General features: G+C 41.6%; 1 protein-coding gene and 1 long non-coding RNA gene across 6 annotated transcripts in view; both read left to right on the top strand.

The window, feature by feature from the left end:
- The first annotated feature begins 6,708 nt into the window (after window positions 1-6,708).
- Window positions 6,709-35,325, top strand: NDUFA12 (NADH:ubiquinone oxidoreductase subunit A12). Its single transcript, XM_029953618.1, has 4 exons — window positions 6,709-6,864; window positions 7,765-7,847; window positions 10,462-10,549; window positions 35,043-35,325. The coding sequence occupies exons 1-4, from the start codon at window positions 6,779-6,781 to the stop codon at window positions 35,221-35,223; spliced, it is 438 nt and encodes a 145-aa protein (XP_029809478.1). The 5' UTR covers window positions 6,709-6,778; the 3' UTR covers window positions 35,224-35,325.
- A 32,994-nt stretch (window positions 35,326-68,319) lies between these two features.
- LOC115304729 overlaps window positions 68,320-72,089 on the top strand; it is a 27,018-nt gene continuing 23,248 nt past the window's right edge. For 4 of the 5 annotated variants that reach the window (XR_003914584.1, XR_003914582.1, XR_003914583.1 and 1 more), the window contains exon 1: window positions 70,366-70,726. This is a non-coding gene — a long non-coding RNA (uncharacterized LOC115304729). Of the gene's footprint in view, window positions 68,499-70,365; window positions 70,727-72,089 lie in introns of those variants that run through there. The other variant, XR_003914585.1, reaches the window with a different exon arrangement.

Consider the following 72,089-nt stretch of genomic DNA (forward strand, 5'->3'; position numbering starts at 1 on the left):
AGCTGGTTAAGCCTCCAACTTCAGCTCAGGTCATGATCTCCCAATTTGTGAGTTCGAGCCCCGCATCAGGCTCTGTGCTGACAGCTCAGAGCCTGGAGCCTGCTTTGGTCTGTCTGTCTCTCTCTCTCTCTCTCTCTCTCTCTCTCTCTCTGTCAAAAACAAATAAACATTGCAAAAATATTTTTAAAAACTAAAAATAGAACTACAGCAATAAATACAGATTCAAAGGGGTACATGCACTCCAATGTTTTAATCAGCATTATCAACAATAGCCAAACTATGGAGAGACTCCAAACGTCCATCAACTGATGAATGGATAAAGAAGATGTAAATATTTACAACAGAATATTATTCAGCCTTCAGAAAGAATGAAATCTTGCCATTTGGAATTATGTGGATAGAGCTAGAATATATCACGCTAAGCAAAATAAGTCAATCAAAGAAAGACAAATACCATATGATTCCACTCATGTTGAATTTTAAAAAACAACAGATGAACATATGGGAAGGGGGAGAAGACAGAAAAGAGAGACAAACCACAAGAGACTTAATGATAGAGAACAAACTATGGGTTAGTGGAGGGAGGTGGGTACTAAGGAGGACACTTGTGATGAGCACTGGGTGTTGTGTGTAAGTGATGAATACAATGAATTTGTCTCCTGACAACTGTATTGCACTGTATGTTAACTAAATTTTAAATTAAAAAATAAATAAATAGGGGTGCCTGGGTGGCTCAGTTGGTTGAGCTTCCAGCTCAGTTTCTGCTCAGGTCATGATCTCACGGTTTGTGAGTTCCAGCCCTGTGGGGCTCTGTGCTGACAGCACGGAGCCTGCTTGAGATTCTCTGTCTCCTCTCTCTCTGTTCTTCCACCACTCTTTCACCCTCTCTCAAAAATAAATAATAATTTAAAAATAAACATATTAATTTTAAAGAATTAATTGTAAGAAGTTGTAATAATTGTATCATTTTGGACTAAAACACACAGAACAGTACAAAAGAGACCTTTGGGCCTTCAGACTTACATGGGTGTTCCAGGCTAAGAAAACTACTCAGCTCTAGACATGGGCTCCTCTTTGTGAGAAATGAAAGATAATTTCCATGTGGCTAATGGGGCGTGTGCTGAGAGAGACAGAGAGAGGAGAGACAGGCAGAGACTGGCGTAAGCCAGATAGTCTTCTAACCTAGCTTCACTGTCTTCCTCTGTTTGGGCTCCTATAACAAAATACCCGACTGGGTTTGAATCCACATAGAAATGTAAAGATGGATGGAAATTAAGATGGACACACTAATGCGTCAGTAAGGCTTGACTTTAAGGTTCATTGATATATTTTGACAAAAAGAGAACAAATGACAGAGCATGTGTGAGCAAGGGAGAGGCACAGAGAGAGAGAGGATCCCAAGCAGGCTCCCCACTGTCATCACAGAACTCAAACTCACGAATCCTAAGATCATGACCTGAGTTGAAAACAAGAGTTGGACACTTAACTGACTGAACGACCCAGGTGCCCTGTCAAGGCTTAACTTTAAACCGAACAAACTTTTCTCTTCCTCATTCTTGAAGCCTCCTCCTTCCTTTCACTTGTTTTTCTGTAGAATTCCTTTGTTCCAGGAACTCAGTATCCACATTGGCATCTCGCTGACCTCAATGTATACTTAGTAATGAGACTCGGATGGCCAGCACTAGCCAGCAGGTCATGCAACCACCTTAAAGACATGACAAATGTGGCTGGCAGCATGTGCCAGATTCCTCTCAAAACTGCCCAGACCCTGTCTTTTCCTATAATACTGGGCAGGTCTACACTTCCGAAGGCATTAGCCTGCTGCAGCCCCCTTTGCCTGGCAAGGTAATAAACTATCTTTCCTCTGTGTCCCAGACTCTGTCTTTGTGTGATGTTTTGGCTCTGGAGCACAGAGGTTGGTTTTCGACCACAGGTGATGTATAAAAACAAATATATCTTTCTCATAGTTCTGGAGGCTTAAAGACCAAGATCTGGGTTCCAGTGAGGTCAAGTTCACCTAATATCCCAATTCTAGAAATGGATAAGGGGAAAGTATCAAAAGAACAATTTCTACAACTAACAATGCCACATCTCCAAACTTAAAGGTGGTGTTGAATTCCACCAAGGATCAACCAGAAAAAGCCCAAGATATGTCCACCTGAAACTTCAGAACATTTTAAGAAATGTTTATTTATTTACTTTGAGAGAAAGAGAGAGAGAGAGAGAGAGAGAGAGTGAGCGAGCAAGCACACACAAGTGAGGAACAGAGAGAGGAGAGAGAGAATTCCAAGCAGGCTCTGCACTGTCAGCACAGAGCCCCATGTGGGGCTTGAACTCATGAACTGTGAGATCATGACCTGAGTCAAAATCAAGAGTCAGGCACTCAAGGGCACCTGGGTGGCTCAGTCAGTTAAGTGTCCAGCTTCAACTCTGGTCATGATCTCCCAGTTTGTGAGTTCAAGCCCCGCTTCAGGCTCTGTGCTGACAGCTCAGAGCCTGGAGCCTGCTTCAGTTTCTGTGTCTCCCTCTCTTTGCGCCTTCCCCGCTCATATACTCTCTCTCAAAAATATATAAACATTAAAAAAAATTCTAAAAAAAAGAGTCGAGCACTCAACCTACTGAGCCACCCAGGTGCCCCCAAGAAATTTCAGAACTTTAAAGACAAACAGAAAAATCTGAAAAACAAGTTTCTTTTAAAGGAATGAATAATTGTTGACCCTTGAACAACACAGGTTTGAACTACAAGGGTCCACCTAAATGCCAATTAAATTTTTTTGTATTTATTTATTTTTGAGAGAGAGAGAGACACGAGTGTGAGGATGGGAGGGGCAGAGAGAGAGGGAGACACAGAATCCGAAGCAGGCTCCAGACTTTCATCTGCATGGGGGGTCAGCACCACTAATCTGTGTTGTTCAAGGGTCACAGCATCAGATTGGCAGAAAGAGTGTTATCAATGATATTAGAGATTAGGAGGCAAGGGAGCAATATTTCCAAAGTTCTATGAGAATTCCATATCCTAGAATTCATTTTGACCTTAAAATTCTATGTCCAAGTAAATCATCAGTCAAAAGGGAAATTTTATTTCCTACATACATTTTGTTTTTTAATGCCTGAAGGGGTATCTGGGTGGCTCAGTCAGTAAAGCGCCCAACTCTTGATATCAGCTCAGGTCATGAACTCACACTTGTGAAATCAAGCCCTGCACCGAGCTCCTCACTGAGGGTGAAGCCTACTTAAGATTCTCTCCCTCTCCCCCTCTGCCCTTCTCCCTGCTTGTGTGCTCTCTCTGTCTAAAAAAAATATTTTTTAAGTAATTTATCAAACTAATGTTTGTTGAGTACTTGTAAGAATACCAGGCACTGGGTTAAGTATTTTATGTACCTTCTCTTATTTAATCCTCACAATGACCCCACGATGTAGGTATTATTAATCCCATTTTACAAATGAGTAAACTAGGGCTTAGAGAGGCTAAGCAACTTGCCCCGTATAGCTAGTAAGTGACAGAACTGAGATTTGAACAAGCAAGAACCCGTAGGGAAGGGCTCCCTAGGTCTAGAGCAGAAAACACACATAGTGTGCTGGAGATCCATCCAAAAGATTGGAAAACAGAATCTGGAAGAGATATTTGTACTCCTATGTTTATTGCAGCATTATTTACATTAGTCAACCGATAGAAGTAACCTAAATGTCCATCAAAAGATGAATGAATAAGGAAAATGTGATATATACATACAATAGAATATTATTCATCCTTTAAAAAGATGGAGATCCTGTCATATGCTACAATACAGATGAAATTTAAGGACATTTTGTTAAGTAAAATAAGCTAGTTGCAAAAAGACAAGTATTGTGTGATTCTACTTATAGCAAGTATCTGAAGTGACCAAACTTTTAGAAACAGAAAATAGAATGGTGGTTGCTGGCTGTTGGAGATGGAAGGAAAGGGGAGTTGTTCAATGCACGGTTTCAGTTTTGCAAGATGAACAATTTCTAGAGATCTGCTGTACCACAATGTGCATATAGTTAACACTACAGTACTGTACACTTAAGAATGGTTAAGGGACACCTGGGTGGCTTAGTCAGTTAAGCATCTGACTTCAGCTCAGGTCATGATCTCACAGTTCATGAGTTCAAGCCCCACACAGAGCACACTTTGATCCTCTGTCCCCTTCTCTTTCTTCCACTCTCCACCCTTTCTCAAAAAAAAAGTAAAAAAAAAAAAAAGAATGGTTAAGATAATACATTTTATGCTCTGTTTTTTGACACAAAAGAAAAAAAAGACACTAGGAAACTAACTTATAATTTTGAACACTTAAATAAAAGAGAGAATCAGGCATGCCTAAGTGGCTCAGTCAGCTAAGTGTCTGACTTGAACTCAGGTTGTGATCTCATCGCTTATAAGTTTGAGCCCCACATTGGGCTCTTTGCTGTCAGTGCGCTGTCTCAAAAATAAATAAAAACATCAAAAAAATTTAAATAAACAAAAGAGAGAATCAAGCACTTACCCTACCTCTTCTGTACTGTATATCAGGAACCAAACAGTTGAAGGGAAGTGTCCCTTTCAACAAGAATTTTGGCTTATGAAGAAAAAATAAAATCATTTATGCAATGCTCATTGATGTCTCTAAAAATCACAAAAAGTGGAAAATACTATGTATACTTCCTGATGAAGGATAGACGATATCATCTCCAATAAAATATACCTAACAACATAAAAAATAAACACTAATCTGGTTAAGCACCTAGGTGTGATAATGAATATACAGGAAATACAGGGGGTAGAGGAACACAGGGACATGATCAACAAAATCCAGACTGTGGAAGACTGTACTGGAGAAACTGCCAGTTTCTTCGTCAAATACATTGGAAGGACAAAAAATAAAAGGGGTGGAGAATGGAGGAAACCTATGGATTAAAAGAAAATTTTAAAGAAAAGCAACCAGTTACAATATATGGACAAAGTTTGGCCAAAGTAAAAATACTATAGGGGAGCCTGGCCAGCTCTGGAAGTGGAACATGCAACTCATGACCTTGGGGTTCTGAGTTTGAGCCCCATATTACTTAAAAAAAAATAAAATCTTTTTAATTTTTTTACTGTTTTTATTTATTTTAGAGACAGCATGAGCAGGGAGGGTCAGAGAGAGAGGGAGACACAGAATCTGAAGACAGGCTCCAGGCTCTGAGCTAGCTGTCAGCACAGAGCCTGATGTGGGGCTTGAACCCACAAATTGTGAGATCATGACCTGAGCTGAAGCCGGACGCTTAACCGACTGAGCCACCCAGGTGCCCCTAAAAAATAAAATCTTTAAAAATATATATTATGAAACAATTAGGGAAATAGAAACACTGCTCAGGGGATATTTAATTATATTATGGAATTAGTAGCTTTTTGAGGTGAGGTAATGGTAAGATGGTTATTAATTTATTTTTATAAATATTTATTCATTTTTGAGAGTGTGAATGGAGGAGGTGCAGAGAGAGAGGGAGACAGAAGATCTGAAGTGGGCTCTGCACGGACAGCAGACAGTCCAATGCAGGCTCGAACTCACCAACTGTGACAGAAGGTAACCTGAGCCATTCAGGTGCCCTGATGGTTATGTTTTCTTCCCCCTGATGATTGTTTTTTTAAAAAGCTCATAGCTATACAGAAATAGATTACATGGAATTTTTTTTTTGAAGACAAAATGCATGAAAGTCACAGTTGAACAAATTCAAATGTGACATGATCAAAAAAATTTGATTCTGATATTTGGAAGTTTCTTCTTTGAGGTTGAAGATTTAGTATCATAAAATTAAATCCCTTCTCTGGATCTAGTAATAATACATGGTCCTTTCAAGAAATAATTGTTTCAATTTTTTAATTCTTATAGACAATTATGAAAGCTGGCAGGTTTGAATATAAATCTTACGAACTTTTATCTTTTTAAAGAAATGATATGGCAGACTAGATTCTGGAAGAGGGAAGAATAAGAAGTGGTGAAGGAAGTGCCCATGTACTAAATTCACATCTCAAGTAGTTGAGAATCAAGGAGAATGTTCCAAATTGATGGGAAATACAGGTTTAAAAGTATATTATGTAAAGTCATAAAATAGCCACTGGAAAATTATAAATAATATTCATAAGATACTCTTCTTTATTATGTAACAATTTTAAGTCTCTTGCACGATTTAGTTTTCTAATATATTTTAAGGGTTTAAGTTTTGAGTTTTAGTTTTGCAACTAAATCCTTGAGAGCAGATATTTAACCTTATACTTTTCTATGCCTTCTCCTCCCTCCCCTGCTTACACAATGCTAGTGTATACGTACTTAGTATCGAATGTACTCAATATCATTTGTGCTCAATATTGCATTCGTTATTGGTATTTTGTTTCTAAAAGAATCTTGGCGCTAGAAAGGATTTCTTAAGTAGCCTGAGCCAATTATTCTAGATGAGGAAACTGAGGTCCCCAAAGAAAGAGCCTCCCTCTGCGGAAACCTAGTCTAGGTGAGCTCTCCACCACATGCCCCGCACTCTAAATACAGACCCCGAGGACCGTCCAAAGTCTGTCGCGCCTTTGCTTCCCTGGGAAACGAGCTGAGCGTTTTTCCGGAAACGGTAAAGTGGTGGCGCAGAGGGGCTCAGCTCCGCGCATGCGTAGGGCCATCTCTGCGTATCTCGCGCGCGTGCGCGAGTCGGAATATTTTGTGGTCGGTACGGTGCTGCAGAGTGTTCGCTTTCCCCCCGGTATGTTTTGAGCGTAGCACCCGGGAGGCTAGGCCTACGGAGGCTGGGCAAGATGGAGTACTTGCAGGTCCTGAAACGCGGGCTGCAGCAGATCAGCGGCCACGGCGGCCTCCGCGGCTATCTACGAGTTTTGTTCAGGTAGGTGGCCAAAGCCATGCTCTTGGCCTCCGGGACTGAACTTGAGCCAGCTGGTTTCTTGGAAAGGGTCCTGGGCTTGGGTCGCCTTGGAGGATTCGCCAACTCTTGTCAAGGACAGTCGACCCAATCTATTCCCGGCTTCCCCTGGGCGGAGAGTGTGCCTGGAAGTCTCCTTGAGGCAAGATCAAAGCCAGCTGTAGAGACAGAGCTGTCAAGAGTCGAAACCGTGTCGGCTGCCCGGCCTGCTTCCTGGAGAGTAGTGAGCCTTGTCCAACATTCGCAAGCGTGACCTTGGGAAAGTTTTTCCCTTCACTGGCCTTCAGTTTTCTCCTCTGTACAGTAAGATCATAATGGTCCCTACTAAGGGTCCACACCATAATGGTCCACACATTCGTTGACTTGGGGGAGCAACATCGTTCGCGGATCCCGAATTGGAGACCCGGAATCGAATGAAAGCCTGGAGACATTCGAATCACTTGCAGATGAAATACTTTGGCTTCCTGATTTCCTGAGGGTTTTTGCTAACGCCTGTCCTCATGGCCTAGGGATAATAGAAAAAGTACTCTTGTAACTTGAAGATATTGCATGTATATATTTAGTATAATTTAAGCACATCATTTGAGTCGGTCTGTCTTTTCTGATCTTTCTATCTTATCTAAGTGCTACGAGGGCGACATGAGTAGGGATTCTAGAGCTCTTACGGGAAAGCTGATTCTTTAACAGTGGGTGGCTTGATCATGGAGATTAAGGCTACAAGCGTACAATTAGTGACCATCCCCAGATCTCTTCATTTTTCTAGTTGATGCAGCAGCCTTGACTGGCTGAAAGTTGTCATACTGTATTAAGTTTGTGTTTGAACAAAGAACCATTCTAAAGTATGTTTTCTTTTGATATTCACAGAGCAAATGATGTGAGGGTTGGTACGTTAGTGGGGGAAGACAAATATGGAAACAAATACTATGAGGACAACAAGCAGTTTTTTGGTGAGTACAATATATTTTGGTGTAAATAATGGGAGTGAGACTTAGACTGGATTTGACTTTGTTTTCTATAATGTACAAGGAGCTTTAATGAATGTATAAACCAACGTACACTTTCTTTTCACTTTCATGGGATTATGTATGTTGTGTGTAAACGGAAATATTTTTACTTAAAAATCATGACCCATTTCTCATATTAGTAAGTTGGATGTATCGACAGCATTCTTCTTGAGATCTTTGTGTTTCTTTTAAAAAAATTTTAGTAGCATTCTTTTTTGTTTCAATGTTGGTTTTATTTGAGAGAGAGAGAGAGAGAGAGAGAGCGAGCAAGCGAGCAGGGGAGGGGCAGAAAGAAACTGAGAGATTTCCAAACAAGGCTCCTCACTGTCAAGGCAAAGCCCGACTCTGGCTTAACCAACTGAACCACCCAGGCGCCCCTAATGTTTTATTATTTATTTATTTTTGATACAGAGAGAGACAGAGCATGAGAGGGGGAGGATCAGAGAGAGAAGGAGACATAGAACTAGAAGCAGGCCCCAGGCTCCCAGCCAGCCGTCAGCACAGAGCCTGACATGGGGCTCGAACCCACGAACGTGAGATCTGACCTGAGCTGAAGTCGGAGGCCCAGCCTACTGAGCCACCCAGGCGCCCCAATACTTTTTTTTTTTAATGTTTATTTATTTTTGATAGACAGATACAGAGTAGGAGTGAGGAGGGGCAGAGAGAGAGAGGGAGACACAGACTCCGAAGCAGGCTCCAGGCTCTGAGCTGTCAGCACAGAGCCTGATGTGCAGCCTGAACCCACAAGCCATGAGACCATGGCCCAAGCCAAAGTCAGAAACTTAACTGACTGAGCCACCCAGGCACCCCTATTTTTATCTTTTTTAAATGTTTGTTTATTTTGAGAGAGAGAGCATGCTTAATAGCACGATCTGGAAAGGGTTAGGAAGGATCCGAAGCAGGCTCTGCACTGACAGTAGAGAGCTAGGGCTTGAACTCACAAACCGTGAGATCATGACTTGAACTGAAGTTGGACACTTAACTGATGGAGCCACCCAGGTGCCCCGAGAAGTTCATATTTAAATAGCATTCCTTCATATTTATTGATTATGGGTTTACCTAGGAAAACTCTATAAAGTAAATGCAGATTACTTTTTGTTTATTGGCTTAAAATCCATTATAGGGATGAATTCAGTATTTTCTATTGGGGGAGTAGGGGCAGTAAGTGAAGTGTAGAAGAAATTAATATTTATTATGCGCTATTTTGCCCAATGCTAAACTAGGTGTCTGTGTGTGATATTTAATTTTCATAGCAACCTTAAGATTAAGTATAATCACCCACTTCTTTTTTTGAAAGATTTTACTTCAGATGCTTAACTGAATGAGCCACCCAGTTGCTCCTAAAGTTTTTCTTTTTCAATAATCTCTGCATCCACTGAGGGTCTCAAACTTAAAACCCTGAGATCAAGAGTCCCATGCTCTGAGCCAGCCAGGCAGCACCCTCCCACTCCCCCCCCTCCTTTTTTAGGTAAGCTCTGGGCCCATCATGGGGCTCAAACTCACAACCCTGAGTTCAAGAGTCTCATGTCGTACCGACTGAGCCAGCCAACTGCCCTATATTCATCCGCTTTTAATAGATAAAGAAACAGAGGCCCATAGTATTTGCCTAAAAGCCACAGATAATAAATAAGTGACAGAATCTTGATTAGAATCCAGGTCCTTGTTCAACTTAAGGACCCAATAGAAACAGCCATGTAAATTATTTATTTATTTATTTATTCATTCATTCATTCATTCATTTAAAGCTTACTTTTTAAATTTATTTTGAGAGAGAGAAAGATAGCAAGCAGGGGAGAGGCAGAGAGAGAGGGAGACAGAATCCCAAGCAGGCTCCATGCTGTCATTGCGGAGCCCAGTGCGGGGCTTGAAATTCCTAACCATAAGATCATGACCTGAGCTGAAATCAAGAGTCAGACTCTTAGCCAACTGAGCCACCCAGATGCCCCAAGAAACAGTTGTGTAAATTGTAGTTACACCCCCAACTATTTCACAGAAATTTGTTAAATAAAAAACATACTGGTTTGATGACAGGAGCTGTCCTGTTTATCTAACCGTCGTTTATAATGTTTACTTATTATGTTATTTCCCAAAGGATCTCTGGTGGTCATTTAAAAATACTTATATGGAAACATGTAATTCAAGGATGATTGCTGTGAATACATTTCTCCTGCCCCAGTCTCAGGAAGAACACTTTTTCTCTTGAATACCCTGAACGGTTGGAAACACACTCTCTACTTTCTCCTCTACTCCCTTGGCAGGGGCACAGGGGGAGAAGCCAGAGTTCTCCAGCGTGGGAAATGCCTGAGCCCCACCCATAGAAGCCCCAGGGTAGGCATTTTGCTCTGGCAGCTGCCAGGCTATTGATCAAAGCTTGCCATTCACTTTCTGAGGCTTGTCTTCACTAATATACCCAGGGTGCTGTTCCTTTAACATTTCTCTTATGTAAGAGTCTTTTATTAATGAAAAAGTCTTCTTTTTTATTATACAATTATGCCTTTTTTTTTTAAGGTTGTCTTTATTTCCTTACAACTTTGTAAATGTTGATCTTTCCACCCAGGTCGTCACCGATGGGTTATATATACTACTGAAATGAATGGCAAGAACACATTTTGGGACGTGGATGGAAGCATGGTCCCCCCTGAATGGTAAACTAACTCAACATTTTATTTTCTTTGGCTTGGCAGTATTGGTCTCATTACACAAATGTTTATTGAATATCTGTTTATTAAAGTCAGTGATCTGAAGGCAGCTGTCCCAGTTATGGTGACTGTGTAACAAATAATCCTAAAACTTAGGGTCTTAAAACAACAAATATTTATTTCTCATAGTTTTTATGGGGTTCGGAGTTCAGGCAAGTTATAGTCAGACCAGCTTATCTCTGCTCCAGAATGTCAGGTCAGACTCCAAGGCTCGTTACCAGAATCATCTGAAGACTTGTTCATTGAGCATCTGACAGCTGGTGCCGGCTGTCAGCAGGGGGCGTCGCTGGGCCTTTGGGATGGAACACCCTCTGGTAGCCTGCACGGCCTCAGGCAAGGGCTCTAGGCGAGAGCCCCAGGCAGAAGCCATATTGCTTTAACCGACTTAGTCTTGGAAATTATCCTGTATCATTTCTGCTTTCCGTTGGTTGGGGCAGTTAGAAAACTCTGGCCAAGTTTAATGAAAAAGAACATAAACCCTATCCCTTAATGGAGTCATGTCAACATCACATTTCATGTTGGCATATATAATGGTGTGGCTGTCTTTGGGGAAAAACTGTGCCACAGTATCATGTGGCTATGGGTGAAGGGAAAGGCAAAACCAATTCTGACTGACTGAATATTTGGCAATTTGACTTCAAGCAGGTTCCTTAACCTCTCAGGGACTTAGTTTTTTCATCTGTAAAATGAGAGTCCTCAAATTCCTTAGGTCTCTAAAAAGTAGTTTTATAATATACTTATTTTGAGATTCTAAATGCTCTTGGATTATCAATTTTTTGTAAAATATTTTCAAAGCAAAATACTCATATCTATTACATAGATTGCTAAAATAAGACCATTTGATACATAATTAAACTTCGATATCTGTTACAGTTCATCTCAAAAATTTCACCAGAAAACTAGAAATAAGTATATTAGGTTAACTGTGATATTTTATTTTAGTTGAACTTGATCATCAGAAACTGCTTGAGGCTCTATTGTGTAGAAACTGGAATAATCTCAGGAGTATTCATTTCTATTCTAAAGACTCCACTAGAAATCCAGGCATATAACGTAAGTGAATGAAGTGCAGTGGGAGACAGTAGGGAGAGGTGGGGACCGGAAAGGACTGAAAAGCACGCACTCCATCAAAGAGAGCAGCAGCGCTGCTCACACTCCCCAGTTCATCAGCTGAGCATTTGGTCACCTGTTACTAGATAGAGTTTTCAAGAGAGAGTAGAAATGTGTATTTCATGTATGGTTTCTGGTTTTTTAAATGTTAATTTAAAAATATTTGTCACCCTAAATACAGCAGTAACTAATAGAACTTTTCATGGTCATGGAAATGTTCTGTGTCTGTGCTGTCCACCACTAGCCACATGTGGCCAAGGGCCCTGTGAAATGTGGCTCAAGTGTCTGAATTGAAGTTTTATTTTATTTAACTTTAAATAGGCTACTTGGTTGAACAGAATGGTTTTTTGACAATATATTGTGAACTACTTCTGAAACCAAGACTATACGTATGTTAACTAACTTGAATTTAAGTAAATAACTTAAAAGTATATGTTGTGAACTAAGTGAAACATGTCACATTTCTCCCACAACCAGTCCTCAGCGTCTAGTCTACTGCTTGGACTAATTAGGAGCATTTACCTGTATCAGTGACGTAGTTTGAAGACCACATGACAGGCATACCTAGATTCATTAGGCTTTGCTTTATTGTGCTGCACAACTCAGGAATTTTTTTTTTTTTTTTTTTTTTTTTTTACAAATTGAAGGTTTGAGGCAACCCTGCCTTGAGCAAGTCTGTCGGCGCCATTTTTCCAACACCATATGCCCACACTGTGTCTCTGTATCACATTTAGATAATTTTCACAATATTTCAGTCTTTCTCATTGTTATTATATTTGTTATGGTGATCCATCATCAAGTGATCTTTGACATTACTGTTTGAATTATTTTGGGGTGCCATGAATCGCACACATGTAACATGGCAAACTTAATCAATGTTGTTTATGTTCTGACTACTCCACCAACTGGGCACTCCCCTGCCTTCCTCTCCCCAGACTTCCCTATTCCCTGAAACACAACAATATTGAAATTAGTCCAATCAATAACCCTTCAAAGGCCTTTGAGTGTTCAAGAGAAAGGAAGAGTTGCACGTCTGTCTTTATTACATGTGCTGCTGAAGGAGCACACATCTGTCACTTTAAATCAAAAGCTAAAAATGATAAAGCTTAGTGAGGAAGGCATGTTAAAAGCCAAGATAGGGTGAAAACTGGGCCTCTTGTACCAAACAGTTAGCCAAGTAGTGAATGCAAAAGAAAAGTTCTTGAAGGAAATTAAAAGTGCTACTTAAAAGTGATGAGAAAGTGAGATAGCCTGATTGCTGTTATGGAGAAAGTTTTAGTGTTCTGGACAGAAGATCAGACCAGCCTCAACGTTCCCAAAGCCAAAGCTTAATCTAGAGCAAGTCCCCAATTCTCTTCAGTTCCATGAAGGCTGAGAGAGGTGAGGAAGCTGAAAAGAAAAGTGAAGCAGCAGAGTTTGGTTCATGAAGTTGAAGGAAAGATGTTTTTCCGTAACATACAAGTGCAAGGTAAAGCAGGGATACACATGTTGCAGCAAGTATTTAGAAGACCTAGCTAAGGTACTGACTGAAGGTGGCGACACTAAACAGTAGACTTTCAGTGTAGATGAAACGGCATTCTGTTGGAAGAAGATGCCATCTAGGCCTTTCATAACTAGAGAAAAGCCCATGCCTGGCTTCAGAGCTTCAAAGGACAGGCTGACACTCTTGTTAGGGGCTAATACAGCTGGTGTTTTTCACTTGAGGCCTATGTTCGTTCACTGTTCAGAAAATTCCCTGGCCCTTAAGAATTATGCTGAATCTGCTTCTGCTCTAGCAGTGTGACCCGGCCCGCAGGTCTGTCAACGCAGGTCCTGAGGGAGGGAGTGAGAATTGGGGGGCAGGGAGCACAGAGAATGGAGGCAAGACAAAGTTTCTGATCAAGCCTCAGTTTATTGAGAAAACACAAGCATCTTATAAAGAGCAGAAAGCGCAGGTCGGTTACTAAGAAACAGGGTCATGTGAAGAGGCAAGGGTAAAGGAAAAACAAAAGCTGCAGTTTTAGCACAGTGTCTGAGGAGCCGATAAACAAGCCCAGCCAAGCTGTCTCCGGCCTTGAGCTGGTAGTGATAACACTGTCCAGCCCTGCAGGTGGCTGATCTTAGGTCAGGGTCAGGGCACACATCTCTTCCCCCAGCAGCTCTTCTGGCAGCTCTCCACAGCAGTGGAACAACAAAGCCTAGATGACAGCACATCTGTTTACTGAGTATTTTAAGCCTGCTGTTGGGACCTAGTGCTCAGAAAAAAAGGTTCCTTTCAAAATATTACTGCTCACTGGCAATGCACCTGGATACCAGGAGGTCTGATGGAGACGTGCAGTGAGATTCGTGTTGTTTCGTACCTGCTACCACAGCATCTTTAACCCACAGATGAAGGAGTAATTTTGATTTTCAAGTATTACTTAAGAAAGACCTTACATACGTGATAGCTGCCATAGTTAGTGATTCCTCTGATGGATCTGGGCAAAATCAAGTGAAAATCTTCTTAAAAGGATTCATCATTCTAGATGTCATTAAAAACATTTGTGATTTCATGGGAAGAGATCAAAATACCAACATTAACAGGAGTTTAGAAGAAGTCATTTCCAACCCATTGATCATGGATGATTTTGAGGGGTTTAAGACTTCAGTGGGTAAACTAATTATGGAAGTAAATGTAGAAATCACAGGAGAATGAGAGGTGGAGGCTGAAGAGGTGACTGCATTGTTGCAGTCTTATGATCAAGCTTGAATGGATGAGGAATTCCTTCTCATGGACAGCAAAGAAAGTAGTTTCTTGATCTAGAATCGACTCCCGGTAGTGATGCTGTGAAGATTGTTGAAATGACAACAAAGGATTTAGAATATAATATAAACTTAGCTGATAGCAGCAGTGACAGGTTTGAGAGGACTGACTCCAATTTTGAAAGAAGTGTTACTGTGGGTAAATAGTATCGAATAGCATTACATGCTACAGAGAAATGGTTTCTGAAAGGAAGACTGGATTAGTGTGACAGACTTCACTGTTGTCGTCTTATTTTAAGAAATTGCCACCATCACCCCACCACCCTGATCACTTAGCAGCCATCAACTTCAAGGCAAGACCCTCCATGAGCAAAAAAAGTAAAACTTCCTAAAAGCTCGGATGGTGGTTGGTATTTTTAACAATAAAGTATTTTTAAATAAAAGCATATATATTTAGATATACTGCTATTGCATACTTAATAGACTATAGCATAGTGTAAACATAACTTTTATATGCACTGGAAAACAAAAATTCAATTGACTTGTTTTATTGCAGTATTCACTTCATTGTGTTAGTCTGAAACCAAGCCTGCAACATTTTCAAGATATGCCTGTATTAGATTGTCTTACACTCATTGGCTCTTATCATGGAAAAGCAGCAGTGAAGTGATGTTACATGTGAGGCTGGATTTTGTACTCTTTTTAATGGACACCAATAGCCTATGGTTCTTTTCAGATCCAAGGGACTGTGATTTTAGATCAAGAATGGTCTAGTTTCTCTGACGGGGCATCTTATATGTTAGGGGCCCTGTTTGAGACCCAGAACTCAAAGTTGAATTTGGCTTCAGGAGGTAAGGTATCCAAGTTATTTGTTTGGTTGATTATTTTGGGGTGAAATTGGTCCTAGGAGGATGCAGAAGGGCTGTGGGCTCTCTCTTTCAGATCTCCAATAGGTTGAGATTTATCTCCTTCAAAGCACTCATCTTTACTCAGCACTCAGGGTCTATATTTTGGGAGAATGTGGTTGCGGGAAGGAACTGATTTAAATTATACAATGAAATACATTTAAAATGATAAAGTAGTAAAAACTATGAAAGGATAAAAGTACTGTTCAGCCAAGCAAGTTCTTTTACATGATCTGAGATCACATGAAAAAGAGAGAGAGAGCTGTAGAAGATAACATCATTCCAGCAGGTGCCTGAGGGCAGTTGAGGGTATGAAGCTGAATTTCTTTGTGGAGGGGAACCTCCTAACGCTGAGTACTTTTGACCCTTGTTTATAAGGGAAGCTTAAGGGCTTATGATGTAGGGAGAAGTGTTGTTGGACAAGTTTAGCTGTTTGTTTCTTAAGACGACTCTCCTTTGCCGAGTATAATACATTGTGGAATTCTAAATCTGTGGAGATTTACCTTTGATTTGATACATGAATAAATTTGAAGTTGTGTTCATTTAAAAAACATTTTTTAAGGTTTATTTATTTTTGAGAGAGAGAAATAGCACAAGCAGGGGAAGGGCAGGGGGCGGGGGACAGAGGATTTGAGGCAGGCTCTGTGCTGACAGCAGAGAGCCCAGTGTGGGGCTCGAACTCACCAACCGAGAGATCATGACTTAAGCCAAAGTCCGAGCTTAACGAACTGAGCCACCCAGGGGCCCTGATTTAGTTTTAAGTAGAGACCCAGGTATTACTTTACATACAAAGTAATGAATAACAGTTTGTTATTGTTACTTATTCTTAAAAACTTTTTTTTAATGTTTTATTTATTTTTGATACAGAGAGAGACAGAGCATGAGAGAGGGAGGGAAGGAGAGAGAAGGAGACACAGAACCAGATGCAGGCTCCAGGCTCTGAGCTAGCTGTCAGCACAGAGCCTGACACGGGGCTTGAACTCACGAATGTGAGATCTGACCTGAGCCAAAGTCGGAAGCCGAACCGACTGAGCCACCCAGGCGCCCCTATTGTTACTTATTCTGATAACTATTTGTTGTATGCCTACCAGATGCCAAGAACTAATGTAGACACTGGGAATACAATAGTAACTGAAGTTCTTGCTCTCATTGTAGGGAGGCAGGAAAACAAATGTGTTCTATATTTTAGACAACAATAAATGCAAGGAAGATAACACAAAGTTGGCATTCATAAAGGGATAAAGAGTAATGGGAGGGTCTGGTGGCTGTTTCATTTGGAAGTTAGGAAAAGCTGCCTTGAGGAAATGAAATTTGAAAAGGGGAGGGAGCAAGCCAGGGAAGGGGACAAAGAGGTCCAGGCAGTAGAAACCACAGTGCAAAAACCTGTGTGTTGAGATATATTTGCTTGTATTCAAAGAACAGCAATATGGCCAGTTTGGCTGGGATGGAATGACTGAGAGAAGATTTGAGGTAACTAGGTGAGAAATAGCCAGGGCCTGGATCATCTAGATGTGGAAGCCATGGGTTTTTTGACTTTTTTTTTCTGAATTTCTTTGAAAGTCACTGGAAGGAAAAGTAGGATGTTATCTGTTTTATACATATATATATATATATTTTTTTTAATTGGGATCGATCTTAAGCTTTCAAAATTGCTGAAAGTATACGAATCATTTCAAAGTTGCCAAAGCATGTCCTGAATACTCCAGTGTGTACTTCCTACAAACAAGGATATTCTCCTATGTAGCCCCAATTTAACCATCAAAGTCAGGAAATTAACAAGTCATATACCATGATTGTCTCATCTTCAGATCCCATTTAGTTTTTATCAATTGTGCCAACAAAGGTCTTTTGTAGCCAGAGGGCTAATTGTGCGTTTCACTTGGATCTCATTTCTCTCTAGCCTCTTTCACACTGGATTTGTTCCTTAGCTTTTCCTTAATTTTCATGACCTTCACACTTTTGAAAGTTACAGGGCATTTATGTTGTAGAAAGTCCTTCAGTCTGGCTTTGTCAGATGTTTTCTCAGGACTAGATTCAGGCTCTCTGTCTTTGGCAGGAATTTCACAAAAGCAGTACCATGTTTTTGTTATCGTCGATTACATGGCAGCCTATTTTGATTACCCCCATTCCTGACGATATCTTCTCTCACTTGAATAGAGTGTATCTGGGATGTTTCTCCTTTCTAAAATGTTCCCTTTGCAATTAATTAGTGCCTTGTGTAGCGGTACTTTGAAGTTAAATTTAAGTATCCCATTACTCAGCAGACTTTCATTCTACTTGTTTATTTGTATCAGTATGAACTCCTGTTACAATCCTTGAGTTATAATTCATTATTATGTTTGTTCCATTTGTTTATTTGCTGACTTTTATTTTCCTGCTCTCCTTCACCTATTTCTTTTATTACCCTACACCGCTCCCCTCTGGCAACCATCAGTTTGTTCTCTATATTTATGGGTCCATTTCTGTGTTTTATTTGTTTTGTTTTTTATGTTTTGTATATTTGTTACTTTTATGTGAAATCGTACGGTATTTGCCTTTTTCAGTCTCACTTATTTTGCTTAGCACAGTACCTTCTGAGTCCATCCATGTTGTCACAGATGATAAGATCACATTAAAATTTTTTTTAATTTTTTTGTTTTAATGTTTTTTATTTTATTATATTTTATTTAATTAATTAATTTTTTTTTTTTTGAAAGAGAGAGAGAGACAGCATGAGCAGGGGAGGGTCAGAGAGAGAAGGAATCACAGGATCCGAAGACAGGCTCCAGGCTCTGAACTAGCTGTCAGCACAGAGCCCGATGTGGGGCTTGAACCCACAATCTGTGAGATCATGACCTGAGCCAAAGTTGGACCCTTAACTGACTGAGCCACCCAGGCGCCCCCCCAAAAAATTTTTTTTAATATTTATTTATTTTTGAGAGAGAGAGGGAGAGGGAGAGAGTGAACATGAGCAGGGGAGGAATAGAGAGAGAAGGAGACACAGAATCCGAAGTAGGCCCCAGGCTCCAAGCTGTCAGCCCAGAGCCCAACACTGGGCTTGAACTCATGAACCGCGAGATCATACCAGAGCCAAAAGTCAGACATTTAACTGACTGCGCCACCCAGGCACCCATGATCACATTCTTTTTTTATGACTGAGTAATATTCCATTGCATATGCACACCACATCTTCATCCATTCACCTTTTGGGGGGCACTTGAGTTGCTTCCATGTCTTGGCTATTGTAAATAATGCTGCCCTTAATGTAGGGGTGCATACATCTTTTTGAATTAATGTTTTTGTTTTCTTTAGGGGAATATCTAGTAGTGGAAGCACTAGATCATATGGTAATTCTATTTTTAATTTCTTGAGGAGACTCCTTACTATTTTCCACTGTGGTTGTACCAGTTTCATTTCCACGAACAGTGCACAAGGTTTCCTTTTTCTCTGTATCCTCACCAGCACTTACTATTTTTTCTCTTTTTGTTGCTAGCCATTCTGACAACTATAAGATGATATTTCGTTTGGTTTTGATTTGTGTTTCCCTGATGATTAGTGATGTTGGGCATCTTTTCATGTGTCTGTTGATCATTTGTATATCTTTTTGGGAATATCAGTTCAGGTCCTCTGTCTGTTTTTTATTTGGATTGTTTTGGGTTTTTTGGTGTTGAGTTGTATAAATTCTTTATATTTTTTGGATATTAGTCCCTTATTGGATATATCATTTGCAAATATATTCTCCCATTCATGGGGGTGCCTTTTTGTTTTGTTGATGATTTTATTTGCTGTGCAAAAGCTTTTCATTTTGGTGTAGTCCCAGTAGTTTATCTTAGCTTTTGTTTACTTGCCTGAAGAGACACATCCATAAATATATTGCTAAGGGTGACGTCTGAGAGATTACTGCCTGTGTTTTTTATTGCCTATGATTATTGCCTGTGATTTACAATTTAAATTTTTTTTACATTTATTTATTTATTTATTAATCACAACATTTTTTTTAACATTTATTTATTTTTGAGAGAGAGAAACAGATCATGAGCAGGGGAGGGGCAGAAAGAGAGGGACACACAGAATCAGAAACAGGCTCCAGGCTCTGAGCTGTCAGCACAGAGCTCGACATGGGGCTCGAACCCATGAACCGTGAGATCATGACCTGAGCTGAAGTCAGATGCTCAACCAACTGAGCCACCCAGGTGCCCCAACAGAAGAGGGGCAGAGAGAGAGACACGGATCTGAAGCAGTCTCCAGGATCTGAGCTAGTGGTCGGCACAGAGCCTGATGCAGGGCTTGAACTCACACACTGTGAGATCGTGACCTGAGCCAAAGTCACCCGCTCAATCGACTGAGCCACCTAGGTGGCCCTGTGATTTACAATTTAAAAACAATTTTTTAAAATGTTTATTTTATCTTTGAAAGAGAGAGCCAGAGCGTGAATGGGGAAGAGGTAGAGAGAGGGAGACAGAATCTGCAGCAGGTTTCCGGCTCTTAAGTTGTCAGCACAGCCCAGCCTGGTGCAGGACTTGAACCCACAAACTGTGAGATCATGACCTGAGCTGAAGTCAGATGTTTGACTGAGTCACCCAGGTGCCCCCTGTGATTTACATTTTTAAAGCATCTCTGACATTGCTGTGAAGAATGAGGAAGGTGGGGCAGTGTTGAAGCAGGCTAATCGCCAGACTGAGGTGCTGGTGATGCAGGTTGTGAGTCTGAGGACTGCAGCACTTCCATTACTGTGTTGACAGAGTATCTTACATTTAGCTTAAAACAATAAACAGTATCTCATAATTTCTGTGTGTAAGGAATTGAATGCAACTTATCTAGATGCCTCTGGTTTAGGGTCTTTCACAGGCTATACTCAAAATATCATTTGAGGCTGCAGTCACCTCAAGGTTAGACTTGGTAAGGATCCAACGCCAAATTCCCATGGCGGTAGACAGCTCAGAGATGTGCTTCTGCCCTCACTCGTGTGAGCCTCTCCACAAGGCCATCTCTTGTCGTGGCAGCTGGCTTCCTGGGAGCAACTAAAGAGACCACTTGAGGTGGAAGCCACTGTCGTGTGTGTGTGGGGTTTTCCTTTTTTTTTTTAATTGAATTATAGTTAACATGGTGTTACATTAGGCCAGTCTTTTTATTTTATTTTTAAAAATTAAAAAAAATTTTTTAGTGTTTATTTATTTTTGAGAGAGAGCAGGGGAGGGCAGAGAGGGAGACACAGAATCTGAAGCAGACTCTAGGCTCTGAGCTGTCAGCGCAGGGCTCAAACTCACCGACTGTGAGATCATGACCTGAGCCGAAGGTGCTTAACCATCTGAGACACCCAGGCACCCCTACGCCTGTCTTAAAACCTAATCTCAGAAATGACATCCTACACTTAATGCTATATTCTTTTTGTTAGAAATAAATCCGTAAATACAGCCCTTACTCATGGAAAATAGAGGAAAAAAACCTCACTTTCTGCTGCAGTTGGGAAAAAACCCTGTTCTTTCCTACTCTGAGTTTCTCTTGTAAGTCTATCTCTTTTACATACCAAACACTTCACTTTTGACACTTCTGGTCACCAAATGTGTGGAGATTTGGCCCCACAACAACAAGAAAGTCTCCAGCAGCAGCTGGGTGTCCTATAGTTCAACTCATTTCTGACAGTGTCTGTCTTGAGATAGTGTCAGATCCCACAACAGGTGAGGTGTCTGCCCCCCTCAACCCCTTCCCCAATTCCACTCACAAGCCTAGTGCTTCTGACCAGTCAGCTGTAGATCAGTCAAGAGGTTAGGGGATGAAGCTGAAAATTCCAAGTTTTTGATCATGGCTTGCTCTTTCGGGTGACTGCCCTCACCCAGGACCGTCCCAGAGCCCCCTCATTAGAACAAGAGATGCTCCTACTGCTCTTATTAGGAATTTATGTGAATGCTGGGACCCCTGTGTCAGGGTCAGAATCAAAGACAGATAGTAAGGGGCCCCTGGCTGGCTTATTATTATGTGACTCTTGATCTCAGGGTCATGGGTTCCAGCCCTATGTTGGGTGTGGAGATTACTTTAAAAAGAATCTTTTTTTTTTTTTATGTTTATTTATTTTTGAGAGTGGATGTGCGAGGGAAGGAGGGCCAAGGGCAGAGAGAGGGAGACAAAGGATCCGGAGCAGGCCCTGTGCTGACTGCAGAGAGCCCAGTGCAGGGCTTGAACTCAGACTGCAAGGTCATGACGTGAGCTGAAGTCAGAAACCAACTGAGCCACCCAAGCTCCCCCACCCCCAAAAAATCATTAGATGCTCCTAGTGTTGCCATTAGGAAATTACAAGAGTTTCAGGAGCTTTGTGCCAGGAGCTGGGTGCAGAGACCAGTATGTACATTTTCTGTGCTCTCACAGAGGATTACACAAGGGTACGTATACAAGAGGCTGTGCTCATGGAGGCCACTTTAGAGGCTGCCTACCACAGGGATATATTTGAAGTAAGATGGAGGATTTGCTGATGGATTGAATTTTGAGAGAAAAAAACCGAGGATGGCTTCAAGATTTTTGGCCTGAACTACTACTACTACTAGTGTAACTGAGATGGGAAGACCGGGTAGGGTCGGGGGCACAGAGCTGGAAGAGTAGTGAAGAATTCTACTTTGTCCATGTGAAGTAGGAGATGCCTGTTAGAGAACCAAGTGGGGATGGTGGGTAGACAGTTAAACACTAGTCTTTAGGTCAGGATAGAGGTCGGTGACGGAGATAGGACCTCATTGTAGTGTACAATGGAAATTAGTAACTTGTAGGTAAAAGGGTCAAGTGAATCTGGTCTTCAGTTAAATGCCTAGCTTTGTTTCCCTGGAAACCAGATTTGATTGTTGTGATTACAGAAGTCCCCCCCTTAGCCATGGTTTTGCTTTCCATGGTTTCAGTCACCCCTGGGGATCTGATGTATGGTCAGAAGGTCAGTAGTAGCCTAGCCTAACCCCGTGTGACGTTGCCTGTGCCGTTCACCACACTTCATCTCGTCATATAGCATTTTATCATCTCCCCGTCACAGGAGGAAGGGTGAGAACGTACAGTAATATTTTGAGAGAGGAGGGAACTACATTCATATAACATTATATTACAATTACTCTATATTACAGTTGCTCTATTTTACGACTATTGTTGTTAGTCTCTTACTGTGCCTAATTTACAAATTCATCTTTATCACAGGGTGTTTGTATAGGAGAAAACATAGTATACATAAGGTTTGGTACTATCCACCAGTTTCAGGCATGCACTGAGGATCTCAGAGCTTAACCCCTGCAGAAAGGGGAACTACTATGTATTTATTGCTAGACAAAATTGATCCTTGATTTGTACATTGCATCTGGATGAGAGGAGTTATAAATGCCTGGTTGGTTAGCTGTGTTTGAGTTTCCCCGCTTATTGCTGCTCTCAGACCTGGTATGTCCCTTGTGAGAATGGGAATCAGAAGCTGCACCTGTGGAGTTATTGAAGGTGTTAGTTTCTGTGGAGCATGAAGCCTGTAAGTCCGGGCAGCTCCTGGGAGGCTCTCCTCTCCCTTGAGCCTAGGGAGTCCAAGGAGATGGGTCCTGAATGGCGGGTGAGCAGCTGTCACCTGCACAAACTATTGCAAATTCTCCCAAGAGAAGGACACCTGATTTTGCCTATGGGCGAGCTGTAGTTCCTGTCCTGTCCTCTGTCTGAGTCGTCTGGTGTCGGGGATGGCCTCCGATAGTATGTGAATCTGTAAGGTAGCTGCACAATCTCACCTAGAAAAGGATTCCCTTTCGAACTATTAAGTGTTTATCCTAGAATCAGGGAATTTCTTCAGTAAACTTCTGTGGTTCACATACTGTTCCCTAGCGGGAAAAAGAGTTCACTTTATCTCATTGCAAGGCCTTCATTTCTTTGACTTTTTCAGCAGCTAGTGAGGCTGTTGGGTCTACTGGTAGACAAACAAAAGGAGTATGTGCTGATGCAAATGTCTGGAATGGGCATGGGAGCTCCAGGTACCTTGAAAATCAAAAACTGAATGCTTAGAACCTAGCATAGTACTCAGCTTACATATCACTAATTCAACAAACGTTAAGCATCCCACTGTGTGTCATGCACTGATAGATTTAAACCTTCACAGTGGTAAACAAAATGGGTGGTCCTTGCTGTCTTGGAGTTTATAGTCATTTAATGAATGCTAGCTGGTAAATAAATACTGTACTATAACTAGTGTCTGTTATTTTTCTTTGTTACAGTACTTGTTTAAAAAAAATTTTTTTTAACATTTATTTATTTTTGAGAGACAGAGAGAGCCAGTGTGATCAGGGGAGGGGCAGAGAGAGAGCGGGGGAGACACAAAATCCAAAGCAGGCTCCAGGCTTTGAGCTGTCAGCACATTTTCTTTAAAAAAATTTTTTTTAATGTTTATTCACTTTTGAGAAAGAGACTGAGCATGAGCAGGGGGAGAGGCAGAGAGAGAGGGAGACACAGAATCTGAAGCAGGCTCCAGGCTCTGAGCTGTCAGCACAGAGTGCTGGGAGCCGCACTGGCCTTGCTGGATGACCCAGTCACAGTGAAGAAATGGCAGACATTTGCACAGCTCCTGCCATGAATTGAAACCAGTATCTCCTTCTATTATTGGCTCATATTGGGAATGGGACTGCTGTTATTGACTAGGCCTCACGATGTTCCAAATCAGATCGATATTCCCCGCCCAGATACCTCATAAGATAAAGCATATTCCTGCCCCTGCATAAGAAATTGTAGATCAAAGCACTGCAGATATTTGCCAAAAGGCTCTTCTAATGACCCTTGCAGACCCAAGACCTAAATAATAAGGGGGGCTAAAAACACAAGATTTATGATTAACGCTGGCCCAGAGAAGAAGAGCCTAACAGAGATAAGAAACAAACTAGGACTGGACGTAAGTTGCTACATATACCTTTGCTAATTGGAGCCACAAATATCTTTCCTTACACTGACATCTGTAATGAGGATGAATAATGAGGATGGGTAAGAGTTACTAAAACATCAACTCATATATCAAGGCTGACGTTTTTAGGGCGCCTGTGGTACACCCTGAGCATCAAACAAAGGGTTCACACAAGCAATCTACTAACCAGTCCAAATACATTCTTCCTCTGGTAAGTCAGACAAAATAACTCCTAGCCTGTCTATATATTACTCAACCAATGACTTAATCTTAGCATTATTGATATAAACAAATGTGCATGTTATCTGCTTTCCACTAAGAATATCCTGTTGTCCTCTTAGTTGTAAGATTTACTACCAGTTCAAACAAATGTATATGATATCTGCTTTTTCCTTAGAACATCCTGTTTTCCTCTTAGTTGTAGAAATTACTAGCTCACTAATTACGATAGTTTTGTCAAAATGCCTCTGTAAAACTGTATCTGTATACTTTTCAAAGCATCCTATGTCAGAGATTTGTTCCTTGTAAAAGTTCCACCTGCTAATGTCTTGTTATCACTTAAACTATAAATAAAGACACAGAAACCGCCAGAGCAGAGATGCCTGCCTGGTGATCAGAAAGAAACTCGAGGCTCTCTCATCACTCTCTCATGCCGACACTGTCCATCCTTCAGGGACCCCTGGACCTGCTGGAGCTGGACTCCGGCAACAGAGCCCGATGTAGGGCTCAAACCCACTAGCCATGAGATCATGGCCTGAGCCAAAGTCGGACGCTCAACCAACTGAGCCACCCAGGCGCCCCTTAACAATACTTTTATTTTCTTATGTAAGTTCTATTCTCTTACAGAATCAGCAGTGAAATTTTAATTTCTTTTTCAGGAGTTTACATTAGTTTAACCTGACTGAACAGAATACTCAAAAGTATTTCAGTAGAACACAAGTAGTCTTTTATACCATTATACTCTTTTATACCATTTTGATTGTCCTTAATTTTATCTTTATAGCCACCATCTACAAAGTAATGCACAAAAGTCTTTATTTCTTTCCTTCCATTCTTCCTTTCTTCCTTCCTTCCTATTTTGAGAGCATCTTAAGCAGCCTTCACACTCAGTGCAGAGCCCTGGGGCTCGATCCCATAGCCCTGGGATTGTGACCTGAGCTGAAATCAAGAGTGGGATGCTCAACTGACTGAGCACCAGGGACCCCCCTTATTTTCATTTTTATGCTTGTTAGCCTTTGCGTAGAATTTGTAACAGATAAACCAAGGAAGTAATTAGTATCTCTATGAAATTTGACAAGGGAATATGTTGAGAATAAAATGGTGGAAAGTTTGGGCTCTTTTATGCATAATAGAATAAAATTACTGTTTCTACTTATATCAAGAGCTTTTGGGTTTGAAGCATTGGAACCCTGAAATCCTTTAAATCAAGTTAAACAAATATGACTTGCCTAGATTTTTCTCTACTGCATATATACTTTTTTCCCACTTGGTGGCACCTTCTATTCATTTCTAAGTAACATCTTTTCTCCCTCAATGTAGTGCAGCTAGTCTCTCCTTGTATATTGATTTTTTCTTATTAAGATTAATGGTTAAATTATTGAAGTAATACATAAATACATTATTTTTCAAATAATAGCATATGTTGAAAATTGCCTTTTTAACAGAAAATTATTTTCGCCTTGAAGATTTTTCCAGAGCCATAGTGTAATTAACACGTTTTTACTCTGGTGAGGATTCCTTTGCCTTGTGGTCAGCTTTCTTTTGGTCAGCATATGATGTTCTAGATGCCTTTGTAGAAAAGTAGGGTGGAATCTGGGGAGACTGGGGGTGATAGGAATCACAGATGCTTCGTAGGTTTAATTTGAGATGGTGTTATCATTCATTGAGATGGGAAGACTTGGAGAAGAGTAGGACTGGGAGTGGAGGATTACAGTCAGAATTCTCTCATTTGGATGTAGCAAATTTGAGATACCTATCAGAAATCCAAGAGAATAGATATGTCAAGTGAACAGCTCGTATATGAATCTGGAGTTTAGGACAGAGGTTGAGCTAGCAAAGAAGAATGAGAAGTACCTAGCAAGGGAAGAGAGAAGGCAAGAGAATAGCATTTCAACAAAGATGAGAGGCTAGCTGTATTGATTGATGCTGAGAGATTGCTTGAAATAAGGGCAGAGAAGTGTCCATTTAATTTGGCAGTATGAACTTCATTGAATCTAAATGGAATGTGTCGTTAAGAGTATGAGAAACCAGAAAAGTTTCAAGAGTCTGGCAGGGGGCAGGGATAATCTACATGGCCCCTAAGAGACAGCCACTGTTGACATTTGGCATATTTCCTTTAGTCCTTTTAAATGATTTTCATGTCATTGCTGTGTTCATAATCATATTCAGGTATCTTTCCTCTTAACATTATAAGCAATTTTCCATGTTATTAAAACAATTAGTACAATCACGGTTAATTTTTTTCTAATTGTAAAAATGTGCAATTGTTATAGAAAACTTGGAAAACCCAGAGATACATGAAACCCAGAGATACATGAAGTAGAAATAAAAATAAACTCCTTGGCCCAGAAATAAGCACTGTTAACATTTATTTTATTTTATTTTATTATTTTTTAGTGTTTATATTTTGAGAAGGATAGAGTGTGAGCTGGGGCAGGAGGGGAAGTAGCAGAGAGAGAGAGAGAGGGAGACACAGAATCCGAAGCAGGTCCCAGGCTCTGAGCTGTCAGCACAGAGCCAATGTGGGGCTCGAATTCACAGACTGCAGGGTCATGACCTGAGCTGACTTCAGCCCGCTTAACCCACTGAGCCACCCAGGGGCCCCAAAGGGGCTTTTGATATGTAAAGGTTAAAGGAAATTTGGGTTTAAAATTAATATGCTGTTTATTACAGCTGCAATTGACTATTAATTAAGTTTTTATTTTAATTCCAGTACAGTTAGCATGCAGCAAACTGTCATTTTCAGGGGTACAGTGTAGTGATTGGGTGCCTCCATACCCCACCCCGGGCTCGTCACATCCCCCAAACACCTCCCCTCCCGGGAACCATCAGACTGTTCTGGATAATTAAGAGTTACAGCTGCAATTTTTAAAACCTACTTGTTTTTAAGCCTTGAGGTCCAATTTATAAATAGGATAACAAGATTAGTAAATTGAACGTTTTTGCATAAAAATAAAGAACAATTATTTTCTCTTGCTTGATAAACTCCAAAGGAAAGGATTAAAATCTCCTAAACAATTATCTCCTTTTGCAAGTTTAGTTGATTGCATTTTTTTCAACATTTTAGGTCACAATTATAAATGTAATATATATTTTTTTCAATATCTTCAAATGCCCAACATAAATGAACAGACCTATCAACCAAAATGCTCTTAAGCCCTTAAATGACTCATGTTTAATCAAGCTGAAACTTAAGGGTCGTCCTCACAGGTCTTCTTTCTCTGACATCCAGTCTGTCAGCAGGTTCTGTGTGATTACTTCTGAGCATGTCCCACATCCGATCACTACCTCTGTCATTATTACCCTGGTCTAAGCCACAGTTAATGCTTGTTGGAAACTTCTACCACGGCCTTCCAACTGGTCTGATTACATTCTTGCAGCACATCAGTATTCTCCACATATTAGGTGATTGGGATGGTTATTTTACAAATTTCTGCTCGAACTGTCCATTAGTTTCCCGTCATAATGTGAATGAAAACTCCAACTCTTTACAAGGCCTTGTGTGCTGTTGGCCCTGCCAACTCTTGACTTGGCCACTTGGTCCTCACATTCCCTTGAATGGTGAGCACATCCACCTCCGTCGCTCTGTACCGGCTGTTTTCCCAGATGCTACATGGCTCACACCTTCGCTTTATTCGGTTCCTCGGTCTACCCTATCCAGAAGAGCCCTTTCCTCTCACTCTGGGTCCCCTTCCCCTGCTCCAGTGTTTTCCTTGGCAGCACTTATCTCTGCCTGGTATTTTGTTACAGATTACTTAATTTATTGTTTCCCCAGCTACCATGCTTCTTGATAACAACTTTGTTTACTGCTGTGTTGCTAATGCCTAAAATGATGTTTAGCACATAGTGGATGCTCAATAAACATTTGTTGAATGAGAGACACCTGGGTAGCTTAGTCAGTTGTGTTCATCTTCGGCTCAGGTCATGATGTTACAGTTTGTGGGTTCGAGCCCCGCACCAGGCTCTGTGCTGACAGCTCAGAGCCTGGAGCCTGCTTGGGATTCTGTCTCCTTCTCTCTCCCCCAAAATAAATAAAAACATTTCAAAAATTAAAATATTTGTTGAATGAATGTAGGTATACTGTCTTACTTGAAACAACCTTTTTAAGTACACTTCACGCCCAGAGCAGAGCCCAATGCAGGGCTTGAACTCATGACGCTGGTATCAAGACCTGAGCTGCAATCAAGAGCCGGACACAACCAACTGAGCCACCCAGGCGCTCCTAATTTTGTAATTTGAATACAGTAATTGTCTTTGCTTCTCCTAGCTGATCCAGAAATGCTATGTCTGTCACTTACTTTACAACTTTTGTTTGAATTTGAAGGTAGACTTACATCTGAATTCTATTCTGACTTCAACCTGTCCTTGCACATGGGTGCATGCTGTTAGGGGAGAGGCGGAGAGAAAGGGAGAGAGCGAGAGAATCCCAAGCAGACTCTGCACTGTCAGTGTGGAGTCCGATGCAGGGCTCGAACTCACAAACTGAGATCGTGACCTGAGCCGAAATCAAGAGTCAGACACTTAACCAACTGAGCCACTCAGGTGCCCCAACCTGTCCGTTTTAGTATCTTGTCCCCCTGAATCAGTTGTTATTTTGTAGTCTTTTAAAAAATATTCCCCCGAATAAGCTGCCAGCTATCAGCAGCAGAGGATGTCTTCCTTTGGGTGCACCTGCTTAATCCAGCATTTTTCGGGTCAGGGATATTGTGTAAAATACTACCTGAACTGAACCGAAAGGAGCATTACTCAGTACACTGCACTGCAAAATTCTTTTCAAAACAGATCCTTCTTAATGTTTATTTTCTGCTCCAGAAAATCGGAGTATTAAGCCACTGTGCGCTAAGAACTGCAAATTGTCTACTTAGGTAGATTTTCCTGTGTTACAGAATGTTACTCTATAACATTTCTCTGGTGTAAGCAGAAGACAAGATTTTGATTTTAAAAGTTCAGCTTTTGTTGAATACATTTCACTTACTATTCAGTGCTTTATTTAAGATCAATTCTAACATTTTTCTAAGATGAGTTGTTGACAATTTTCATAGCTGGAAACATGGAAATAAACTATCTATTAGTCTTGGGGAACAAAGAACTGCTCTTAATTTCAGTTTCCAGAATAAATCTTTATTGTGTTCAAAGATTGTCAGTGTATAGTACGTGGTAGAGATAGTGTCATGTAGAAACTTTGAGGTTTCTAGATTAAAAAGCCATTATTTGTACTTCTTCCATGTAATTTCAGTGAATGATTTTGCATTATGGAGTTGGCTTAGAAAAAAAATTCCATTAAGGTAGACTGAGAAAGAAGGACAGATACCATATGTTTACACTCAGGTCTAACAGGAGAAACCTAACAGGGGACCTTGGGAAGGGAAAGGGGGCGGGAAATTAGGGAGAGGGAGGGAGGCAAATCATGAGAGATGCTTGAGTACTGAAAATGAACTGAGGGCTGAAGAGGGAAGGGGAAATGGGAAAGGGGGTGATGGTCATAGAGAGGGGCACTTGTGGGGAAGAGCACTGGGTATTATATGGAAACCAACTTGACAATAAACTATTAAAAAAAGGTAGACTGAGAAAAAGTGTGTCTGCCACTGAAACATCTGAGAATAGTTTAGATTGAGTGATTAAAAAATTTTTTTAATGTTTATTTTTTTTAAGGGAGAGAGAGAGAGCACGCAAGTGAAGAAAGAGTGGGGGCGGGGGGGGGGGGCGCGCTGGACACAGAATCTGAAGCAGGCTCCAGGCTCTGAGCTGTCAGCACAGAGCCGGATGTGGGCTCAAATCTACAAAATGTGAGATCATGACCTAAGCTTCCAAAGTTGGATGCTTAACTGACTGAGCCACCCAGGCGCCCCTAGATTGAGTGATTTGTTTAAAAAAAGAAATGGTGGCTTAAGTGGTATGAAATGGAGTTAGATTAGAAATAGAATGTATTTATGGTCTCAGAATAAATGACAGATGACTTGGGAAATATTTAAAAACCATCTCTGGTTGGTCTGAATTAGAAGAGGGATTTTTCTTTTTACTAGCTTAATTTCTTCTTATAAAGTAGTACATGTTCATTATAGGAAATTCAGAAACTAAGAAAGGAAACAGAAATAACCTATTATCCTATTACACAGAAAAACCACTGTTACTATTTTAATATTTTTTTAAGTATATGTATTTATTTTGAGGAAGAGAGCATGAGCAGGGGAGGGGCAGAGAGGGAGGGAGAGAGAGAATTCCCAAGCAGGCTCCACACTGTTAGCGCAGAGCCTGACACAGGGTTCAAGTTCACAAACCATGAGATCATGACCTGAGCTGAAATCAAGAGTCAAAGCTTAACTGTCTGAGCCATGCAAATGCCTTGACATTTTGATATATATTCTTCTGATCTCTTTTTCTATTCATATAAATTCTTATGTTTTTGTTTTTAATGTAAATAGGCCTTTTGAAGAGGTAGCCTGGGTTTAAATCCTAGCTCTACTACCTTGGACAAGTTTTTAAAAATGTACCTCAGTTTCCTCATTTATTACATTGGCATAATAATATCTATCTCAGAGAGTTGTTAAAAGGATTAAAGGAGTTAATATTTGTAAAGTATTTAGAATGGTCCCCATGACTTATAAATGCTAAGTACTGTTAAATAAATTAAGTGAATAATCTGCCATTTAAATTTATCATATGGTGAACATTTTCTCAAAGACCTAAAATATTCTCTGTAATCTAATTTTTAATGATCTTTTAGTCTTCTGTCATGTGTATATGTCATGAATTATTTGCATATTCCCTTTTATTCTTGGTTTTGTTCTTCCTTTTTTTTTTTCACTGACATAAATAAAGCTGTGGTCAGCATCCTTATTCTTAAATATCTACCCACACATCTCCGTTTCCTTAAGGCACATTTCTATGGGTAAAGTTGTTGCATCCATGAGTGAACATGTTTTGAAAGCGTTTGGTTCTTCCTGCCAAATTGCCCTCAATTTATACTTAGTGTAAATACATTCAGCTGTATATGAGTGTTAGTTTCTCTAAAATTTCACCAGTATTGGGTATTATTACTTTTAAAATCTTTGCCAGTTCAGCAAGTAAAAATATAACTATATCTTGTTTTAATTTGCATTGCTTTGATTGAGCTTTTTGTGTTTGCCATTTTTAGTTTTTTCTTTTATGATTGATCTTTTAATGCCTTTTGTCCATTTTTCTGCCATACATTTGACTTTTTCTTTCTGATTTGTAATGATAGATGAACTACTTTTCTGTATATGAAAAATATTTCCCCGTATGTCTTATCCTTTAATGTTGTTTGACATAGACATTTCAGTTTTTACGTAGTAGAAATAACACTGCCTTTTTGCATTTAATGTTAACCTTAGAAATGGTTCTTCACATTATATAGATATCAATATTTATGAATATAAATATTCACTCATGTTGTATCTGAGCATTATTAATCTGTCTGGAATCTATTTTGATACATGGCTTGGGAAATCTAACTTGATTTCTTTTCAACAAAATTTATTATTCTTGGATAATTTGTTGAAAAATATTTAGTTGCCCCAATAATTTAAAATGCCAGCCTTACCTTATATATACTTAGTCTGTTTGGAGAATTTTATTTCATATTATTGTTCTTTTCTATTAGTTTTTATACCATTCTAATGTTGGTGACATTAATGTCTGATAATGCTAACCTTCCTGATTATTGGGAGTTTTCAAAATTTTCTTGGGTAGAGTTCCAGCTGATCCGTAGAATTATAATTGTCAAACCCTATTGGGATTTTGATTCAGATCGCACTTAATTGGAAATAACAGTTACTGAGCCAACAACATTTGAGCTAGCTATCTTGTAATGAACTATTTTTGTGTTTTAAATGTTAAATTTATCATTCCCATCCTGGGGTTATTGAGATAGCTCTCAGGATTTTGGCAGATATTTAGATGCTTTCATAATCCTACCCCTATTTCATCTCTTGATTGTAATTTAAGTTTCTTGACCAAAAGGTTCTCTTCAGCCATTGAGAAGTTGTGTTCAAGCCTCAGATTTCTGGCATATGTGCTTTGGGACCTTGGGAAAGGCATTTTGATTCTGTTTACTCGGTTTTAAAATATGAGATACTTAGGTTAGTAGTCAGCAAGTAACTGAATGACATCTGTGGGTATGCTTCATAAACTAAAATGGGAAAGAGTACTCATTCTAGATGATGAACATTTTTACCTCAGAAGCCGATCATGTTTTACTTCAGTCTTTCATACCATTTTTAAAAATTTTTTTATTTATGAGTTCCTGGGTGGCATACCGAGTTGAGCTTCTGACTCTTGATTTTGGCTCAGGTCATGATCTCATATTGATTGCACGAATTCGAGCCCCACATCTGGCTCTGTGCTGACAGCACAGGAGTCTGCTTAGGATTCTCTCTCTCTCTCTCTCTCTCTCTCTCTCTCTCTCTCTCTCCCTCTCTCTCTCTCTTTCTCTCTCTCTCCCCCCCCACCTCCTTGTGTGCTCTCTTTCTCTAAAACATGAACGCATAAACAAACAAATAAATAATAATAAAAAATTTAACAACCCAGCTAAAAATCTGCTTTGCAAAAACTCTTTGGTGTGGAAATCTAGAAGGTATGATTTATTTAGCCTTTATTTAATAATACTATACCAACACAACAGAAGGGCTACATCAGCCTAGCAGATTATAAACATATTCTTGTTTCTTACAGCTCTTTATACTGCCATCATGAGAATAAATTATTGCCCACTCATTCCTTGATTCTTGCTGGATAAACATTTTCAGATTTTATGTATCGTGTAAAAATATTTTTTAGTTTTCTATTTCTCCATGAGATCTTCAGTCCTTCACTTAAGTAACTGAATAGACATATATAAGATTGGGGCTCTGATTTCTTAAATATCATTTTAGCCTTCAAGAGTCTTTTTTTAATTTTTTTATGTTTTTTATTATTTTTGAGAGAGAGAGACAGTGCAAGCAGGGGAGGGGCAGAGAGAGAGGTAGACCACGGCATCTGAAGCAGGCTTCAGGATCTGAGCTGTCAGCACAGAGCCCAACACGGGCCTCGAACCCACGAACCGTGAGATCATGACCTGAGCTGAAGCCGGATGTTCAACCGACTGAGCCACCCAGGCGCCCCAACCTTCAAGAGTCTTGACAGCAGTTATTTAAATAAAGTTTTTCTGTCATTTTATTCAAATGCATTAGTTACATAAGCTGCCTCAACAAGATAAAAGTTAAATATTTCCGCTGTGCCTTAAGCTTACATAAAGTCCCTTGATAAGTATCAGCCTTGGTTTTGAGGACTAATCCCTCCTTTGAGTGGCTAGCAGAGCCCGCCTCGCTGCCAGCAGCTCAGCTGGGGCTCATGTTTATAGTCCCAGTTTATTGGTCCAAGTCATTTTCCCTAATCCCCAGTTTCTGTTGGAGGATATGAGAGAGACAGCAGCCCAGGGTGTACAGATGTCTTCATTATTTATTGTGTTAGCTGATCATGATACAACGTCTTTAGACACAAATGTAGCAATGGTAATAATCATTTATGTCCTCTCTTTTTGGTTTTAGCCACTACCTAGCTATATCTATCAATTACTGCTAACAAATATTCTTAAACTTAAGTAGCATCATAAACTTTCTCATTAATTTAGTCTTATTTTACTGAAACCTCCTCTACTTGTCCTTTTCTGTATAGCTTGGAAGTCTCCCCCCTTTTTCTTTCTTGGAGCTGCGTTTCTCTGCCCATTCCCTCCTCTCATTCCCATTTCCCATAATATCATCCTTTCATGTGAGCTTCCAGCCTTGGGGAATCTGGTATGAATCCTCCTTCCACTTCCTGTTCCATATAAATTCAGTGTGGCTTCCTGCTCAGTTCTCCTATTTGTCCCTGGGACTTCGATCCCCCTTTTATCTGCCCTTAGCGACAGCTTTGCTGTCTTTTTCCTTTCTACTCCCTGCAGCTAGCTTCCTTTGTAATTAAATTGTTAAACACTTAAAACTGAAATACTTGTGAACTTTAGGCTGTGATTCAATGTTTTTAATGTAACAAATTGTACGTTCTGTAGTGTTCATCTTCAGCTTGAACTTAAAATGCTTGCAGAGATCTCTTCTTCAGCAGGAGCCTCTGAGCTTTACACTAGAGCGTCATCAGCCTGAGCAGGCTGAGCGCACTGCCCCTGATCAACCTCTAGCATCTAACAGCAGTACTGTATTTCATCAATCCTGAGATACACTTTGACCTCTAAAATAGGATACATATTATAATCAAGAGTATCATGAGCTAATTGGCAGCGTGTTTTTTTAGAGATAATATATAAAATGGTATGTATTTGAAAATTGATTATGTCCTAGGTATGATGAAATATAGTAACAAGAAAAGCAATGGCTAACATCTGTTGAGTACGTACTGTGCACAGGAATTTTTCTAGGGGCTTTATGTGTATTATCGCATTTAATCCTTCTGCCCTCTTCCAGAAGTCAGGATGCTCAGTTGAAAAAGCTAAGGCACAGAAGCACGGCTAGTAAGTGAGGGAACTGAGATTCGAGCTCGAGCCACAGGATAGCCCCGGAGCTGCCCGCTTAGCCCTCCTGCCACCACACCATCCTGCCTCTTCATAACTGTCTTTCTTTTCCTCTTTAAGGCATCGTTGGCTTCACTCTATGACTGATGATCCTCCAACAACAAAACCACCTACTGCTCGTAAATTCATTTGGACAAACCATAAGTTCAATGTGAGTGGCACTCCAGAACAATATGTACCTTACTCTACCACTAGAAAGAAGATCCAAGAGTGGGTCCCACCTTCAACACCTTACAAGTGAAGACAATGGAAAATAATTTAAACATGTATAATATGGGGCTCTTCGTGGAATTGCACTTTCACTGCTTACTATTAACTTGATTAAAATTGTTTGATTAAGCAATGTCTTTTATGCCTTTTTGCCCTTACCTTTGTCATTCATGAACTGCAACAAAGAATCTTAGGAACATGGGTAATTGAAGCCGACTTCTTTGGGGTTGTGCCTGGTGTGTAGGCCCCCCTTGTGCTGCGGGCATGCCTGTGCTTCACGGCCTTGCTCACGGAGCTGACCGACGGGGGAAGACCTAACGCTGAACTGAGCCCAACAGACGTTATTGTGGGAAACTGAAATGTGAATGGAGGGACACAGGCTGAGTCCCCAGAGCTGGATGGCTTTGATGATAGCTCTCAAGGAGAAGGTTTTCAGGGATTTCCGATTTCCTGAGTTTGGGTTCTTTCACAGTTTATTTGGACCTGTGAACTGTCACAGGATCCATTTCAATATATTCTTATTTCCATAAGCTAACTGGGGTCATTGATTTTCTTGTTGTTGCTTGCAAACAAAAGATCTTTAGAGTGGTTCCAGAGAATGGGCTTCATGCAAAAGACTTCAAGGAAATGTGGAATCTTCGGAATTGGTCCTATCTGGGTACACGGAAGGCAGTGCAGCACCCTTCTGTGTTCTGGGTGGGAAGCTGGCAGCTTTGGTGATCAGACAGCCTATCAGATGGTATTGCCTTTAGTCACCAGTTTCCATGAGCTCCCTGAGAAGGCCTTTGGACACTGGTTAGCAGCCACCATAGAACAATTAAACGGTGATGGGAGAAAAATACTAGCATTTTGAAACCAGATGGTTGCTTTCAAGAGCACTGGAGAACTTGCAGGAGAAAGTGAACCTCAATTGCCAAATCTGAACTCCAGGCATTGAGTAAACCTCAGGGCAATTACATGACCTTGCCAACCTCAGATTTCTTACATGAAAATGAAGAGGTAGAAAAGACTGACTATGGGTATAGAGAAATCTAGAAGAAGTTAGAATATCATTGGCTACACATTAGAGTTACCTGGGGTGGTTTTGGTTTTGGCTTTGGCTTTGGTTTTGGCTTTGGCTTTGGCTTTGGTTTTGGTTTTGGTTTAATATTGAGATCCAAGTTACTGAATCATCTCTGAGGATGGGATCCAGGCACCAATATTTTTTTTAACATTCCCCACATTGTTTCCCACCTGATGATCCCTTTGCAGCCAAGACTGTGAACTACTAAGCTAAAAAAATCAATACACCAAGCATTCTTCTGAAACATTCTTGATCATAAGACACTAGAGTTTGCTCGTAGTCTCGCTGCTGAGAGTCCCACACTTAGCTGGATCGGATTATATTTGGTGTCCTCAGGAGATACTGTATTCATGGTGCTGTGTTGGGCAGTTTGCTGATTAATGAAGAGCAGAACCACACTCTAAAAGCTGGCCTGTGCTAGATTGGGATTTCCTATGCTCTGTCCATCTGCCACTTCACTAACTGTTCTGTCAGGGCCCAAAATACTGCTTTCTAATGCCATTAGGGACACTGTGGACTTGTGAGCAATTAGAAATTCTGTCCTGGCTGCTATTCTTTCTGGATCAGATATGCAGGAGATTCACCTGTTAGAGGAAAATGGGTGTAGTACTGATGGGGAGAGGAAAGGTAGAAAGAGGTGATAATTAGGAAATGCCCTAGGCTGCAGCAATCTCTGATGGTGGTTAAGTAATCTTAGGACTTCTTGGTAGGAGAGCAACAGGCAGTTACCTTAGGTCTTAACCTGATTTGTGTGTGTGTAAACAACTTTATAGGTCCAAGTAAGGAGCACTTGAATCAGGCTAGAAGATCATACTTTCTCCTTTAACTCCTAGACGTGAGGTAATTCTTAGGACCAGAACCCTTGACCTAAGAGCTGCGCCCTAATAGTAGGTATGTGTACTGTGAACTTTCTACCCAGCTACTTCTTCAGGCGATGTATACTTGGAATGGAGAAATATCTGAAGTTTTCAGGGATCCATGGATACTCACTCCAAGGGGGAAGTGAGAACACTATTAGCCCGCTCACTGGTCAGAATAGAGACTGTGGGAGGCAGGTGGGACCCTCAATTCACTGGGACACGAACTCTTCTCCCTTCACCCCATCCATCCCCTGGTTTATTTCCTCAGTTCCTAAGTGTGGATGAGATGGACATCCTTTGCAGAAGCTCAGCATTAGGTGTCTGCCCGGAGGAGTAAGTGCTCCCGTGGCAGAAGGCCAAGGAGCAGCCATTGTAGTATGTTCTTTCCCTGTCAGAATGATATGTGAAAAAGCAGCATCTCTTTGGGGCATGAGGTTAGTACAACCATCCAAGGGTAGGAAGATACAGATCATTGTTGTCATTGCCCCAAACGGACAGCGGACAGCGTACTTCCATTTGACCGGTGAGCAAGAGCAATAGGTCTTGGAGAATGACAGTGGGCTCTACAATAAAACTGATCTTGAGGTGATCTAACCTGTAGCTGCTCTTCCTGAAATGGTCTCTTCATTGGAGCAGCTTAATACAGCCTCTGGCATTGGAGAGGCAACTATGGGTCTAACCACTGCATTTTTATCCATTTTGGTTTGTAGAATCCATCAGCAGCTGTTTGTTTGCTTTTACATGGCAGGGACAGAAATAGCTTTATAAATCTGCCCCATGGATGTCAAGTCCAGCCATCTGCTGCTACACAAGGACATGCAATGCCTCGCCAAACCACAGGATGTTACATGAGTCTACTCTATTGATGCAGGGATACCGGATACTCTTAAATATACCAAAAGATGAATCTGATTCTCTCAGAAATGTAGGGAGTTGACTCCTTAGTAAAATCCTCAGGGATTCAGTGATCTAGCCCATGTTGAGGTAGCCCCTCCAGTGTTAAGAACAAATTGCTACAGCTAAGAAAGGCACAGTACTTTGTGGTGCCCTGGATTTTAGAGACAGCGAATAGCACACAGGTGTCTTGCACTTACTTATTTACCAGGTGACCTGGAAACCTGTGCAAAAATAGTCTCTCTCGGTGGCCTGGGCTGCAGCCCAAGCAGCTCTGCTGTTCAGCTCCCAGAGTATCGGGATGATTGGGATGCTCACTGAAGACAGGAACCACGAGAGTCACAGTGGAAGCCCGCAGGACTTTGTAGCAAGGCCATAACCCCCTTTTGGAAGATCACTGTTTTCTCTTGGGGAAACAGCTTCCATTTGCTCTGTTACGTTAGAGACAACGGGACACCGTGTATTCTCTACCCCACCTACTGATTAAGTTACCATAGCACTGTATCACCTCGTATGGTAACAGAGCAGGCCATGAAGGCGCTTTTCGTTTATGGGAGCAGAATTCGCCCCACTCTGTCCCTTTAACCACTCTATGCCCACACTCTGCTGCTACCGGATCTGTCGCTTTGCTCTCGTGGAGCGTGGAGCGTTGTTGGCTAATTAACTAAGAACGCAGAAGGTCAAGCCTGGCTTATCAGTGTTGTTGGACAATATTCACCCTCAGCTGCAAGTGTACTCTGGTCTGCGAGCCGTTACCTTGAAGGACAGCCGAAGGCAAATCTCACTCAGTAGGCAGGATTTCAAGCAATGCCTTTTATCATGTACCTTGACAAGAAGGAAACATGATCTGAGGCTGGTTTATATAACCAATCACTGGTTATATGGTCAAAGACTTGAAAAAAGAAACATTGAAAATTGATCTAAAGGGTTTGGGACAAGCTTAGCAAATGAACCTTCAGGATTGCACCCGCAATCCAGGAAGGTTAGAGCAAAGCAGCTAAGTGTTTATAGGGATCATCTCCTGAACACAAATCTTTGCGTCTATGCCAGGTTCTAGGGAACGCCAAGGTAAAACACATCTAGGACCGGCAGCCTCATCGAGGCAAGTTCATGTCACTGAACTGCTTCCATTTTGGAGGGACCTTGATTTGTTTCCAAGGAACTTGGCACTTATTCTGAGTGAGGATCTGCTTTCCTTGTCTGGTATACCTTGGTCAGCACCAACATTCTTGGGCTTCGAAAGCCTTCTGTTTGGGACGCCTGGGTGGCTCAGCTGGTTAAGCAACTGACTCTGGTTCAGGTCATGATCTCAGAGTTTGTGAGTTCAGGCCCCACATCAGGCTCTGTGCTGAGCTCAGAGTCTACTTGGGATTCTCACCCTCTCTCTCTCTCTCTCTCTGCCCCTCCTCCACACATGCACCTGCATGCGCTCTCTCTCAAACAAATAAACTTTCAAAAAAAAAAAAAGCCTTCTGTTCCGTCATACACAGGAAAGTGCCTCTGGCCAAGAAACTGCTTCACAGAAAAGAGAAGAGGCAATGAGCCAGTGTCTGCAGGAGTCCCTGCTTGTGTCCGGGAGGTGCCCTTGTTTCTTTGTCAGACCTGCTCTTGCTCGATTCTCCCTGCATCACCCATTGTGTGGCAGTCACACCAGCCTTTCTATTCTTTAAACAGCCAGGTTCATTCTGGTCTCAGGGCCTTTGCACTTGCTGTTCCTTCTGCCTGGAATAGTAACATTTTTGCACTGCTTTCTCCCTTATATCATTGATCTCTCAATTTACCAGTAATATCTCTACAAGATGTTCTGTGTCTGCCTAACCTAAAGCAGCTCCTGTGAAACATCCTATTATTTTACAATTTTAGTTATATTAATTTGCTTGCTTTACTTTCTTCATAGTACTTACTGTTTCTTTTTGAGAAAAGGCATGAATAAAATTATTCCAGTAAGTAATCTGTAAATCCAGTAAATAATTACAGTAAATAATGTATGTTAGGCATTTACTGAATACCTACTGTGATGCGCTTACTGAATACACCTGTGAAGGCACTATACATGTAGACATAATAAAGTAATCTAGTACTGCCCAGATTCTGTAAGTTTGCTACAAGGGCATCTGGGTGGCTCAGTCGGCTAAGCGTCCAACTTCGGCTCAGGTCATGATCTCACGGTTTGTGGGTTCGAGCCCCACATCAGGTTCTGTGCTGACAGCTCAGAGCCTGGAGGCTGTTCAGATTCTGTGTCTCCCTGTCTCTCTGCCCCTCCCTTGTTCACACTCTGTCTCAAAAATAAAAATAAACATTAAAATTTTTTTTTAAAAAATAAGTTTGTTACAGGAGAGATAACAACTGAAATTAAATAGCAGAGGCCTTGAATAGCATGCTAATTCTGAGATTTCGGGAGGTAAAAGCCCTTGTGGGGAATAACAGTAAAACATGCAAATAATTACAAATAGGATACCAAAAAACTTTCATTGAGCAATTTTTATAAGAGAAAAAAAAATACACTCATTGCCATGATGTTGTGACACATTTCGAAAAAGACTGGTAATTATTTTAAGGGTTTGTGGTCACTCGTGTGTTTGCAAAGATCTCAAGGCCTGCTTCACAGCCTTAGATCTCACTCCTGCATATGGAAAAACTCTATCTATAATATTCTCCTCACATGCAGTCGCATCCATACCCTGGTGCCAAGCGTGCACAAGTATGAAATGCTGTTGCATCCTAAGTGCACAGTAATCAACCACATTGTCAGCTCTAGGAAGGCAATGTCTAAGATTGAAGCAAATAACGGAATTACAGAAGTGGACTTGTAGTGGTGGATTGTTTAACAAATCCTCTGGGATAGAACTGGCCTTAGAAACGTTGTTTCTTGGGGCACCTGGGGGGCTCAGTCGGTTGGGCATCTGACTTCAGCTCAGGTCATGATCTCGCAGCTTGTGAGTTCAGGCCTCACATCAGGCTCTGTGCTGACAGCTTAGAGCTGGGAGCCTGCTTCAGATTCTGTGTCTCCCTCTCTCTCTGCCTCTCCTTCCCTCCCCCCTCCCCCACGCTCTCAAAAATAAACAAAAGTTTAAAAAAAGCACAAAAGAAAAGTTGTTTCCTGGGCTGATGTCTGGTGTTGATCCAGTCCTCCTGTCCCAGAGCAAGGAACAACTGAGCTGCACATCTCACGTACGTGCATACGGTGTGCCCTTGCGTTGCACAATGCATTAGTTCTGGGTTACTCACCAGGATGTGTCAGAGAGAGAATCCAGTTCCTGGAAAGCATATGTCTGGGCATCTGTTGTTTGTTCTTGCCCAGCATTGCTTTTTGTTTCTTCTGTCATAGAATCCTGATTTCTCGTGGGGACCATCCTTCCCCTACTTTTAGTCTATATGGATCAGTGGATTTTTGCCCACTTTTCAATTCTCAGAATATTGTATCCCACTGGCTTCAGTGATTGCTTCAGGAAAGAATACATGACCCAGGGCATGCCAGTGAAACTCAAGTACATGACATTAGTTGGAAATACTGGAAAATAGAATTTTCCGTACTATAAGATTTGAAGTTTGGAGGACATGTGACAGATGTGGCTGGGAGGCACTCCACTAAGGACGGCAGCCTGAAAGTAAAGGCGTGTGAAGGAAAGTGGAGCCAAGAGAAGGAACAAGACAGATTCCTGATGACTGTTCAGCCCTGGTTCCAGATAAGCCTGAGGCTAGAACTCACTTAGACTTTGCAGGAAAGTAGACCAACAAATTTCCCTAATGTTTTCTCCTGAATCAAGATTGACTTAGGGTTCTTCAATTTGCAACTGAATGTCCTCGCTGATGTAACATCCTTATAATTATAATTACTTCTCTGTAGCCATGAAATTTGTTACTGATATCCACCATCTTTCTTAGATATAGCCCCGATTATGAATTTTCTGATTCATAAATGTGGGCATATTGTGGGCCAGAGGTTGTTAGGATTTCTTACTATAAACTAATAAATAGCTTTATTTAAGTTTTTAAGTCTGTGCTGAGGTGGGTACATACATTCCATGAGGCCCCTGCATATGCATTTGAGGATATATCCAGGTCTTTAAAATTCCTGTATGTGATGGCTCCACTGGATGATTCCAGTTAGAGAGGTCTGTGGATTTGCAGATTCAGCTACATGTAGCTTGAAGTTGGAACTTTGAGCCACAATAAAATCACTAAAAAATGGACAATCATTTTTATGTCACTAAATAAGGCTAAGCATCAACCCCACAATTTTAAGTGATTTATAATACTCTTTTCAAAGCAATGGGAGAATGAAAAATTATGTGCCAGAAAATCTGCATCCTAATTTGAAATTTAAATTAAGTTACCATGAAAAATTACTTTCTCATTCATGAAAAGCTATCTGTTTGCAGGTAGGATTAAAAAATTTACAAAGTTAATATGAAAAAATTACTCATAAAAGAAGCAGTTTGCTATATAAAACCCTCCACACAAAATATGCATATCTCACAAGTATTACCTAATCAAATAGAGCAATATTCAACAAGGGCTAAGGAGGATGCCCATGGGGGAGGGTGTTGGTCTTCAGAATTTGGGAGGAATCTATATTTTGAAAATGAATATACAATATAAAAACAATTTTGCATTGGTAAAATGAATAAAAACAACCCACCGTATTATTTTCATAATACAAACTACAAGGAACAAATCTCAGTGAAATTCTTGGCTGTTTAGACATGTGAGTTAAAAAAAAGATTGAGAATTGGGATCAAACTGGTAATAGGTATAGGGTTTCTGTCCAAGGTGATAGAAATATCCTAAAGTCAGGTAGCAGTGATGATGGTTGCACAACATTGTGAATATACTAAGAACTGCTGAGTTATACACTGTAAAATAGTGTGATTTGTGCCATGTGATTTGTATGTCAATGTTTAAAAAAGTTCTAAGAAACTTAGTTCTTATAGATTATTGGCAGTAATCCAGTGTATGTGCTGACAGCTCAGAACCTGGAGCCTGCTTCAGATTCTGTGTCTCCTTCTCTCTCTGCCCCTTCCCAATAGTGCTGTCTCTCTCTCAAAAATAAATAAACATTAATAATAATGATAATATAAACATATATACTATATCATATATTAATATATAATTATTATATATAATATATTGATATATATTAATAATAGGACATTTAATAATACACATATTAAAGAATCAATAGTTAGACTTTAGCAAATAGGAAGTTTCTAAGTTCAGTGGCTCAATACCATTATCCAAGGACTCTGGTTTTTCCCATCTCTACCCTTTCTCACTATGGTGATGTCTTTTCTCTCAGTTTGACTCTTTTCATAGTCCTTGCTACCACAGTTCTGGACATCACATGCAAATGACAACATCCAGAGGCAGAAGAAGGGAGATGCCCCCGTCTTCTATCTTTTTCTGAAAGAACAAAAATCTTCCCAGAAACTTCCAGCAATCTCTTGGTCGGAATTTCACCTCTTGCCCATGTCAAAGTTAGTCACTGGACGAGAATCATGAGATGACCACGTTTGATACATTAATCAACAGTCATCCCCGGAGGCCAGACAAGGACTCAGCCTTGTTGAAAGACATGAAAGGCAAACAAAATCAAGGTTCTGTTAGCAAAGGCTGGAGGAATAACTCTTGATTCACGTTAATGGTATCTCGTGGAGAATCCTAATCTGAACTTGGTGGTGCCCAACTGGCTCCAATGGTGTCATGATTAATATTCCCCAGTGGAGAAAAGTGGCCTTGTCTGCTGGAAAAAAATACTATTTTTCTGGGGCTTTGTCCAAAAATGTAAAGCTCTTTTGAGAAAAACCTTTTTATTTTGAACTATGTCCTTATATGTGACCTCAGACGACCTCCCTTACTCAGGTCGGCTTTACCAGAGAATCTCAAGGCTGTTGCATTTGGAGACAGCCTGTCTGGCAGGCTGACCTGGACTTTTTTCACTTTGAGAATTAAGATTGCCATTAATATTGTTATATAACTGTGCTTGCTCCAGCTCCTTGTTGTCCTCGCATAGTACGTTAAACTAACTAATGTGCTTAACGTAACTAATTTTCCATTGTTGAAGAAGAGTGATGATCATCTCATATTTTCCCTCCTGGTCCCTTAGAGCAGTTTCTCCCTGACTTTTGACTGAGTAATGGCTGCCTTGCCTTCATGTGTCTTGTTTTTGTTTTTGTTTTTAATAATTTTTTAATGTTTATTACTTTTTGAGAGAGAGACAGAGCACAGTCAGGGGAGGGGCAGAGAAAGAGGGAGACACAGAATCTGAAACAGGCTCCAGGCTCTGAGCCTTCAGCACTGAGCCTGGTGCAGGGCTTGAACTCATGAACCGCAAGATCATGACCTGAGCTGAAGTCGGTCGCTTAACGGACTGAGCCACCTACGTGCCCCTGTGTGTCTTGTTGATCTGTGTTTGCTCATTGAGTTTTATGTTGAAATTTCTTTTAGGGTCCTAGAACTAGCCACTCTTTCATTTTGCACACCATATATGTGTCTACTCTGGCTTTGGAAAACATTTTGGAATCTAGGAAATAAACTTCTTTGCCTAACTTTATAGCATATTTATACAATTAACGATTCAATGATTATTTTAGAACACTTGATTGTTAGACTTCTACTTTTTTAACAAACACCCTGCACAGTTTTGTTCTCTTCTCCAGCGTTGCTTATTCAGGGAAGCAAGGTGACAGATTAGAGGGCAATCAGTTCTAGAGTGGACCTAAGACCACCCTAGAGGTTACTAGCCATGTAGCTTAGAACAATTAACTTCAAGGAACTCCGTTTCCTCATCTACAACACATGAATAATAAAATCTTTTTCATGGAGTTGTAAGGTAAGGCACCCGATATATGGTAGTCATTACTATTATTATCATACCTTAATTTTTTTTGTAATTTTAATTTTGTTTTTAAACCACTTTATTGAGGTATGATTGACAAATAAAAAGCTATACATATTTGTTGTATGATACTCGATGAACTTGGCAATAAGTATATACCCATGAAACCATCATCATCATCATCAAGGCTATAAACATATCCATCACCTCCCAACTCTTAATTATTATTATTATTATTATTATTTTGTGGTAACAGTGCTTGACATAGATGTACCTTCTTATTATTTTTAAATTTTTTAATGTTTGTTTATTTTTTGAGAGAGAGAGAGAGAGAGTGTGTGAGCAGGGCAGAGGCAGAGAGAGAGGGAGACAAAGAATCTGAAGTAGGCAACAGGCTCTGAGCTGTCAGAACAGAGCCCATCGAGGGGCTTGAACTCACGAGCTGAATCATGAGATCATGACCTGAGCCGAAGTCGGATGCTCAACCAACTGAGCCACCCAGGTGCCCCAAGATGTATTGTTATAACAAATTTTAGGTATGCAATAATATTGTTAGCTACAGGCATTATGCTGTAGAGTGGGTCTCCGCAGGGCATACTTTAATTCTTTTAAACGGCCCACAGCCAGTGGTGCCTGGGTGGCTCAGTCGGTTAAGTCTCCGACTCATGGGTCCAGCAGCAGAGCTCACTTCAGATCCCCTGTCTCCTTCTCTCTCGTCCCTCCCCTGATCACACTCTCCCTTTCTCAAATATAAACATTTTTTAAAATGTTAAAAAAAAATAGACTCACAGGCAAAAGATCCAGAAACCTACCAAAAAATCTAGAATAATGATACTTTAGTTTACTGATTAATAGTTCTCAAAAGTATGATCAATTTTAGGGCTTTTTACTATTATTTTAAATAAATAGAATCACATAAATACTAACTAGTTCAACTAAACCTTTATTAGTTGTCAATAAGGTCACTATACAGTACACCTACATGACGGGCACTGAATAATGTATAGAATCACTATATTGTACACTTGAGATTAGTATAACACTGTGTGTTAACTCTTTTGGAATTAAATTTTTAAACTTAATTTAAAAATGGGTCACCTATACAAGAATGACTTACAGATATTTCTAAGTTTTTTCATGTAATATTCCTTTAGGTATTTTTTTAAGTTTGTTTTATTGCTTTTGAGAGAGAGAGAGCACACATGCATGCACGTGCATACATACATGGGGGAGGGGCAGACGGAGCGGGAGAGAGAGTCCCCGGCAGCTCTGCACAAGCAGCACAGAGCCCATCAGGGGGCTCCAACCTACCAACCATGAGATTATGACCTGAGCTGAAATCAAGAGTCTGTTGACCAACTGACTAAACCACCCAGGCATCCCTCCTTTAAGTTTTAATAAAAACTTAATCTTGAATTATTATTTTACTGATTAAAAATTCTTAATACATGTAATATAGTTGGGAATAAAGATAAAAATATAGCTGTGATATTAGCTTTTATCTTAATATCTTTTTTTAATTTATGGGAAATTCATATTTGATATTTTCAGTCACATAGAGCTAATTTCCCACCTCCTATGGGGGCTAATTAAATGATTTAAGAAGATCAAACCAAATACATAGTACATTCCAGACAGCTGTGATTCTGTAATGTTTTACATTTGCCAAGACAACTTAGACCAGCCAAGTTAATGAAAATGACTTTCGTAACTAATTCAGTAAATGTGGTGGACATTTGTTCTTTGCTCAGCACCAGTTTTTTTCTTTGAAAATAGTGTCCTCTTCCTTTAAAAAGTTCATCCCATCCCAGTCCTGCTTAACTAGAGTGCCCCACCTCTGTCCTTATACCAGGAGTGAGTGCATGACTGAGGACTGGCCCATCCTAGGACCATCCTCAACTAGTGGCCCAGAAATAGGCATGTGACCCACACAGGCTAATGAAATCCTTCCCTAGGAATTTTTCTAAGTAAAACTGGTAGAGAAATTACTCTATCCAACCATGGCCACAAAACTATATACAGCTCCAAGCTTGTAGGTGGCCATATTTTTAGCCTCAGGAAAAAAAAAAACAAACTAAGGAAATAAAGGTAATAACACCCATAGAAGAACAGAGAGAAATATATATATTTATATATATATATTTTAATATATTTATTTATGTATAATTTAAAACATATACATATATATAATATATATAATATAAATAAAAGTATATTTCTCTCTGTTCTACATATAATACTATATACTATATGTATATAGTATATATATGATGGAATATTACTCAGCTATAGAAAAGAGTGAAATCTTGCCATTTGCAACAACATGGATCAACCTAGAGGGTATTTTGACTTATTTCAAATAAGACAGAAAGACAAATATCATATGATTTCACTATATGTGGAATCTAAAAATCAAAATAAACAAGACAAAATAGAAACAGAGTCATAGATACAGGAAATAAACTCTTGGTTACTAGAGTGGGGAGGAGTTAGGGGGCAGGCAAAATAGGTGAAGGGGATTAAGAGGAACAAACTTATGAAGTAAGTCATGGGGAGGTGATGTACAGCGTAAGGAATATAATCAATAACTTGTAATTATTTGGTATGGTGACAGGTGGTGTGGATCATTTCATCGTGTATAAAAATGTTGAATCATTATGATATCTACCTGAAATGAAGAAGGTATTGTATATCAATTACACTTCAGTTTTAAAAATTAATTTGAAAAATAAAAGAAAGAATGAACAGAAAAGCATCCCAGGTGTGTTAAGTCCCTGATTCTGAGCTCTGGAGAGCCTTAGGCTGGCCCAATTCCTGGATCCTCCTTTGATTCTATGACTTTCTCCTTCCCATAAGTCCCCTTTCTGCTGAAGTGAAGTTCAAGCTGAATTTCTTTTATTGGCAGGAAAAACAACCCTGACCAAAAAAAAAAATACTGCATTAGAGTCTTCAGTGGTTCTTGGCCAGCATTTGGTGCTTTCCAAACTTATAAAGAGGGTTATGGAAGAGAGTAATTTTTATTTTCCTTCCTTTTATTTTCTTATTAGTGTCTTATTTAATGCTATGTGGCTTTAAAGGAATGTCATTTGTAATTAGATTAAAGGGATTTGTTTGACAGCCTTCATGGACCTTCAGTTTTCTACAGATGGCTTTCTCTGGCTAAGTTGTTGCTCTAAACCTGGACTTTGATTGAGCATTGTTATTTTGGGTTATTTTTACAAGGCCTCCATTAGCCTAACTCAGCCTTTTGCTCTTGCTTTATCTTTGCAGCATCCTAACAAAAGGTCGGTTTCCAAATGCCAGTTTGGGACTGACAGTCATTACCTAGGCCATGTTACTTATGATCATGTTTCAGTGGATCTTTTGCTTCCACTCATGGAGCTTGTATCACTTGACGTTGATTTCTTTTCAGCCGTTGCTAGGATACGCCATCAGCAACCATTCTTCCTTTAGAATTACAGCCGACTCAAGCTTTTTCTGACTTCTCAGTATTGCAAAAGCAGAGGCAATGTCGGAAGACTCCCATTCAATTTTGTGAAGGGTCATTAGGAATGTTGTTGGGGCCTTTGGGGAGAGTAGGTGCTCTAGCCATGCGACTCAAACATTGGGTAGGGTCTTCCTGATGCTTTAGATTTGAATTAAATTGGCTCAAACTCTCCCCCTTCCTTTCACGTTTGAACAAAGTCCAATAATCTATCCAAAGATTCAGGGAAGGGTCCAGTTTATGTTCTTACAGATTAAGCTCTGGCTTCAGATTTCCATTTCTGTTGAACTAATCCATTCAGAATCAGTCCATTTAATAGACCATATAGTCTTATATATGCCATCCATTGCAATTCTACATCAGCACAAATATAGACCTCAGCCCCTCTCATAATTTCTATCAAAAATTACTCACAATGCATATTTTTCTGCCTAGCAGACTTTAAAAAGACAATTTGGAGTGGCCAGTGGTCTTATTTTTCAAAAAGATTATCCATCTCAATATTAACACGAGATATTTGCAAATGTCCTCCTTCAATCTGCTGCGTTGCTTGCTAGTCCTCTTTTCCTGTTATTTCCTGCTCTGTCAGGAGGGGAAAATGGGAAAATGAGCTCTCATTTACATAATACAGAGCAATTCAGTTTTCATCTATCCTGTATCCAACTCTCTGCATATCTAAGAATTTTGCTTTGTCATTACAGCGTATGAAGGCCCCAGTTTGTGTTCATTTTGTCTCACGCCAACATTTTGGGGGCTTACCATGCTAAGTGCTCTGTAAGGCTCTATGCTGAGTGCTTTCGCTGCCTATCTCGTTCAGTTCTCAAAACCATCTCACAAAGTGAAGCAGCAGAGGCCCAGCAAGGTGAATGGCTGTGCCCAGGGACACTCAGCCAGTCGATTTTGAATTCAAGTTCCAGGGTATTCTAGCAACCAGTAGAAAGAAACATGATTTGAACACGACGGCCTCATGGAGCTGCACAGAGCCCTGGACTCTCCACCTTTGAACTACTTTCATGTGCTCACCAAGACAGAGTACTGAGGCTCAATCTTAAGCTGTATTATTTCTCATCTCTTTTACTAGCAGCTGAACAGAATTCCTAACCTATTCCTAATGGAATCCCTCACAGAATTCCTGACCTATACTGGGGTTTAAAAAACAGACTACTTGCCAATATTTAAAAATTGGGTGATTATACATAATAATCAAGATTCTGCTGTCTCTTGGAGAAACAGGGCTATCAACTCTGAGCCTCTATCACCCTTGGCAACAATCTGCTACAGCCCGACCACTGGTGGATAACTCATTTGTGTTACTTACAGGCTTTTGAGCTTCTTTCACCTTCATTTTGCTACTTTGTGTACCCCAGTCTGGGCAGGTTGGTGAGCAGAGAGAAGGACAGGTATTGGAGGACTGAGCTTGAAGCTTGATGTGTCCATCTCCCTCCCTACTTGGGAAAAGGCCTGTGATGGGGACCTTTGCATTTCTAGACTCTGGAGTCTTTTGAAAGGGAGTTTCTTTGTCTCTTGCTCAGAACTCAAAAAGGGAGTGATCTCTAGCATATCTGGAGCATGGTGGCTGCAGTGCCACTAGTAAGGGTTATGTAGGGGTGGCAGTGCTGGAGGAGGTGGTCAAAGCAATGGACAGCACCTGAAACCCTGGCATAAGCGGTCAAGGAGCCCCTGAGGTCAGCATCGCATTCCCTCCTGGTGGGGGTGGGGGTGGTGGAGGACTGGAAGGATCTAGGGATTAGGAGAAGAAAACTTCCACAGGGGGTTGGGGAGGAAGGTGACTGCCTCCTTACTTACTAGAGTATGAGAACCTAGAGATGCCACTCCTGGGAGCAAGAGAGCTCCATCTCCAGACCTAGAAGCACAAAAATGCCCATGTGGTTAGGATGGGGGCTGTTCTCCGGCAATGGACTCTCATTTAGACGTGAAGTAAGGGAAGAGCCAGTCAGCCTTGGGATGCCCCAGCGTGCCCTTTACTGCTCCAATTGGGGCTGCGATTATTCATTCGCTCAGTTTTACAAGCATGTATGCATTTCTTCCCTTACCTCATTCCACAGAGGATTTGTGGCTGCTTGCAAGCAGAATACCAAAGTTTGTAAAGAATAAAATAAAAGTACACTTAGAGATTTACAGATGCAGTGGGTGTAATTTTTTAATTAAAAATATCTGTGCTGTATTTTTGTTATTATAAAGGCAATAAATGGGTGTTGTAGAAAACTTAGATAATATAACAAGAGAAAGATTCGAAAGGAATATTCATAAAAATTTTTTTAAATAAAAAAAAGAATATGCATTATCCCACCATGTGGAAAAAACACTAGAAACACTTTATGGGACACCTTCTTCCTTTTTATGCAAAAAAATGTAAATATTTTGGCATTTTATAAAAGTATAATTATAACTTCCATATTATTTTATAACTTTTTATTCAACAATTTATTGTGAACATTATGCAGATACATTTTCATCTACAGCATCATTTTATTTTATTTTATTTCTTTTTAATATTTATTTATCTTAGAGAGAGCACAAGCAAGGGAGGGGCAGAGAGAACCCCAAGCAGGCTCTGCACTCAGTGCAGAGCCCAACATGGAGCTCGATCTCACAAACCATGAGATCGTGACCTGAGCCAAAATCAGGAGTTGGATGCCTAACCAACTGAGCACCCAGGTGCCCCTACAGCATCATTTTAAATGACTGAATAGAATTTCATTATAGAGGGGCACCTAGGTGGCTCAGTTGGTTAAGCATCTGACTCTTATTAGTTATTTATTTTATTTTCTGAGAGAGAGAGAGTGAGGAGGGGAATGTCAGAGGAAAACTCTTAAGCAGTCTCCACGCTCAGCATGGTGCAGGGCTCCATCCCACAGCCTGACCTGAATCAAGAGTCAGAAGCTTAACCGACTGAGCCACCCACATGCCTCAAGCATCTGGCTCCTGATCTTAGCTCAGGTCTTGATCTCAGGGTCCTGAGTTTAAGCCCAGTGTAGAGCCTGCTTTAAAAAAAAAAGCGTTCTATTGTAGAGATGTATCATAATTTATGTAAACAATTATCTGATTACCAGAAAAGACTTTGAAATCTTCTATATTCTGACATACTAGTTGGAGACTTTTATTTCAGATAAATACATTGGCTCTCTCAGCCTGCCAGACCGCTGGCATGAATCAAGAACAAGTAGCTCAGGAAGTAAGAAGATATCTATTGAACAATCACTCTACTGAAACTATTTTACTATTCTCTTCCAAGCACAAAAGAATGATTGTTCTCACTATTTTCTATCTTCCATATTACATAACATTAGCATTTTGAACTGAGCCATGCTAACATTATTAATTATATCTCACACTTGGGAAATTCTTCAGTGAATGAATAGTGATCTATCTTCCCATGACGTACTTGAACCACAGAAACACGCAGAATGTTAATATAGTGCTGGGTTTCAGGAAGCAACCATCCTTGATAATAAATAAAGCAAGAACTTAACAGAACATTAACTTGCTCTTTGGGGTGTGCCCCACGAGTCCTTCCAAGAACATTGGGTAAAGTATATGTATCAAGATCCATCTTCAGAAATTATTCATGGCAGTTGTTTTCCTGAGTTTCATTTCATTTGCAAGAGCAGCTGCTAGCCAGCTGAGCATGACTTCTCTTCCAGTAACCCGTTCCCATATACCCACCCGCCTTTATTTAAGCAAAAGCCACATCCAGAGAGAGACTTTCCCCATTTGCCTGTCTCTTTGATTCAGAATGTATTATACACATTTTACCTTTCCCTGTACATCTGATGCTCAGTGACCTGTTATTGGCTATCCAGCCATTATTCCCCTTCCTTCATAATAATAATACCCTACATACCCCGGAAACCATCACCCCCACCATCCTCAGCCACAGAGAATTTATGTGAGGGACTCCACAGCCACCTCTGATTGGAACCTGATTTCCCTTCCCCTGACACAGAGATTGGTTCAAAGTTGTTCACAAGATCAAAGCTAGTCCAGTCAGAGGTCCTTTGACAGGGATTCTGGGGTTCTGGGGCACAGTCCATTCTCTCCTATTTGATAGTACAGTAGTCCCCCCTTTTATCCATAGTTTGCCTTTCCAAGGTTTCAGTCACCCCAGACTGTGGTCCCGAAGTAGAGGATCCTGCTCCCGATGCATTGTCATAGGTCAGTGGTAGCCAAACGCTACATAACATAGTATCTACGTCATTCACCTCACTTCATCTTATCGCGCAGGCATTTTATCACCTCCTGTCATCACAAGGGGAAGGGGGAGCACAGGAAAGTAAAAAATTTTGAGAGAAAATTTCCACATTCACACAGCTTATGTTACAATATGTTGTTCTAATTGTTCTGTTTTATTATTGGTTATTGTTGCTAATCTCTTATGGTGCCTAATTTATAAGTCAAATTTTATCATGGGGTGTATGTATAGGGAAAAACAGAGCATATGTAGGGATTCAGTACTACCTGTGGTTTCAGGCATTCCACTGGGGGTCTCTGAATGTACTGATAAGAAGAGACTGTGTAATGAGGAAGCATTCCCTCCTTTGGGTTGCTGGATCAGACCTTGCCCGAGTCCATTTTACATTGGTCTCTTTCGAATCTGTGAGCCAATAAATTCTTTTTCTGTCTAAGCCAGTTTGGGAAAGGTTTTCTAGAAATGCTTACAGCTGAAAGATCCCTATACTACCTGATGCCATTTGCAAGGAAACTGTAGTTGCTATAGTTTCCAGCTTTCTTCTAATTTTCAAATTCTTCCTCCTCTGTAACCCATGGGGTTCCTGACCCTTAAGCCTACAGAGCTGCTTCTCGTCACTACATTTCTGCACCTCTCGTTTTTTCCATATGTTCCAGCAACCAGCCAGCCTCCCTTTCTTTTCAAAGCCCCATCCCCTTCTCCCTGGGAGTACTTCCGTTTGTAGGAGTAACAGAGACATGGGACACAATCCCACAGGTTCCTTCTTCTTTCCTTTCTTAGAAGGCAAGCACTCAGGGTCTCTCTGAGTCAAGGAGTTGGCTGCTAACTGCTGGGGGGAACCATTCAGGGAAACAAGATTGCAACATGGGGTGTTTGCATGGGTTCGGAAAGCATTTGGCTATTTTTGTCTTTGGGCTGTCGGACCTAGTTCCTGGCTGGTTCCAAGGGTTCCCCCTTACGTGACATCAGAGCATAGTCCTGAACGGATTAGCTCAGGATAATTGAACCTTGTGCCTTTACTAGTTCTGGGGACGTATTAAGTTGCAACCTAAACTTGCTTGCTCATTTTTGCAGCAGGTATAGATTTCTAGGTCTCCTTCGAGGATGGAAGCATGTCCCACCTCGTCCCCATGCAAGGGGAGTTGTTGGTTTGGTTGGTTGGTTGGTTTGTTGTCCGGCCACTTCTCGCACCTACTTCTTCTGCCCTCCTCTGAGGGCTCTCCAGCTCTGGCCCGTGGAAATCCTACCCTAGTGTAGATAACACCTACTGTTTATTCCTCAGCCTTAAGTTTCTTCCTTCACAGTGAGAGTACCCCGGTTACCTCCCTGGGGCCACCTCTCCCCAACACGTAGTCATGTAGTTTGGGCAGGCTTTCTCAAGACAGATGTTAATGCAGACTCTATACTAACTAGAGTTTGGTTCCTTTACCTTTTATTCTAAACCAGGGATAGCAAATTGGTTTTCTCATGTGGGTCAACTCTGACCCATAAGTATTCATTCTCTGGGATCTGTGCCCAGAAAGATTCTGAGGCTGCCTCTGGCTTCAGCAAGACAAGGTGTGATGATCACTTGGTAATGTCTGCCGTGTGAATGGGATGGAGAGTGACCGTGTGTACTTCATGTTTTTGCTATCACTGTTCCTTTTTTTTAATGTTTATTTATTTTATTTTTTTTAGAGAGAGAGCACACATGAGTAGGGTAGGAAGACCCTACTGAGTAGAAGAGGGGAAGAGAGAGAGGGAGAGAGAGAATCCTAAGCAGGCTCCGCACTGTCAGCACAGAGCCTGATGAAGGAGCTCAGTCTCACAACCTCAGGATCATGACCTGAGCCAATATCAAGAGTTGGACGCTCAACTGACTGGGCCACCCAGGTGTCCCTGGGTATCACTATTCTTAGGCAAAGGTCTGAGCCTTACTTCTCTAGTAGTCGTGGCCTCCTGGAAGTGATTAAATGTGTCCTTTAATCTTTTAGTTAAATGTGTGTTCATGACTCTTATGGTTGCACCCAGTAAGCTCTTGTTCCTTGTCTAAGCAACACATTGAGGTCACAGTCATCTTGCAGACTGAAATGACTGACCTGCCCTAAGGCGACTGATTCGCTCGGTGCCCTTCCTGGTTTATATTATTTGCCCCGTCCATCTGCTCAAGTGTCTGGTGGCTCATTCAAGCATCCCAGTGGGTTCCTCCCCCTTCCCCCCAGCTACAAAGGTCATTTTAGGATTATGAATTTACAATATAAAAATAGCTTAAGCACGAATAGACATGATTTCCACCAAGAGAACATGTGGACTGTTGATCACACACCAACCCCCATCCATGACCAGTAACGTTTCATCCTTTTTATAGACATAACCAACCCAAACATTATTCATGATTCTTTCTTCAAAACCACAGCAAAGTCTTTGGCAGTGTAGAAATTCTGATCCTGAACAAAATCAATTTTTATTGGCATATGAACCCTACAAATGCCTTACTATATTTGTCCTGTTTTTAATGGGAGAATTCTCTGTCTTGTGATTATAAACTATTTCTTTTTTTTTAAAGTTAATTTATTTATTTTTGAAAGAGAAAAAGAGAGAGAGGGCACAAACAGGGAAGGGACAGAGAGACAGGGAGACACAGAATCCGAAGCAGGCTCCAGGCTCTGAGCTGTCAACACAGAGCCCAATAAGGGATTCGAACCCAATGAACTGTGAGAGCATGACCTGAGCCAAAGTCAGACACTTAAGTGAGCCACCGAGATGCCCCATACACTATTTCTTATCCAATGGGGTGTATAATCAGTGCCAACTTTCAGTTAATATCACAGCTCAGGGACAGATTTGTCTGAGGTCCCATTCACCTTTGTGAACAAGTTCTCACTAGTGATTGGAATAGTGATGTAGCATTTGCAGAAAGATGTCTTAGTCTGTGAGCTCCTTACCTCATGGTTGGTGCTCCAGAAGTGCGAAGGGGCCCAGAGTGTCCTGTGAGAATGAAAGAATCCCCATCTCAAGATGCTTGACTAATCACACCTGCAGAGTCCCTTTTATCATAGAAGTTAATAGGTTCCAGGGATTGAGATGCAGTGTCTTTTGGGGCCACTATTCAGACCATCACAGACTTGTGTCCATAGGCTGCTTAAAAAACACAAGCTTAGCATTACATCATTTTCTTGTCCCACATTGTCACTGTCGGAAATATGACAGTGCCGTATACAGCTCACACAATCTAATGGAAATTGTGGAACATAACTCATGGCTCTCTCTGCGTCATGGTTTTGCCACCCAGGGTCCATGTCTCCTTCTCACTGTAGCCAGACTGGGTTCCTCCCCAGCTCTGCCCCTTACTAACTGTGTGACCATGGGGAATGGACCTAAACTCTGTGTCTTGGGTTTTTACATGGAAAGCGAAGCGATACATATACCTCCAGCACATGGTTGTTATGAGAATTAATTGAGTTAATGTGTATAAAGTGTTTGACACAGCATTTATTTATGAGCTGTTCTTACAGTTCCCCCCATTTTCCCCTGGGGAAACCGCTCCTCCCTTCCCTCAGCCTATGTGATTCAGAGAGAGCTGCTTCACTTTGACCTCAGCTTGCAGTCTGGCCCCCAAGCCCCCCTGAGTGGGGGTCCAGTCTCCCCAGAAAGAAAACTTCTTGGCCAGGGAGTGGATCCAGGGTAACGATTGATTTGTCTTTGATTAACTGCCATTATTTAGTAAATCAAAGCTCATTTTATTTTTTAATGTTTGTTTATTTTTGAGAGAGAGAGAGAGACAGAGCATGTGCGAGCAGGAGAGAGGCCGGGGCAGAGAGGATCTGAAGCAGTCTCCATGCTGATGGCAGAGAGCCTGATGCCAGGCTCGAACTCATAAACCCTGAGATCATGACTTGAGAGCCAAAGTCGGACGCTTAACTGACTGAGCTACCCAGGCGCCCCTCAAAGCTCGTTTTATAATCTAAGTGATCCACTTTATAAAAGAAAATATTTATTCCCATAATATGTACATTCAGAATTAATTTGTGAAAGCTGTCTGCTCTGTTCTGAAGTGATAGGAGCCGAGCCAGTGTTTCTGATCCAGCTTTCTCTGTCCTGCCAAGAGTCCCGCTTCTCAGGACGACAGCTTCCACATGTTGAATCGTTACTCAGCGGTCAGTTTCTCTCTCATTCTTTCTTTCCTTGTGGACGTATACCTATTTTATTCTTTTACAGTCGTGTTACTAGGATTTCAGAAGGGAGAAGAGATAAAAGCCTGTGTTCAACCCACTTTATTTAACCATAAAATTTGGGGGGAATTAGAACTGTGCTGGAACGGGGACGGGCAGCACTGCCCTGGGCAGCCCGTCTTTCACCAGCCCCGAAAGTGCACCAGTGTGGGTAGAAATTACATCCCCAAATCCTGATAATTATTTTTGAGGAAACATGAACACTCAGAAGCCTAACACACTTCAGAGTGAAGCGTCTTTACTTTAAAAGAAATAATCAATTCCATGGTAGAAAGAATTAATCCCTGCACTTTGATCAAGAAGAACGGTCTGACTCTGCAGCCTTTAGTCTTGCAAATGAAACCAGTTTGCTGTGGCTCCTTGTACCTCCTACCCACTCCCTGCTTCGTCTGCTTCCGGGGATTGTCCGTGGGGTCCCCAAACATACCTGCTCTTTGTCAAGATTGAGGGCCTGATCTGATAGATCGGTGGTTAATTTTTTGGCTTTGTTTTTTAACTACTGTCTCGCTTTGCTCTGTACCTTGTGAGAAGCTGTGGCATCAGCCCAACAGTCATCTGCCCCTTGCCCAGTTCTCCGTCCTTTGTCAGCTGCGTCCGTGACTACAGAACAGAAACCAGGAAAAACGAGGACATAGCACAGTCACCTGAAAATGGCACTCAGGAAGTGCCAGGTGCTGACTCATCTACCGTAAAACATTACATCTTGACATCTTGGGGGTCAGGATGAGCTGCCCACTCAGTAATTTTCTATACATTTCCCCAGGCATAACCACCAAGCCCCTCTGGAAATCGCTTACAAGCATAAAATTGATCAAAAATCAAAGTGGCTGCATCAATGCTTCAGCAAAGCTTCATTTTATTTTATTTTTTTAAGTTTATTTTTATAATTCATTTTGAAAGGGCGGGAAAGAGAGAGAGAGAGAGAGAGAGAGAGAGAGAGAGAACAAGAGGGGAAGGGGCAGAGAGAAGTAGAAACAGAATCCCAGGTAGGCTCCAAGCCATAAGTGCAGAGCCCAGTATGGGGCTTGAACTCACACATTGTGAGATCATGACCTGAGGCATTGGGCACTTATCCAACTGCACCACCCAGGTGCCCCAATTCTTCATTTTAAAGTAACCTTTTTGCTCTCTTCCACAAGCCTGCCTCATCCCATTGTGATGGTGAATTATGATGTCACTGTTTCATGTTAGGTCAAGAAGAAACAGATTATAAAACAATATAAAAGTCCATTCTTCTACTCAAAATGTATTTTTTTCCTCTTAATTGAATTCCTACTTTGGGTATAATTTGAAACAATTTATTATTTTGGCTTACAATGTGCTTCTCATTGTCAGAGTGGTTTCTATTGATTTTATCATTGTTTATTTATGACACCCGCCCCCCATTGTTCCCACTCCTAACTTCATTCCATACCGTGAGAGACATCTCACAAACTTCTGTGGACATCCTAGTCCACACGTCCAGCATTTATCCATAACCTCCAACAATCAGCCAAGTCTTGGCCTTCTCGTGGGCCTAGAGGTGTGCATTCCTACATCGTGCCCCACCCTCAGAAGGCTGGACTGAGGAGAGAGGCCCATGTGGATCCTGGAAGTAGGCTCAGGGCCATTTGGGCAGGAAATTCTAGGGTCCTAGGTACTCAAAGTATGGGCAAGAATGGGAGGGCATAAATTCTGAGTGGGCATATCCCCTTGACTTCTCATGTCCAGGGGAGGGGTACAGCAGAAGAAGCAGAGTGGGCCCTTTAAAATGTGGGGCCCAGGTCAGGGTCCCCTGTTGCCCAGGCCCAAGGGTAGGGCTGATACTCACTTCAACTTTTCTTTATCCAGCTCTTCAAAGTATCCACACCCACTCCAATTCCACCCAACATGAGGGGAAGCATGATACAAATTTTACTAAATCATGAGAGAATATTGAACACGTTCCTAGGGCCCTTCCGAGGCCTCCAAAGTTACCAGCACAAATGAGGGATTTCTTGGTGTCGCAAATAAGCTGCCTCTGGACAATGTACAGCAATCACCTGGTGATCTGGAACATTGAATGGGCACCAGTCTCAAAGTTCGACCTCACAGTTACATTTTTGTCCTCAGTTAGAACCGCAGTTTGAAAGTCAATCTCTGTGCTGATCCTGGGCCAGCAAGCATCCTCAGAGCCCTTCCTTGCCTTCCCTTTGCGCTGCACATCAGGAGGGCGGCACCAGCCTGCAGGAGATTGAGCAGGCAAGAGAGAAGCCAGATTTGTCCCTTTCCCTTCCTGCCTGGGGCCTCTTCTCCCTGCCTGTCTTGCTGGACAGACCTCTCTGCCTCATGGTTCCAGCTTTTCCTGCGTGACCCTGGATGACTCCAGGTTCTGGTGACACCATCTCCTCATCTTGTCTCTTTAGCTCAGTGGTTCTCAACTAGGAATATTTCTGTCTACCCTCCTCTCTGCCCGCCCCTCCCCCCAACTCAAGGGACATTTAGTAACGTCCAGAAACCTTTTTTGGTTGTTACAACTTGTGTGGCAATGCTTCCAAGCATCTAGTGGATAAAGGTCAGAGATAAAGGCTAAACATTCTATGACGCACAGGACAGGTCTCCACACCGGGATTATCTGTCCCAAATTGTCAGCAGTGCCCACATTGAGAAACCTCCTCCAGCCTAAGGCAGTAGTGGCTCCTTCGGTTGTTAATTTCAGGTTTGCTTCACTGTCCTATTTGGTGCTTGGCTCTTCCTTTATGTGCAATCAATTCCCTGTATTAAATTCCCTCTGTGTAAACACTCAAAGTGGCTTCCATGTTCTTGGTTAGATTGAGTAATCCCTCCCCAAAGTATGAACTTCTTTTCCTTTTTCTTTTCTATTCAAATCAGTCAGTGATAATTTCTCTGCCACCTTCCCCTGGATTCTGGAAAGGTCTACCTCCCCATATGTATTGGTCAGAGTTCTCCAGAGAAACAGAAAAAAATAGGATCTATATAAAGATACCTATATATGAAAGGAGATTTATTGTTGGAATTGGCTTATTCCATTATGGAGGCTGAGAAGTCCCCCAGTCTGCTGTCTGCAGGCTAGAGAACCAAAGAAGCCAGTGGTCAGAGTCTAAAGGCCCAAGAACCAGGAACATCAAAGTCTGAGGGCCGGAGAAGATGGACGTCCAGCTCAAGCAAAGAGCAAATTTGCCCTTCCTCTGCCTTTTTGTTTTATGTAGGCCCTTGATGGATGGGATGCCCACCTGCTTTGGTGACTGCTTTACTCAGTCTGCCAATTGAAGTACTAACGTCTTCCAGAAACATCCTCACAGACAAACCCAGAAATAATGTTTTACCACCTATCTGGGCATCTCTTAGCTCAGTCCACTTGACACATAAACTTAACCATTACACCACCCTACTGTTTTAGTCCAGAACTTTATAGTTTTCAGGAGTTTTATTTTTTAGAAGATTTTATTAAAATTTTTTTTAATGTTTATTTTTGAGAGAGAGAGAGAGAGAGCAAATGGGGAAGGGACAGAGAGAGAGAGGGAGACAAAGAATCATCTGTGCTAACAGTGCAGAGCCTGCATGGCGTTTGAACTCACGAACTGTGAGATCATGCCTTGAGCCTAAATCAAGAGTCGGACCCTTGACCAACTCGGCCACCTACGGTTCACAAGATTTTATTTTTAAGTAATCTTTACACCCAACGTGGGACTCTAACTCACAACCCTGAGATCAACAGCTGCATGCTCTACTAATTGAACCAGCCAGGTGCCCCCATAAATAACTTAAAAAATTTTTTTAATGTTTTAATTTTATTTTTGAGAGACAGAACATGAGCAAGAGAAGGGAAAAGAAAGAGAGGAGACATAGAATCCCAAGCAAGCTCCAGGCTCTGAGCTGTCAACACAGAGCCCAATGCAGGACTCAAACCCACAGACCATGAGATCATTACCTGAGCTAAAGTCGGATGCTTAACTGACTGAGCCACCCAGGTACTTCTTAATTAGTAAACTATTTTATTTTATAATGAGACTCTCCCAAGGTTATAAAATGAGCAGAAGAAAATGCTTAACTTTCTTTTGCTGAATAAAAATCTAGCAAATTAATATAATCAATTTCCATCCTTCAGAATACATTATCAAAATGCATCCCGTTAATTTAATATCACTATAAATACAAAACATAGATTAATTTAAACCTGATTAAAGGAACACTTTGGAGATTCTTCTCAATCCCCTGTAGGGCAAAATTAAGGAGAGTGCTATTTGGGGTTTTTTCCCCCCTGTAATTTTTCACTCTTCAGCATAAAGAATGAGTTAAGTTCAGGGAGTGCCAGAGTGACAAAGAAAATATGTTTTGGGCTCCCTCTGTGTTGGGGGGTGCATCCCCAGGGCACCATAATAAAGTACCCCAAACCAGGTGGCTTAAAATAACAGCAATGTATTGCCTCACAGTTCTGGAGGCCAGAGGTCCTAAATCAAGGTGTCAGCAGGGCCACGGCCCCTCCGAAGGTGTTAGGAAGGAACCAGTCAGGCCTCTCCTAGCTTCTGGCAGCCTCGGACACTCCATGGCTTGTAGATGCATCACGTCAATATTCCCTCCCCACGGGGCATTCTCCCTGTGTCTTCACATGGCTTCCCTCTGTGTGTGTCTGCCTCCGTGTCCAAATTTTTCCCTTTTTCTAAGGACACCAGTTACATTGGATTAGGGCCCACCCTACTGACCTCATTTTAACTTGATTACCATGTAAAGAACCTATTTCCAGATAAGGTATTTTCTGAGATATTGGAGTTAGGACTTCAATATATTTGGGGGGTTGGCGTTAGGGACACAAGTTAGTACTTATCTGGGAATGTCCGTACATTTTAAGATGATTTTTTTAATTAAAATTTTTTTAATGTTTATTTTTTAGAGAGAGAGGCAGAGTGCAAGCAGGAGAAGGGCAGAGAGAGAGAGAGAGAGAGACAGACAGACAGACAGACAGACAGAATCCAGAGCAGGCTCCAGGCTATGAGCTGTCAGCACAGAGCTGGACCTGACGCAGGGCTCAAACTCATGGACTGCGAGATCATGACCTGAGCCGAAGTCTGATGCTCAACCAACTGAGCCACCCAGGCACCCCGAAGATGATATTAAAAAAATTTAATGTTTATTTATATTCGAGAGAGAGACAGAGCGTGAGCAGGGGAAAGTAGAGAGAGAGAGGGAGACACAGAATCTGAGGTAGGCTCCAGGCTCTGAGCTGTCTGCATAGAGCCTGACACGGGGCTCCATCTCACAAACTGAGAGATCATGACCTGAGCTGAAATCAGATGCTTAACTGACTGAGCCACCCAGGCGCCTCAAAGATGAGCAAGGGAACTTGTATGTGTATTCAGCTTCAAAAGATATCTTTGAACTTTGCTTTTCTTCAAAAATTGTTAGAACTTCTATTTGAAATAATAGCCTTTAGGAAATTTAGTCTACAAAAACCTAGTAGGCATCTACTATAGATTAGGTATTATGCTGGGCACGAAGGGTGCACAAAACACAGGTCCCGCCTGTAATGCAATTCATAGTCTAATGGGTGAGATCCAGCGGGGACCATGCTAATGCAGTCTGGAGTGTGCTGTAGTAGCGGTCCCAGCAGGGGATTTGTACCTCTAGAGAATGGCTCAAACAACACAGTCTGCAGGTGGACTCAGGGCTGGGGCAGGGGTGCGGCATCCCTTGGGAGGAAGGCAGCGCAGCACAGGTCTGAGGACGTGCACAGACCCGGAAAGGGGTGTCGCTGAGAGAGGCAGGACCAGGCTGTGAAGTGCGGGCAAAGGAGTGGGGAGTGAGGGCAGAGGAAGGCCACGCTGCGAAGAAGCAGACCGCCGCCCTGCTAGGGGGCTGGTGGTGAGCCCTGAAGCTTGTAATCAAGGGAGCAACGTTGCCAGATCTGTCTTACAAAGAGATAAGTCTGAGAATACTGCTGTAAAGGGTGGATTTTTTTTTCTAAACGTAAAGTTCATATCCTTGTCCTCATTTTACGAATCTGTCACAGCCCTCACCAGAGCTGACCACTTCCCTCTTTTTGAAATATTATTCTCCCTTGCTATCACTCCGACTCTTCTCATTTCTCTCCTGGGTCACGGCTTCTCTTCCTTGCTGAATCTTCCTCTGTGAGTCGCAGGGCTCATGCAGGAGAATCTCAAAGCTGGGGGTTTCCCCTTTTTCTTACTTCCCCTCTTTCCTGATGATCCCATCTGGTCCCATGACTTCCAATTTGTACTGCAGCCCTGACGTCTTCCTTGAGACCCAGACTTGTTCACCCAACTGCCTCATCACCTGCCACTTGGTCCCTATGGACACCTCAAATTCAGTATCTTAAACCTGTTTCTTCCCAAGGCTTCTCCATCTCAGTAAATGGTCTCACATTTGTCCAAGTCGTTGCTCAAACCTCAGAGTCAAGATCTATCTTTAAATTCCTCTTCTCCTCCTCTCCCACAGACAAATTCATCCCAGGGGCTTCCGGGTCCTACAACCAAAACATATCTCCAGTCCGTCCGTTTCTCCGCATCTCCACCACCACTGCCTTAGGCTCAGTCCCCATCATCTATTGTCTAGACTATTGCAACGGTCTCTCTACACATACCCTCATCCGTTCTGTTCTACACTTGACAATTCTAATTGTCCTACTAGAATTTTAACCAGGTATGTCGCTGGGAATGGAACTTGAAGCTCTTGCTATTGCTTGGAAGGTCTCTCTGATCCTTTGCTTACCTACCTCTTTAATCTCACCATTCCAGCTACTGGTTTTCCCTCTGTTCCTTGGACACACTCATCCTGTCCTACCACAGGGCCATTGCTCTCGCTGTTCTCTCTGTCTAGAACCCCCCTCCTCAAAATCTTTGTGTGGTAATCTCTCTTATCCATCAGGACTCAGTTCACACGTCACCTTCTTAGGGAGGCCCTCCTGGTCTCTCCTATCTACAGGAGGCTTCCATTCATTATCAGATTTTTTGTTGTTGGTTTTCTTATTTATTTCTGCCAGAGCCTTTTCAGAATATGAATATATGCTTGTTAATGTGTCTATACATTTTTTCCTCCTCTTGTCTTCCATAACCACTCCCTCCCTCCACCCCATGAGTTTAGAGCCCGTCTATAATGTTTACTATACAACACGAATCTTCAGGGAGATTCCTAAATACCCATACTTACCAAGCACCTCCAATTCCCCAGCACCGTACTTCTTTGTTTACATGGTATCATTTTATCTCCCCAACAGTCCCATGGAGGTGGAATTATTATCCTCATACTATAGTGAAGAAACTGTCTTAGAGACAGATGACTTGACCAAGGCCACCTAGACACTAAGACATCAGGAGGTAGGATTTGAGTGCATGTCTGTGTGATTCTGAAAGCCTCTCTCTAACATGCTGCTTGCTGCTCTGGCCTTCGAGGAGCCAGATAGATCACAGTAAGAGAATAACTTAAAATGCTACTTCTTTTCTTCTTTTACTTGACCGACTTTAAACATCATCCCTCTGACATTTTGGTGGACATTTATTAGCCTGTAATCGTTTCATTGGGGAAACTACCTTCTCCCTTGCCCTAGGAATCCTGCTAAGCCATCCTGCCCCTCCCTTCTCCAGCGGGAGAGTAGGCACGTGACCTGGGCTGGCCAATCAGACTATTCCTTTCCCAGGTCTCCATATGAGTAGAAGAATGAGCATGTGATCTCAACCAAGCCAATCAGCATCTTCCCTGGGACTTTGCTGGAGCTTTAGGGACAGTTGTTCCTCTAGGATCATCATTTATTAGCACCATAGTAGTCAGGAGCTATAAGTGGCCGGCCTTGTCACAGAGGGAGAGGGTGCTGGAGGAGGAGGCCAGAGAGAAGACAGCAGAGTTAGGAGATGGATGGAGAGGGACAGAATCAGAGACCTAATAACATTATTTCAACACTCAACCCTTACCATGTATTTATTCAATTATTTTGTTACTATCTGTCTTCTCACTAAACTAGTTCCACAAGGGTAAGAACTATGCCTTATTTTTCTCACCATTGTCTCCCAGGTGCCAAGACAGTACCTGTCATAGAGTAGGTGTTCCCTCTGTGTCTGAATGATTGAAAATATTGTTTCTATCATCAGTATCTCAGCTCACAGCGTGATACTATTCAAGAGAAATCATTTCTAACTCCAGTGCTTGGAATAAGCTGTGTGGGCATGTGAGGTTTGATTAAAATTGGAGGAAACATTAGAGTTGTATTTGACCGTACGTACAATGGGTCCTTTAGAAAAAGATTTAGGTTATAATGGGTACAGATTGAAGCTGGGCAGGAATAATGCTTTCTGGCTCTATTCTTTAGTGATGTATGTGATGTCTGAGGCACCATAATTTAATTTGCCTCTAATATGTCTGTACGCCTACTGTCAGATTATAGCCTTATTCATCAGTCACTTGAAGGCTAAGAATAGAGGACAATACAAGAGGTTAACATCATGCATCAATAAGCGTTTTCTCAAAGGAATGGACGGACATAAATCAGAGGAAGCACGTCACTCACTCCTATCCAGCGCCACACGCTGGGTATGCCTCGGGCTTGGCAGTCGTTTCAGAATGAAATGGACCCCTGAGCCGAAACCACCGTCATGAAGGAGAGGCAGTTTGAGAAGGTTTCAGAAGATACAATGACTGAAACAACGGGCCCAGCTGGCTCCTGCTAAAAATTGTGGCCCATGCAGGGGTTCCTGATTCCCAGCTGCTTTCATCCGGTTTCCAGGGGAGCCGTGCAAATGGTGGGAAGGACTGTGGGAAAGGGAGGAAATTTGGAATTTCTCTCGAATTTTTCTGGAAAACCATTGATCTTGCATCGTGTCCTAGCTTTCCTCTTAGTAAAATAAAAATGGTTTCTGTTTCCCTCTTGACTTTTCTGAATCTTAGAGGTTCTCAGAGGAGGGGCATACAAACACAAAGATGCAAACTGTAACAGTGCCAGCAGAAGAAAGGAGAGTGCCGACCCCTCACATCTCAGATCCGGCAGCAGAATGAAGGCAGTTCAGCAATTTCTGCTCACGTGGGGGTAGGCAGGGTGCAGGACTAGAGTTGTGGATGAGGGAAGGAAACAGACATGGATGGAATGTGTAGCTATGTCCTAGGCATGGTATTAGATATCACCTTAATAGGTATTACCTGTTAGGTGTTACCTGCTTACCGAATAGATATTACATGGCATACGGTGTTGATACGAGCCTTCAGCTGAGAAAATTGACTCTTGGGGAAGTTAAGTAATTCCTGAGCCAGTAATTTAAAGAGGCAGAATTCATCTCTAAGACTGGCTCCAAAGGCCCATTATCCTTCCTCTTACCATCACATCATGCTAGCTCTCTACATGCATGAGACATAAAAATGAGAGAGACGTTTGCCCAGGTGTTGTGAAGACTCCAGGCCAATTCGAGGTAGGAATAGGCACCTGCTGTGCGAGACAGTGATAATAATCATGGCCACGTGGAAGGTCTTTATTTGCTGTTTTGGGGAGCAGTATAGCATAGGGGTTAAGATGTGAGCTTTGAGACTTGACATAGTTAACGTTAGCTCTGGCATTTAAAAAAATTTTTTTAAGTTTATTTATTTTTGAGAGAGAGAGAGTGTGCAGGGGAGGGGCAGAGGGAGAGGGAGACAGAATCCAAAGCAGGCTCCAGGCTCTGAGCTGTCAGCACAGAGCTGCATGCAGAACTCAAACTCACGGACCTGATATCATGACCTGAGCTGAAGTCGGAGCCTTACTCAGCTGAGCCATTCAGGCCCCCTAGCTCTGCCATTTCTAAACCTTGGATAAACTACTTAATCCCTCAGTCCCTGAACTATATAGTGGAGATAATCATAGTACTTACTTCAAAGCGGTCTTGTGCAAACTGCAGGATAGAATCCATGTAAATCCATGTACAGTATCTGGAATGCTGCCTGACACATAGTAGGTACTTAGTAAATGTAACAATTTGGTATCTGCTCTTTGTAGGCTACCCATTGTATTTAAAACAATTCACACTTGGAATATTCAGCCAGTTGTTTATGCTATGACCTTTTGACAACATAGAGTGGTTACATTTCTGCTTCCTGATGCTCTTGACTATCGAAACATATCCCTCAAGGTCCAGAATCAAGTGGCCTCCTTTCCTGGCCAGCCTCTAATTTTCCATCAAAATCTTTGCCTCTGCCCTTCAGTTTCCAAGTCAGGAGGCTGTGATCTGATCATAGAGGCTTTGAATCTAAGTGTATTTACCCGTGCAATTTATCAGTTACATTATCTTAGAAAAATTGCTTACCTCTCTAAGACGCAATTTCCTCCCTCTGGAAAGTGCCTTGGAGTTTCTGTGATGACTGGATATAATGTATTTAAAGTACCTAGATCAGTATCTTGACCATAGTGGCCAATCAATCATGACTTTCTCCAGAAATATCTCTTTTAAAAAATGTTTTATGTTTATTTATTATTGAGACAGAGAGAAACAGAGCATGAGCAGGGGAGGAGCAGAGAGAGAAAGAGACACAGAATCCAAAGCAGGCTTTAGGCTCTGAACGGTCAGCACAGAGCCCGACGTGGGGCTTGAACCCACGAACCGTGAGATCATGACCCGAGCCAAAGTTGGACGCTCAACCAACTGAGCCACCCAGGCACCCCTCTCCAGAAATATCTTAAGTATAATTGATACACTTCCAACAGTTGTCCTGTTAAGTTATGCTTATGTATTTTAGGAAATTTTAAGCTAGGCAGTTAAAGAGTTAATAATTAAATATTATGCCCATCATTTTAATAAAAGTTTAGCTTGAGGTTATTGATCAGGAAGGTCAACCTGTAATACGGAGCTTCCTCAAGAAAATCAGGTACAACATAAGGCTGTCATTAAAACACAAAGAGTGGAACATTTCACCATTTGCTTTACTGCCTATTTATATTTTAATAACTTTACTAGGTATAAGCCAAACAAATGATTCTCCAACAGTGGGAATTCTAGGGATCCTTGTAGGCCAGGGGTCAGCAAGCTGTGGCCTGCTGCCAAATACACTGTGCACCCTGCTCTTGTAAATAAGGACTGGCTGGAACTCAGGCATGGCCATTTTTTCAGGCATTGCCTGTGACAGTCTTTGTGCTATAAAATGGCAGAGATGAATAGTTTCAACAGAGACTGTATAGTCCACAAAGCCATCTACAATATCTTCTATCTGTCCTTCTGCAGAAAAAGTTTGTCAGTTATTTTCATAGGCCAAGAGAGGAAATATTCGGGGCCAAAACCCTTTTGGCAACAGCCTTCAAATTGTGCCTTTGGACTTCAACTTGCATATGTCATCGCCTACTGTTTGCTGGGAGGTCCCTGGTGTGCAGTGCTCAGGATGTTTCTGTAGCAACGGCTGTGAGTGTCATTTATGAACAGGTTTAGCTCAACATTACTGTGTTAAGGAAGACCAAATTATAACCAGTCCCAAGTCCCAATAACTTAGTGGCATGAATCTGGAAGTTTGTTTCTTGCTTGTAGGTGGCTCTGCTCTGCAGAGTAATCTGGGACTTAAGCTCTTTCCACTTAGTGGCTTTGCCCTATTGTAGGTCCTATTCTCGTTTGCAAGGTCCAGGTCGAGTCACCAACTTCCAGTTTCCAGCTGTTGAAAAGGAAAGCAGAAAGTGAAAGGACATGATATGTGCTTGCCCAGAAATGGTACACGTCACTTCCTGTCATACACTGTAGAGTAGAATTTGGTCTCATGATCACATCTAACAAGAAGAGAGCCTGAGAAGAATCAGCTTTTGTCTGCATCATAGTAGGTAAGGAGGAATTCTCTCTGGGTGTCAAGAGCCCTGTGACAGCTCCCTGACCTAAGGTCTGCCAAGGACAGCTTGATGCCAGGGCCTGACGGAACCTAGCAGGATCCACTGCCTCTTTCTATAAGCGTGGGCAATTGATTTTTAGTAGAACACCTGTTCTTGCAGCCCTAAGAATAATAACAAAAAAGAGGTAGGTATTGTTATTATCCCCACTTTATTATTATCCCCATATTGCAGGTAAGGAAACTGAGATACGGAACAATGAAGTCACTTGTGCGAGGTTAGTCCCAGGTTGCACTTGAAAAGGGATATTTTAACCCCTTTTCAGTCCCTTTTGCTGGGTGAGGGTTTTATTCCAGAATCTGGCAAGGAGCGTGTTGTGCAATGCTCCCCTTGCCAAATTAGTAATCTTTATTTGCCACGGATTTCTTTTTTTCAAATTCCCAGAAACATTCTTTCCTAATTGTTTACTATTTGACTTTGTTTATGTAGAGTGGTTTCTCTTTCCCTGATGGATAGGAGTTTTATGTTTTTATACAGGAAAAACCATTGAATCTTCCTTTAGAATTTTTTTTCTCCTTACTTCTAGGCTTAAAAAAATCACCCCGCCCCCTCCCTTGAGAATGATAGCAAATACTTAATTTTATTTTCATCCATTTTTTTACTCATTGTTTTTAAATATTATTTACTCTTACCCATTTTGAATTGTTTTTGTAGGTATCTGTGGAAAAATGAAGTGTCCTCTTGTATTTGTATTGGAATCTGCCAAAGTATTTATTTCAAATAGGCTTTTTTAATATTTAATTTTATTTATTTATTTTGAGAGAGCACGTGAGCAGGGGAGGGCCAGAGGGAGGGAGGGAGGGAGAGAGAAATCCCAAGCAGGCTCCCCGCTGTCAGTACAGAGCCCAACGGGGATTGGAACCCACAAACTGTGAGATGATGACCTGAGCTGAAATCAAGAGGCAGGTACTTAACTGGCTGAGCCACCCACGTGCCCTTCAAAAAGGCTTAAATGGAGGAAGCTAATACCAGTGACTGACCACCAAGAAATCTATACCATACTGACAGCGAGGTAAGACTCCTTAACACAAAGCTAGTGAGGTTCTAGACAGTGGGTTACATATCCCAAGGCAAGTGAGTTTATTTTGCAGCGATAGTGAGTGTAGACTAATGCTGCTGGTGCGCTGGCCACATGCTTTTTCCTGGCTCGCGCCCCTAGCCCCCAGGTGCTGGGAGTTTGAGCTGCTAAGCATTCACAGCTGCCCCCTTCTCCAAAGAATTGCCCTCAGCCCAAAGGGAACCAGCCCACCCAGGAAGTTATGGAAGGATGCAGGTCCGATCCGGCCCTCACCACCAGGCCGTCCCAACCTTCCCGGAGCCGGTCTGGGTACACCTCCGCGGTGGAGATGCGCAGGGTGGCTGTGGGGGGGGCGTTCCCCCGCCGGCGCAGGTCCGATCCAGCCTTCCCCTGTACTTAAAGGGGAAGGCGCCGGCTTCTCCTGAAAGGGCACGCATTAAGGAGGGACAACTCCTGCGGTGCCCAATTGGGAAAGGCTGGCCGTTACCTTTGACCTTTCTAGAGGCGGGCCTAGTCATGCCCCACGTGGGGCATCCTGGGCCCACTCTGATTGGTCAGTGCTCCGGATGGTGTGTGACTGGCTCCCACAACTGCCAGTGTTGATTGGGTGGGGCAGGGATTGGATCACTGTACACCTGTCATCATTTCCTATGAGGCCCCCTCCCAAAGGTATAAAGGGCCCTGCCCTGCCTTTGTTCGGGGCTCTCTCCACGTGGCCAGTGGGTTGGATGGAGACTGAGCCCCAGCTTAAGCTTGTAATAAAGGCCCTTTGCTTTTGCAGGCGTGACTCGGTCTCCCTAGCAGTCTCTGGTGTTTTGTTTTGGGGTGATTTGGGGCGATTTTACAGCCTTGGGCACAACAGTTACACCCATCCCTTGCAGATAACAGGCATCCAATGACTGATTGACACAGAGGTACGGAAGACTGGCTCCCTCCCTGCAACATGGGACCAAGTCCGAGCTGCAGCTGAGGCCGCCGCCGGGCTCCCTGTGGGATGCTTCTGAGGCTCACCTCCAGCCAGGACCCTGCCTTTGCCTAGCTCCTCCTGCGCTGTGCTCCCTCACTTCCCTTCCCCTGAGTGTGCTCCTTCAGGAAACCGAGTGCATCTTAATCCCTGTCTCAAGATCTGCTTCTAAGGGATATGACAGTAAGAAAATCTAATTTCCTATAATATTCTAATACATGTAATTTATAATCTAATACATATAACAAACATACTTTACAAACTTTGTAGATATTATAGACTGAAGGTTAAAGGTTATATGTATATATAAATATATATAATATATTTAAAGGTTATATATGTATTTAAAGATTTTATTTATTTTTAAGATTTTTATTTTTAAAGTAGTCTCTACCTCCAACATTGGGGCTCACGCTCATAACCCGAAGATTAAGAGTTGCATGTTCTACTGACTGAGCCCCTAGAGGTTATAGTAATAACACATGTATAATTAATTGTTAACTATATTGGAGAGGCTTCTTTTACCTTAAATATTCAAACTGTAGTGATCAAGTTATTCAAAATATTCAAACTATGGTGATCTGAGGTTAAAAATTCTTTTAACCTAAGATATTTTTAACCTAAGAATTTTTAAGCTAAGACGTTTGCCCCACCTGGATGATGTTCATCGCTCCTTGTTTTCTGAGGTTTCTGGGGTGTAAATATTCTCTAATTCCCTTTCATCATTTTATTGAGAACAGTAGTATAAGCCCAGGATTTTGAATTCTCCAGGCGCTTTTATCAATGAGACAAAAGTAAATACCATGTAGTATGTTACCTACAGTTGCTTAGTTTCAGCCAAAGCTGAATCAAATTATCCCCACGGTGGCAGGAGTTGATTTTAGTCTTCAGATTGTATCCTGCACCAGCCATGGAATGACTGTTCCAAGGCAATACCACTTGGATACCAGCATTGCATTTTCTTTTCTGTCCCAAGCTTGACCTCCAAGGATTTTGTTTACTCTCTACTTCACGTCTGAAGAAGCAGAGATGCAGTAACGTACAAACGGAAGGCCCCTCTTCATGCTCAGAATCCCAAGTTCCAAAGGTGCTGTGGGTCCTTCAGAGCCCCAAACAGCACCTCAGTCTCCTGTGTTGCTTGTGTGTGGACTCGGCCGCTGATGTTTGTGTCATTGATCCGTCAGGCGGTGACCCTCCCCTCAGGTCCTTTAGATTCTGTCTCACTCCATTGGTTTATTAAGAATGAACACTCATGCGTGGTGTTTTGAAAATGAACTCAACACTCCTGGGCCTCGTGTTGGGCTTCTCTCTCTATTCAAACAGAACGGCTGGAAGAGTGTTCAATATTGATTTATTTGCTATTTGATTAAGATTGTTTCTCTTTTCCTGAGATCTCAAAGGTCTGTTCAAAATCCTTCCCAAGCAGCACCCTGGAGGAACATGAGAGGTAGGGGTGGAGACAGAGGAGAGCTAGAGATGAAAGGGACAGTTGAGGAGGGCAGGGGGAGGCAAGGCTAGTGATTTTCTTGGGTTAGCTATTGATCTG

Source organism: Suricata suricatta, chromosome 10 (assembly GCF_006229205.1).
Source record: "Suricata suricatta isolate VVHF042 chromosome 10, meerkat_22Aug2017_6uvM2_HiC, whole genome shotgun sequence".
Classification (NCBI taxonomy): domain Eukaryota; kingdom Metazoa; phylum Chordata; class Mammalia; order Carnivora; family Herpestidae; genus Suricata; species Suricata suricatta.

What these genes read in the sequence shown, in the direction of transcription:
- NDUFA12 (XM_029953618.1), top strand. Translation starts at nt 6,779, where the DNA reads ATGGAGTACTTGCAGGTCCTGAAACGCGGGCTGCAGCAGATCAGCGGC. An exon ending in TATCTACGAGTTTTGTTCAG is followed by an intron (nt 6,865 to 7,764) that starts GTAGGTGGCCAA and finishes TGATATTCACAG; the next exon opens with AGCAAATGATGTGAGGGTTG. An exon ending in AGCATGGTCCCCCCTGAATG is followed by an intron (nt 10,550 to 35,042) that starts GTAAACTAACTC and finishes TTCCTCTTTAAG; the next exon opens with GCATCGTTGGCTTCACTCTA.